General features: G+C 46.9%; 1 pseudogene; it reads left to right on the plus strand.

Annotated features, from left to right (window-relative positions):
• The first annotated feature begins 29,168 nt into the window (after window positions 1-29,168).
• Window positions 29,169-35,651, plus strand: LOC147710276 (uncharacterized; annotated as a pseudogene).
• The last annotated feature ends 36,438 nt before the right edge of the window (window positions 35,652-72,089 follow it).

Consider the following 72,089-nt stretch of genomic DNA (forward strand, 5'->3'; position numbering starts at 1 on the left):
GGCTTTGTCCTTTTTGGGCATTGAGTTGGACTCTAAAGTGATGGAGGCACGCCTACCGGAGGACAAAAAGCAGCAAATGTTGGGGCTGCTGGCAGCTATGTTGTCAAGACATAAGTTCACGGTGACAGAGATTCAGGTGCTATTGGGCCATCTGGACTTCGCTTTTAGAGTGGTGAGAGTAGGGAGGACTTTTTGTAGGCGACTGGGCAGGGCACTAGCAGGACAGAGACCCCTGCATCACCATATGCGACTGTCGGCCGGGGTGAGGGAAGACCTGAGAAAGCGGCATCCCCTTGATGCGGGAGGGTGACATGGTGTGGGATGTGCAAATCTTTTCTGATGCGGCAGGGAGTGAGGGTTTTGGACTGTACTGGCAGGGTAAATAGCACGCGGAGCAATGGCCCCCTGAGTGGGGGGGAGAGGGATGGAGCATAGCCTTTTTGGAGTTCTTCCCGCTGGTGGTAGCGGTCACACAATGGGGAGAAAAGCTGGCGCACAAGAAGGTCACGTTCAGGGTAGACAACATGGCAGTAGTGGAAATTATGAACTTCCAGTCGGCGAGGGATGAACAAGTCTTGAAGTTGCTGAGAGTGTTTGTGTTGGACTGCTTACGGTATGATTTTGCCTTTTGCGCAGTGCATGTGCCTGGTGTGAACAATGACATAGCTGACGCTTTGTCTCGTTCATACTGAGGGAGATTCCGTGGGCTAGCCAAGGACACAGATAAGACCCCGACCAGTATGCCGCAGCATTTGTGGTACATAGGCAACACAGGATGTTGCAGCTGGTTTTAGGTTCTCTGGAACAATCTACCAAGGTAGTGTACCGGACAGCATGGGAGGAATTTTTGTGGTTTGGTGCTAAGCGGCGGGATTCGCTGGCGCGCCGGCAGGAAGATGTGATTCAGTTTATTCTGGATATGATTGAGAGGTGACTTACGAGGGTGACAATAGCGGGTAAACTATCAGGGATCGCTCTCGTGGGGAAGTTGTTGCGGGGTTAAGAGCCTTCTGCAGTTGAAAAAAGATTGCGCATGTTGGAAAGGTGGGCCCGGGAGTGTGGACGGGCATCTCGGGTTAGGAATCTACTGTCATGGGAGCTTCTGGAGAGAGTTTCCAGTGCCTCTTCTTGTACGTTTGTTTAATCTTTGCACATACCCTGTGCTTCTCCTTCAAATTATACCTCACTCTCTGGTCTCCTTTGTGAGGGGACCGGAGAGTGAGGTATAGTTTGAAGGAGAATCACAGCGTTTGTAAAGCTTAAACAAATGTGCGAAGAATCCTCACTTTCCAGTCTCCTCACACATTTGTTTAAGCTTTACACAAATGCTGAATTTCTCCTTCAAACTATGCCTCCCTCTCCAGTCTCAATCAGGGTTCTCTTCTTTGAACCACTCCATAACCGTTAAAATCCAGGCTAGAAACAAAGGGGGCATATTATCAAGGGGGGCGATAGGGAAATATAAGCAACAATAATTCTATCGCACTATTAGCAAGCTGTCGCTAACAGCAGTTAGCGACAGCTTGTAGGCGATAGTGAGCGGTTTGGGGCCCACTTTGCATGTCAGCAATGTTTATCGCTAATGACATGCAAAGTGGGCGTACCCAACCTGCTAGCGACTGAAAGCAGTCGCTAACATCGCTATTGCCTATTACCAACACAGGCATAGCGATGGAAATATTCACGCTAAGCGCAAATATCTCCGAAAACTAACACCTGCTCAGACCAGTTCTTAGCCATTATATCCAATGGGAGGTGGATATAATGGCTAAGACCCTGTTAGCTATAATGCGTGAATATCGCTGTATTCTCAGCGATATTCACGCATTTTGCCGCTATCGCCGGGAATGTTATCGCTTTTAAGATAAGCGTCGCTAATAGCACGTTATGTCAGCGATAAAATCCGGTGATGCGCGGCGATAAAAAAATTGCCGCTAAGCCTACTTAGCGACAAATAGCGCTATTTGTTGGTAATATGCCCCATAGTGCCTTAATAATATGGAGTAAGTTCCCAATTCTAAACTTACCTCAGACCAGGTATGGGTGCTATAGACGGCAGCACTGGCTGACTGGGGCTGAATTAGCAAAGAATGTAACATTGCTGAAGAGGCGGTCTAAGAGCAGATGCTCTGCTGTCTAGGCACTGGAGAGAACATTAGTATATGTTGAAGGCTCTCATCGCCGAGCAGATCTGAGAGTGATGCATAGTTTGAGTATTCATTTTGCCTCTTGCAAGCCCTTGCTACTAGTCTCAAATTTGACACATGCAGAATCCCTGTCTGCGTGGCATATAACATTCGCTGTTAGTAAATAACCAGCTACTAAGACTCTGAAATATGTATGCACATCATTACAAGGGCATGTTAAGATGGGCTGTCATTTCTATACTGCATGATTCTTGTTGTATCTTATATCTTCCTGCTGCTCAGCTAGAATGCATGTGATGTGGAATGTTGGATGAATGAAATGTTAGTGGTTTGTGAATGTCAGTTGGGTGAGGGATGAACAGCAGGACAGCTGCTCCTGATGGGGTTATCATTATATCTTAACATCTTCACTTAATAAAGTAACTTAAATAATCTATCTTGAAGTATCCATCTTCTTTCTGATTACATCATTTGGCGATGTTTTGATGAAGAATCCATGCGTGCAACTTTAAAGAAGCTGATCAGCCAACGCGAAATAGACTGATACTGAGTAAAGAAGTCCAAGCTGTGAGACTTGAAGCAGAAAAGAATACAAAAAAAAGAAGAAAAGAAGTATGGAGGTAAATGATTTGTAAGAATTTTGTAAATGAACGCTTACTGGCACTTAAACCCCATCAGTGACCATACCATCGGTCGCCTTAAGAACAAAATGTGCCTGATCGACAGCGTTAATTAAAGGCTTAAAATCAGCTGGATGGAAATGTGTTAGTTGTCTGGGTGCAAGGTGGAATCGAGCCTCGGTGTAGAGTGTAGGATGATCAACAGCCGCTGTGTTGTGCTGATGTAAAATCCAGTAAAGGAGAGTGAAGTACACCACTGCCAGCTGTGGTCTGGTTTGTTTGTGTTTCGGGGGCAGTAAATCGAGCCTCGGTGTGTGAAGGATGTTTACCTGCCGCTATGCCCTGCCGTTGTAAAATCGAGCTGAGGAGTGTGAAATACATGATTAACAGCAGCTACGTGGTTTGGGTGTGTTCGGAGGTGGAAAACGAGCCTCGGAGAGGCAGGTACATGATTACCGGCCGCTGTGTGGTGCTTGGCAGGATAAAAGGAATTGGAAACAAAAAAAAAAAAGAAGTCAATACGTCTTTTGACTTTCGCTGGTCTGATGTATTCTAATTGGAAACCAAAAGAGGAAAAAAAAGAAATATATGTCCTTTGTTTTGTTGGTTTTGGACCGTTCATTTATGTGTGGGAGATAACGGTTGAAGTATCCATTTAAAATCAGCACGAGACGAGACTGAATAAATTGTTTAAGGTTTACCTCACTAGTGGCCTCTGTGACGGAACAGCACTCCATGTACGTCTGGTGCAGGTGTGGCGCGGCATTATTTGGTGCAGGTTTATGCCGTGAACCAGCCGAGCGTACGTTGTTGTGCGTGCCTCCATCTTGGGAAATAGGATAAGAGGTATACATCGGAAAAGCCGCTTTATGGACATGGTTGTGGTCAATGTGAGGTTTGCCGTATATGTTTCTGCATTAATCAGCGTACCAGGTACTGTCTTTGTTCTAACTTACACTCACGGATGTCAGACCTGATTGTGCTTGCATGAAATGTGTAGTTATTATGTGAAGTGCAGCGAAACAAAAGAAAGTATGGATTACTGCCAGGTAATATTGGCAGTTGGTTCTGAGTTCCTGTAATTAGATCGTTTAGAGGCTGGAAGAAGATCTAATTGGACAGAGTTTTTGATGTTGTCAATAGACAAAAGCAAACATATGAGAGCACTGTTGATGCTGGGAAAAGTTCCACTCATGGAAGTTCTGTGTGGCAAGAGGAAGTTGTAACTGGACAAATGACCCGGTGATGGAAGAAGATCGAGGAGCCCACGTGGGGTCATTTCGTTTGGACACTTGTCGCAGAACTTTACTACAACAGGGTCTAGGATCCATAAAGTGTTGTGTATGTGTGGTGTTGTGATTTTAGGTCACTCTTTGGTTGGTGTTATGTATGAGGTGACTGCTGTAGGGTCTTGTCTCATTTTAATTTGGTTTGGGAAGTTGTTTAATTCAAGAAGAGCTGTCCCACAACTAGTGTTGGGTGTGAGTTGTTGTCAGGGTGTTAGGCCACTCACTAGCTCGTGTATGAGGTGACTGTGTTGGGTATGGTCACCCATTGGTTGTGTAGTTTGGTTGTAGGTGTTTGTGTATGAGTGGTTTGCACACTCATTAGCTCGTGTATGCACGCGTCTGAGGTGTGCATGTGTTTCCTGGCGCATGAATGAGTTATGTGAGTGCTCGTTATGTGTCTGAAGTTTGCACGTTGGTAAATGCCGCATGAATGAGTTATGTGAGTGCTCGTTCTGTGTTTGAGTTTTGCACGTTGGTAAATGGTGTATGGATGAGTTATGTAAGTGCTCATTCTGTTTTATGAATGAGTTATGTAAGTGCTCGTTCTGGTGTATGGATGAGTTATGTAAGTGCTCGTTCTGGTGTGCTCATTCTGGTGTATGGATGAGTTATGTAAGTGCTCTTTCTGGTGTATGAATGAGTTATGTAAGGGCTTGTTCATTTGTATATAGCGTATACTTTGATTCCTGTTATATTTGGTGTTATGGTTTGTTCCTGTGGGTGCTGCTTGTTGTTCTGGTCTGGCCTACTAGTATGATTTGTGGCACATGGATGTAGGATGTAGGATTGTGGTTTATTTCAGGAAGTAATGTGATGCCTGTTCAGACTGTAGTGTGCGTGTATCAGTATGGGAAGTGACCGGATGTGTCATCTTGTGTCAGTTTGATGATCGTGTCACTGGTTGTGATGCAAGGTATGACGGAGTCTATCGTTTATTGATTATATTGCACATTTTATTTTATTTGTGCTGTGTTTAAAATTTCAAATTCCCCAACGAAGGGAGATATGTTGTATCTTATATCTTCCTGCTGCTCAGCTAGAATGCATGTGATGTGGAATGTTGGATGAATGGAATGTTAGTGGTTTGTGAATGTCAGTTGGGTGAGGGCTGAGCAGCAGGACAGCTGCTCCTGATGGGGTTATCATTATATCTTAACATCTTAACTTAATAAAGTAACTTAAATAAGCTATCTCGAAGTATCCATCTTTCTGATTACATCAATTCTCTTTACATGATTGTCAGGTTTTGAACTCTAGCTAGTGGGCAGCACAGTAAGATAGTGGGCCTGCACTGACTTTGGCGAAACTCTGTTTGATCTTTCTCTTTCGCATTGTTTCATCTTGTTCCAGTGCAGTGCGATCGTGTGCCGGTACTCATTAATACTGGGTCAGCACCAGGCAATACTGGGCCAGCACTGTATAATCTTGACTCAGTTCTGTGTTACCATAACTAAGTGATGCATGATCTGTGCCTGTCACTGTGATTTTTCTTCACCACTAGGTGAGCTTGGCTAAATCCTGTGAGACATTGATCCAATGAAGCATGATCTTGGGCCAGCGGCAAGTTGATTGCCAGTTTGCTACTACTGAGCCCCCCTGTGATATTCGAACAGTTCGTTTCACTTTAATATACTTGTCTAAATAGACACAAATTCCTAAGTCCCAGGATCTTCAATGCAAATTTGATGCTACAAAACATAATGACAAATAACTGTTTGATCTTGGTCCAGTGTTGTGTGATGAGTTGACACTCATTTATTTTTTATTTTTTATGTGGCCAAGCCCGGCGATCTTGGTTCAGCTCGACATGGCCATTTGTTGATCTTTGTTCAGTAATGTGAGATCTGTGGTCAATACTGTGTGCCCTTTAAGCAGGTATATGTGATCTTGAGCCATTGTTGTGATTTTGGGCCAGCACTGTGTGATGCTCGACCACAGGTATACTGTCTTGTGCCAGTACTATGGAATCTTGGTTCGACTCAGTCCAGTCTAATCTTGATCCACTACTGTGTTCCCCATAGAGGGCATACACAATGAAAAGATCAGGTTGAGCCCTTGAAGGGCAGCAAAAAGATGGCATAATGCAAAAGGACACTTGTAGATTAAACTTATTATATTTGAACTTGCTTCTTCAGAATTCTTCTCTGATGAAAGGTAATGAGAAACTATAATTATTGCAATTCCAGTTTCTAAAACAAACTCTTAGGTGTTCCTAAAATGGTTGGATGGAGGCAGTGGTGTTTGTAACTTAAGGGTTCATAGTCCTCCCTCCTATTCATACAGCTATGAGAAGTGAGTTAAGGGACACAGCTGCTTCACAGCAACGTCAGTACTTTGCACACACATCACAGCGTTCTCAAGTTTCTGTTTTTGAATTAGGTAACTCCAGTCCTTTTACATTCAGCCCTATGCTCCATCTGCAGCATCAGTTCTGAACCATAATCATGTGGCCGGAGCAATAGGCAGAGAACATCGCTCATCTCAGAGCAGACCTCTTGCGCCTACGCTCACGATTTATGCTGCAGAGGCAGTAAGATCGGCCCTATATGGTACCAAACTGTGGGGTTTCGAGAATGTAGAAGAGATCTGTAGATCCAAAGACAAGTTTATAAGAGAATAAGTGATGCTTCCCCAAAATGCACTGCTCAAACCCTTGATGAGTGATATGGGTAGACGCTCTTTTAGAGATATTTCCAGATTACGACCCTTGCTTTTTTGGGGACGTCTTCTGTGGACCGCTGAACTTGCTAAATATGCTGTTGCATTCACTGAGGTATTTCGACTAGACGGTAACCATAGGGTCAGCTGGATAAACAATGTTAAGAAACTATTATTTGCCCTAGGCCTTAAGGAATCCTGGGATGACCAAATACTACCCAGTAAGGTTGACCTCAAAAGATTATATTGGGCTTGGTTTGATAGACAGGAATTCGGTAACCCCAAAGCAGGAAGGCTGACAGAAGATTTTTATCAGCACAAGCAGCACATATTCCTGGAAGCATACTTAGATTGTATCCAGAGACCAAGAGATAGGGCTCTTTACATACAGTTTAGGGTTGACTCCCTTCTGGTTCGCGAATTAACTGCAAAGTGGACCCCCCCTTATCAGACAATTGCGGATTGTCCCTGTTGTGAGGCACCAAAAGACAGTGTGGCACATCTTATGTTTGCATGCCCAGCTATATCCAAATGGCTAAAACCCATCTGCTGACAGCTGGGCACTTCTGACCATTGTGCTGCTTTGCGAATTTTAAAATCAGACCCAAGAACCCTTTTTGCTTGTGGTGTGGCAAAGTATCTCAGTTTTGCTTGGCTCGTCAGGCCCAGACTCTTATGCAGGGAGGTCCGATATCTCACTGTGAACTTTTTATTATATTTTAAGAATTGTCTTTAAATAGCTCGAATGAGACGAAAAGCACTGTCACTTTATCTAATATTTTTTTTATACATAACGATTGAATTTTACAATTCATTGGAAGTATGAATTTAATTTCCTTCCTGAATTTGGGATTATCTCGTTATTCTTTATAATCAATAACAAAACGAATAATTGTTAATATACTATGCCCTGATGGATTTTATATACCTTGGTATTAATAATGCTTTTATGATAACTTGTATTTTTATTGTTGAACTGTATGAATGATGATGCTTTTATGATACTTGTTATCGAAATAAAGCTATTTGACTGACTGGCTTCAGTATTCAAGTGATACTCATTTGAAAAACTCCATTCTCATTTGAAAAGCTTCATCCTCATTTTCTCTATCATGCAATGGTAGTATTCATGTAGTTGATTGCAATTACATGAACTGGCCACGTTGGATGATCACTACAAAACCCCAGAAAATAGTTAACCGGTCAGGAGCTGTGCACAGTGGACATAACGGAGACCTGCATAGTATTGTAGGCCTATGTTATGTGATAATATAATGGGCCAACGTTTGTAGGATATTGCGTCTTCTGAGGGTAGTGTGTGAAGTTGGGCCCATGATCTATATAGGACCAACGTTGAGGTGGTTGACTCCTTCCCACATCTTAACGCTTGGAGGAAAGGTGACAGTGGTCTGCTGGATAGTGCATTCCTGGATGTCCAAGTGGTGCCAGCCAGGAATAATGTTACGTAACAATTGATGGTGTAGACCCTGAGCACACCCATCTACTAATAAGGGGCATCAATTGGAGTAAAATGTTAATTGTCATGGATCACACACTGCATGAAGGTGGAGCTGAGGTTCACAAATCAAAGCACTGTACAAACTCTAAAACATGCCGAGAATAGGACACATTCCCATACATCAAGCTTTCTCCATTAATCCTGCATTTTACTGTAAGAATGAGCCATCACTGAATGGCCTGGCTGTCCTCCTCTGCAGCCACATTCCATACTGACCCTAATATCTAAGCTTTTTAACGGGTCAGGGTTTCAGCTTCATTAAGGCTGCATTTTAGAATGTTAAGAAGGGCAAGCTGTCACCCTAAACCAAAGGGTGTGCCAGGCCTCTGGGCCAGTCTCTTATCACCCCAGGTACACAACCACACTACTGACAGCAATGCAACTATTTAAAAGCTGTGTGCCTACATGTGGAAGGCAGGTATTTCAAAGAAGCAGCAGTGATCCCTAGATCAGCAAAAACGCTGAATGTTCTCTCGCCACTCCCTCCCTCTGGCCTCACTCTCACTTCTAGTCAATTCAAAGTTAATTTAGGTGACCCTTAGGTTATCTAGACTGATGGTTCTAAGTGAAAAAAGTTGTTTCTTCAGTTCTGACCCTTGTTCTTATAATCTCTTTACATTAGGACAGTGCCATTCTGTAGGCGTTCATCAGAAGTCGGATTACCTAAAATTTGCACTTGTGAAAAATATGGAAATATGGGCCCTCATTTATGAGAAATGGCACATCCCTGCGTGAAAGCAGCAATGCGTCACTTCTCAGTGCGCACTCCTTGCGACATTCCTGATGCGTCATATTTAATGCATGACGCATCATGTCGCAAGGAGTTACAGATACGTCAGTATTTCTGACGTATCTGTAAGCGCAAATGTGACACATTGCTGGAGTGTGTCACAAAAGTGACGCAACTCCATCAATGCGTCCTTTCAAAGGGGCAAGCCCCATGTGAAAGGGCCTGCGACTGTCTTACGCCTGCTGTGAGGCAGGCGCAAGATTTTGACGCAACAGCGTCCTAAAAGTGACGCAGTGAAATCTCATAGATTTCACTGCGTCACTTCCACGACCCTTCCTTGCGTCAATACGCCCCTCTTGCATACATTATACCTGGCGCAGGTATAATGTGGAGCGGGGGGTTTACAAAGTGACGCATCTACCTTTGTAAATATGGTGCAACAAGGTGCATTTTTACGCCACGGGTGCGTCACAAAAAGTGACGCACCGGCGGCGTAAAAGTGACACACTGACTCATAAATCAGGCCCCAAATTTTTTTAAATGTTTTTTATAATTTCTTTTTTTTGCAATAAACAAAGAATTCATAACAAAGAAGTCAATAATACAAAGTATAGCAACCCCATCCAACCGCCAACCCCCCCCCCCCCCCCCCCCCCGGAACTGAGAACGTCCGGCGAGTGCCAATTATTTAAAAACCAATAAAAATGCTTTGTGTTTGAACAAGAGTATGGTAGTCCGGGATATCCGTGTAAAATGTAAAGTGCAACAGCAAGCAGTTGGCCAGTAATATACATTCAATAGAACTAAACATGAAGAAAGGTGGATGTAATACAGTTGACAGTCTAGTAGCTGGGGTGGGCGGAGCTAGGTGGGCTGAGGGGAAGAGGAGGAGCCAGGACAGGACGAGGGTCGGTTAGAGTAGGGACAGGGTTGATGCTGGACGTGAGAATAAAGATCCAGTGAATAAGTATACAGAGTGTCTGTAATTATTTGTAGCGCGATGCTACAACTGGCGACGAGGATGGGATGCTAGACTCACCTCCTGCAGCACCCTGAGAGAACACCCTGTCCCCAGGCAGCGTCGAGGAAAACACTGCCGAGTGGAGCCACGCTGCCGCCTGAAAAGACGAGGCCAGCAGCAAGTGACCCTGCCCCTCCAGAGACCGTGAGGGAGCCGAGAGGGGCCGCAGGAACGAGCGCTGAATCGCTCGACAGCAAAGAAGCTGATCGCGTTGAAACGCGTCTCATGCTGGAAGCGTGTGCCCTGGGTGAGTGGTACGAGTACAGAGATCGGGAGCCCACTCCGACCCTGTGATGCGCCCAAGAACGTAGAAGTGCCCCTAGCGCAGTGGACATCGTCTGTGAAGTGCTGCTAGCAAGCGCTGCTGAGCGCGCTAGAACTGGAGCCCGGGTGCTGTCGGAGGTCGGAAAACCTCACGCCCGATGCGTGAGCTTTGGCACGCTATCGGCGCAGAAGAGCGGGAACTTGGAAAGTCAGCTGGGAGCCCACCCCAACCTCTCCTGGTGGTCGCAGTGGCTGAAGAAGAGTGAATCCTGGTGTGGGCTGTCCCTGAAGTCAACCGCCGGTGAGTCCTGAGTGAATTGGAGGTGAATGAACCTGGAGAGAAAGGCTTGTGTGTGCCTGCAGTGACGGCGGCCATCTTGAAGTCAGGCGCTTTTCAGGACAGGACCCTTGATTGTTGCGGAGTGGCCATTTTGAAGTCAGGCACCCAGCAACAGAAACAAGCACAGACCAAAGCAAATAAACAAGCATTGGCGATTAAAAGCAAACAAGCATTGATAAGAGCAAATAAACAAGCATTGGCGAGTAGAAAGAAACAAGCACTGTCAAGAGCAAATAAACAAGCATTGGCGAGAAGAAACCAACAAGCATTGGCGAGAAGAAACAAACAAGCATTGAAAAGAGCAAATAAACAAGCATTGGCGAATGGAAAAAACAAGCATTGACAAGCGCAAATACAACAAGCATTGGCGAGTAGAAACAAACAAGCCTTGGCGAGTGGAAATAAACAAGCGCTGTCAAGAGCCAATAAACGAGCATTGGTGAGGATAAATAAAGACACAGCGACACCATGACGACCCCAGCCAATTCACCGCCGCGAAATGAAGTCAAGAGAAGGAAACCAGACGCGTTCTCTTAACGTGCGCTTGGTGGATACTACTCCTCTGTGGCCTTCATGGGCCAGATTGACAATGCCCTGCCTTAATTGACTAGGAATGACAAGTCGATGATCTCTTAGAATGACTCCGTCAGTGGTGACCGACAGTTCATCGCAGACGTGCCAGAATGCTTGTATCTCCTTCCGGATTGTGGGATCTGTGTCCTCTTCTTGCGGCTTGTATCTCCATCTATTGGTTTGGATCCGGTGGAGTACCATTTGCAGGATGATGTCTTGAGCGGTGGCCTCCCGAATGACGTCCATGGGAATGACAGGTGGCAGTGCTACAGTGACCAGTGCGACAGTACAAAATAAAGCATTACAGCAAAATATATAGCACAGAGTTAAGTGCTCATATCTAATATAGTGAAGTGACTGATACAAGCAATTCATCCTTAAATATACCAAATCTTTTAGTAGGAATATGTAAGCAGCAACACTAAAACTTGTATGTGCATAGTTCCCTAAACAATGGAGTAACTGGTACAACAGTTCATCATAATAGTCTACTAAAAGAGAGATTTAGTACAGGACAGCGAATAGTTACTAAGCCAGTGTAAGAAATCGCCTGGACCCCCTTCTCCAAAGAGAATTTGAAGAAGATTTTCTAATTTGGGTGAGAAGCAAGGTTTAACTGCTTGCCTAGCTTAATTCAGGATCTGACAGATAAGCCAACGAGAAAGAGGCTCCCAAATGACTAACCCTTTTTTTTTTTCTCGGTTACCCTTTTTGGAGTAAATTGGCTTTTCAAGAGAGAACATTGAATAGAACTGGGCCAACCAGTGCATAAACAATGGGGGATTAGGGTCTATCCAGGCAGTCGCTATGCATAATCTGTAGGTTGCCATGGCTACAAATATTAGGGCCCCCCATCCTTCCTCTCTTTATCTAGTCCTGAATTCCAAGCAAGATGGTGGTGGGGGTTAAAGGTACATTTTGGGATAAAATCCGACCTAGGAAAGCTTGTATCTTATTTACTAATGGCTCCACCTTTACACAGGTAGCAAACGTGTGGATTGAGTCAGCGCTGCATTCAACACAGCACAGACAGTGTGTACCTTTACCAGTCCCCTATTTCGCTATCCTAGAAGGTGTGAGATATTTAAAAAAAATGGTTTTGTAGAACTGTGCCTGAAGACTGGCAGATAGCAAATCATTTTGGGCAGTTTTGAGTGTGAGGCAGAAGACATTGTTAGTTATATTCAATTTTTGCTGCCACTTTATTGAGACTTTAGTCAGATCATCAGGCACTAAACTATTAAGTAATTCATAGATTACGCCAATGCGTGGGGGCGTAGTTGCGCAAAGTTTCCCGATTAGTTCACATTTAGCAAAGCCAGCGGGTCCCCCTGTCTTTCGTAAGAAGAAGGACTTGATTGCAAGGTGTATAAAAGTGTCCCCATTGTTCAGGCTAAAGAGGAATTGGAGTTCCTCAAAGGACAAAACCCCTTCGGACAAACAAAGATCACCTAATTTCTTTACCCCCTTATCTGCCCAGTTTTGAAAATACGAAGGTCCAGAGATATTCGGTAGATTGGGATTATTCTTAATTAACCCTGGGCGAAGAACTACGCTCCGTTCGCGGAGTTTGCGGAGTTTCGTCAACTCCGCGTTCCGCGGAGTACGCGTAGCTGTCGATTACTCCGCGATCCGGTGCGTAGCGTAGTTCTCGCGCGCTGAATAACATTATCGTGTGCGCGGCAATGGCTTACCTTGGTTCTGCGTTCGCTTTTTCCCGGTCGCATGTGCCACCATGTTTGTAAACCCTCCCGCACCATTCCGTGCGACTGTGCGAACGCGATACCGTCATTTGGATGCGCAATATCGTCATAAGGACGCGCGAGGATGCTTGTTGGTAAGATCGAGTTGCCGAACACGCAGAACCTGCAATCTTGCACAGAATAACTCGCGAGCATGTTAAAAAAAAGTTAAACCATATTAATAAATTACCATTTTGGTTAGCAAAAAAGTGAGAAACCCCTTAAAGTTGTACCTTTGGCTGTATTTTTTGGGGGGAAGGAGTCCTCTTTTTGTTTCTACTCTATTTTTGAAGATTAAGGAGGAAGGGCTCTTGAGTTTACAACTTCCTGTTCCTGTCCACCAGGCTCCTCCCAGTGCTTTGTCCATGAGGTGCTCACTTTCATTTGGATTTTGAGCTGGAAGGATCACTTTCTGTGTGTGTTGGCTGCATTACTGCTTTTTCTTGGATTTTCTTGAGGACTTTTGGATTTGGAATTCTCTTTTTCAAGTAAGTTTCAGTAATGTATGAGTGAGTATGATGTTGTAGACTTGTGTTTGTTTGATTTGAGATTTTGTTAACTACAGTATTCATTCCTGGATTTAAATTATTGATGGGGGCCTGTACCTTTATGAGGTCCCAACTTGTATTTCTTTTTAAATTTCATCCAGGCTACATAGAGAGGTACCCATGGGTAGAATCATAATTCTGTGGTCTGTGTTTAAATTTTTATTCAAGTTTGTAAACAAACATCATGGCTGGCATTGGATTATGGTCATTATGCAATACCAATGTCTGTTGTGGAATTTCTGTTTGTGTAATTTAATTGTTTTTTATTTTTTTTAAGCCAATAGCTGACCCTAGTACTCCATGTAGTTAGTGTGTAGGCATGCTTGAGTTCATTGTATTAACTTTCTGTGGTTGGCCTGGCCATGTGTTGGCGGCCATTTTATTTTTCCCAGCCACTTTGCTCTTGCCATAGGCCTCCAACCTTGTGGCCTACTCTGCCAGTAGGCCAGAGGTACTAGTCATAGGGTCATGAAAGTTAATCAACTGTTTTTGTGGTGTACCCTTAATTAGAAAATCATGGATGGCTTGGTTTGATTTAGAAAATCTTTTATGTGTGGGGTATGTCAGGTTTTGGGTGTGTTTAACTAATCTGTCAATTTCTGCCATTAGGTAACCCTAGGAATACAGCTTGGGTAGTTTTGGTAACTTCGCACAGTGTGAGAACGTGACCTTACATTTTTTGTCTTGTTCGCGTGCTCAATGTACTGGATCGGGAACGCGATAACGACGTTTCATTCAATTTGCGCTGCCGAACACGCCGATTTTGCAATCTCGCGAACAATATGTCCCGAGTTGCATAAAAGTTCCTCGAAAATGTTTAATGTGTTTCTTGTGCTACAAAAAGTCCTCATTTATGTGTCATTTGGTTGTAGTTTTCTCTTATTGGAGCATGGACCACTTCCAGTTTCTTTCTGTCCTCTATGTAATGATTTCTTGTTTATGGGTGGGGTGACCAATTTGGGCGGTGGTGTGTCCATTTTGTGAAGCTAAGCATTGTCCCTTTGCCATAGGCATTTATTGTCTGTCTTCTCTTTCTTTTCATGTTGTTGTGGGTGGCCAGGCCATGTGGTGGGGGCCATTTTGTGTGTACTTCCTTTGTGATGATTCTGCCGTGTTGTTGTTGGTGGACAGGCCATGTGGTGGCGGACATTTTGTGTATGCTTCCTTTGTGACTGATTTTGCCATGTTGTTGGTGGCCAGGCCATGTGGTGGAGGCCATTTTGGGTATACATCCTTTGTGATTTTTCCATGTTGTTGTTGGTGGCCAGGCCCTATGGTGGCGGCCATTTTGTGTGTCCTTCCTTTGTGCTTTTGCCATAGGCATCCAAGGTTTTTGACTATTCTGGCAGTAGGGCAGAGGTACTACTACTCACAGCCATAGGTGCATTAAAGTTAATCAACTCTTTTTGTGCTGTATCTTTAATTACATTGTGTATGGCTTTGGATTGCTTCACATTTTTTTTATGTTGGTACTTTCAGCTTTTGGTTGCTTGTGTGTAACTAATATGGCACTCCCTGCCAGTAGGTAACCTTAGGAATACAGCTCGCGTACTTTTGGTAACGTCGCACAGTGTGGACACGCGACATTACATTTTTTGTCTTGTTCGCACGCTCAATGTACTGGCTCGGCAACGCGATAACGATGTTTCATTCAATTCGCGCTGCCGAACACGCCGATTTTGCAATCTCGCGAACAATATGTCCCGATTTGCATAAAAGTTCCTCGAAAATGTTTAATGTGTTTCTTGTGCTACAAAAAGTCCTCAGTTATGTGTCATTTGGTTGTAGTTTTCTCTTATTGCAGCATGGACCACTTCCAGTTTCTTTCTGTCCTCATTGTAATGATTTCTTGTTTATGGGTGGGGTGACCAATTTGGGCGGTGGTGTGTCCATTTTGTGAAGCTAAGCATTGTCCCTTTGCCATAGGCATTTATTGTCTGTCTTCTCTTTCTTTTCATGTTGTTGTGGGTGGCCAGGCCATGTGGTGGGGGCCATTTTGTGTGTACTTCCTTTGTGATGATTCTGCCGTGTTGTTGTTGGTGGACAGGCCATGTGGTGGCGGACATTTTGTAGGTACTTCCTTTGTGCATTTATCATTGGCCTCCCTGCTTTTGGTCTGATCTGACAGTAGGCCAGAGTCCCAGAGGTAGTAGTTAGCAGGGCTGCTTTATGTAGCTGTTTCTATTCGGTCTATTCAATTAACATCATTAGTGCATGTGTGTATGGCATTGCATTCCCAAATGTGTTGTCTGGGCAGGGGTGTAGGTAACTTTTTTGTGTGTGTAATAATGTTATGCCTTGTATGTGTTTTTGCGGTGTAGGTTTCCAACCTCTTAGACATGGGGTATTATTTTTATTCCTTGCATTAACCTGTCATGTGTAGCAGGCATCCTCCTTTTTCTGTCCATATTGGTATATAGGCCCGCTTGACTTCATTGGTTCTTTCTGGACTTCATGTGGCTGGGAGCTGTGGTGCTGGTAGTATTAGTCTTCTGTTTTGTGTTCAATATATTGGCCTGTGTGTCTTTCAATTGTTCATGTTGGCTTACTGCTTGTTTGACTGATGTTGCTCTGTCTTCTTTGCTTGTAGGTGCACAAAAAAAGACTGAGGAGATGCTGGTTGTTTTCATCCATCGCCCATTCTACTGCCAGACGGACGTCCTTCAGTTGTATGCCACGTGTGGTTTGTGACTCATCTGACCACACATCTCTGCAATTTGTGCTACTGAGTGCTGCTGACATCAGAAGAAGATGGGCCCTAAGAAAGCAGGTACCAGGTCCTCCACCACCAAGAAAGTTGCTGAGAAGAAGGTACAGAAGAAGGAAGTGTCACTTAAGTGTGGTATGGACCCCAAAACCTTTTTTGGGCCCCCAAAAGGTACGCCTGCAGCAGCGGTGTCCGGGGTGCAAGCTGGGGCCAGCACATCCGCATTAACGGGGGCAAGCCACCAACCCAGGGCCAAGCACATGAGGGTCGAAGAGGTAGCCAGCCTAGTGTTACAAAGCAGTGATACTGAGCCTGAACTAAACTTATCGCTGTCTCAAAGTAGTACACAATCCTTGCAAGATGAAAGTGCTAAACAACCACCGCCAGCAGTAGATGTTCAACAACCACAACCACTCCCCGCAATAGTTGTTGAACAACCACAAGCACCGCCCGCAATAGTTGTTCAACAACAACAACCAAATCCCACAATAGTAGTTGTTGAAGAACCACAGCCCGCTATAGTACTTCCTCAAGAACAACAACCACCATCTCCACACGCAATAGTAGTAGTTGTTCCTCCCGAAGTCAGGGCAGTTCAGGAAGTAGAGCCTCATTCCGAGGAAGAAGAAGAGGAAGCCACTTCTGGAGGTGATCTATTGTCTTTCAATTTACCAAGGGAATGGAGGGTTAGTGGTGGCAGTGCATCGACTTCTTCGCCAAGCATCCCTTCAGATGACCTTGATAAGGATTGGCATCCAAAAGTATCTGAGCATTCAAAGGAGAGACATCCCAAGACCAGGCTAGGAAAAAGGAAGGATCCACCAAGGCTTGAAATTATGGAGGTCGATGTAGGTGAGCAGGATACTGCTGGTGATAAAGATGGGTCTGACACTGCGTTATTCATGGTGCAGAGGATGTAGAGACCAACATTTTCACCCTATCCAGAAGGGCTGCGATTAGTGATGAGCAGGTAGCATGTATAACTCCTACACACTCAGCTCCCAAAGTAACACCAGCTCCCATTTTTTCATCAGCGAAGGCCAGGCAGCGTCCGACATCCAGCACAAGCACCACCTCAACAGAAGGAGGTAGTGGCAGTACTAGTACTGAGCTGTCACATAGGGAAATTCAACAAAAATCCTCCAGTTCACCCGGCATTGGAAGTGGGTCCTCCTCCTATGGCAGGAGACAAACGTTTACCTCCCCAGTGTGGGATTTTTTTACGGTTAACCCACATCAGGAGAACATTGCTACATGCACCATTTGTCATACCAATGTTAGTCGTGGTAAGATTGGTACAAACTATGGTACTGGAGGCCAAACGACCCATTTGAAAAAGACACACTTAATCCAGTGGGAGAACCACCTTGCAAGCTTAAAAAATGTAAGCACTGGTGTTGGTGGGGATACAGTACTACAAGGTCCACTCATGGTTGACCAGGAGGAAGAAGAGGGAGACGATGACCTTCTATCTGGGAGTGGTATACAAATGAGCCCTGTCGCCAGCACTGGAGTGGTGCAGTCCACATCCTCTGCATCAGCAACTTCTCAGTGGCACCAGAGTCAGCCGGAGACACCAAGGAGTGCAAAGTCTGCGTTGAAAGGTGGTCCGTCTAGCATAACAGAAAGAAATACCAAGCAGCGTACCATTACTAGCATGTTTAGGCAGGAGGGAAAGTACGAGTGGAACCACCCAATAGCACGTTTGTACAATGCGAAACTTGCAAAAATGTTGGCACTCGACCTTCTCCCATTTTTATTTGTTGAGGCAGTGGGATTTCGGGAATTAGTGGCAACACTCTCCCCAAAATGGGACGTTCCCAGTCGCTACTATTTTGCAAGAGTTGCTATTCCAGCACTACACCACGACGTGCTGGAATTGATTGGGAAAGCCTTACAACAGAGTGTTGTCCATTGTATCCACCTGACAACAGACATGTGGAGCAGTCGCGAAGCCACAGCAGATTACATGTGCATCACCGCACACTGGATCTCTTTTGCAGGTGTTAAAGACAAGTTAACTTCAGGCCTTGACGTTGCTGGGATTTTTAATGATACTCGCAGACATGCAACTGTAGCCATGTTTGGTATGGAGAAAAATCATACTGCTGAAAACATTTTGCCTGAGTTTAACAGCAAGGTCTTTGAATGGCTGAAACCAAGAGGCCTTAAGATTGGTTTTGTTGCCACCGACAATGGCAGTAATGTAGTGAAGGCAATGAGAGAAGGACATTATTTCAGGGTACCCTGTTTGGCACACTGCATTAACTTAGTCGTGCAAGACTTTCTGAAAACTGAAGCCAAAGTCAGCAACATACTGACCATCTGCAGAAGAATATGCACGCATTTTAACCATTCTTTTAAAGCACGGAAGCTGCTACGCGTCATTCAGCGTGAGCATAAATTGCCAGTCAAAGCACTGATCCAGGAGGTCCCAACACGTTGGAACTCTACTTATTTCATGCTTGAGCGTCTCTTTGAGCAGTACATACCACTGAATGCTTATGTCATGTCAAGAAGATTAGGGGATCCTACTGTTAATCTTAAAACCCTGACCGTTGAGATGTGGCAGTGGGACATCATTAAATGCTTGACAGAGATGCTACAACCTTTTGAGGTCTTCACACGTGCAGTTAGCAGGGAGGACTGTACTATGGGCCAAGCCATCCCATTGTTGTACATGCTCGAGCAACAGCTGAAGGAGGTCTGTGAAACATACGAAGGTGACAAAGAAAAAGTTGATGCATATACCTTGGCCAAGGCCTTAGCCAACCACTTATCTGTAAATGCAAGGCTTCAAATGATTGTGTCAGATCAACATTACATAACTGCAACAATGTTGGATCCACGGTACAAATTGTTTGTCAGCAGTAGCGCAGTAATTCCTTTTTCAGATGGGGATGTTGCCAATTACAAAACTTCCATAGCTGTGGAAGCTAATGATTTAGAAACTGAACGGCTGTTACTTAAAGGCCTGCCAGTGCCAGCCCAGGACAGTCAAAGTACTCCAGGCCATCCTCCTGAGGCAAGTTCATCAGAGCATGAGAGCAGTGCGTCTGCTTCCCAGCAGGCACCAACAGTACCAAAAGCAGCACCTACACGATCTGATTCAGCAGACACAACCAAAAGCATAACTGCTTTTTTTCTACAAAAAGGGATGGGTAAGTCCATTGCTGTTGCAAAGGGGAAAGAGGACCAGCAAAGCCGAGCACCAATGAACACTGAGCGGATGGTTCAGGCCTATCTGGATGACACAACAGAGGTGTTCATGGAGCAAAGCCCATTGGTCTATTGGTATGAAAGAAGGAGACAGTGGCCAGTGCTGAGTAGGCTGGCGATAAAGTATCTGGCTTGTCCTGTAGCCAGTGTCCCTTCTGAGCGGGTTTTCAGTGCTGCTGGTGCCATTGTGACATCGAAAAGGACCAGTCTCTCCCCAAAAGCGTGGAGAGGCTGACAATGATAAAAATGAAGCAACACTTCATACCACCAGACTATACTGTACGTGAATCAGAGCAGGATGAAGAAAGCGAGTCCGAAGACATCATCACTACTTTGTTACATGACCTACTTCTGTCCGAACCCCCAGAGTTTGAGGACGAGCTCCTCTTCCCTGACAAATAGGCTTTTAAATTGTTACTTTCTCCCTTCTTTTATTTGTGTTATTTATTTTCTTATTAACAATGGCTTTCTGGTGCAAAACTGCTAATATAAAAAACCACAACCAAATCCATCCCCACCACTGATTCTTTTTATGTACCTACTGGAGTTGCACGCCCATGCATTTATTTTCACTGTATTTTTTTATTTACCTCCTGGAGTTGCACGCCTGTGCATTTATGTTCCATGTTGACTGCACTCCTCAGAGTCTTGCTCCATCTTCTTGACTCCCACTCAAGTCAATACAATTCCATCTTGCCAGCCATACATTGGATGTTGTAGATGGAGTATAGTACAATAACAATAATGTAGCCTCTAACAGTCCCTCCATAACAAGTGAACCGTACATGACTACAGCCATCCTCTATTTCATTCGAAATCTGCAACTCATCACTGCCTTACTGAGTCTTAAGGCTACCACCTCTGTCTGCAGGCATTCATAGACGACTCTTCAGTGTCAAAAGAAACTTGAGCAGGCATTCATAGACGACTCTTCAGTGTCAAAAGAAACTTGAGCAGGCATCCACAACTGAAGTCAACTTGTTGTGACTCGCATTACAAAGGCTCGGCAGCATCTGTGATCAATCATCTGACAGTGAAAGAGAAGAGCAAGACAGGTATATTAAATGAATGATGCCATGCATTGCATTGGATGTATTGTTTTGCTGACTCTGAGCAAATGTGCATGGAGTTGAAGTATACTAATAACTTCAGACTCACGTGATAGCCAATTTTTCCATGTTATTTAATAATATTAATTATTTACGCACTTGTGTTCCTACTACTACAGATGCAGTCAGGACTTAATTTATCGTAGTCACTTACTACAGACTGAGTTGCTGTTGCTGTTGGACTAGACGTGCCACACCTGATAATGATGGTGACCACCATATCTTTGCTGTCAGGCAGTTGGATCTGAGCTGATTGATGTACGATGTTTCTTGGAGTGGAATACAAGGTAATAAATACAAATAAGAGGCACAGCACAGTAGACCCAGGCTACTACATGTGTGTGCACTGTGCAGTGGTAGAGTACAATAGTGGTATGATTGATGACTGAGAATGACGCATTGATTTTGTTGATTAATTTTGTAAATGCTAGGTTGCTTTTTTATTCCCCTTTCTGTGGCTCTGTGAAATTTTTAGGGAAATGCAGTTTGTATTACGGGCGATCCTGTGTCGTCGTGGGCCTGTTCTGTGCTGGCTCCTGTCTTTTTTTTTACTACTAGATTAATAATGATGTGCAACTAGTAGACTTATACATATTGTATCCAAGCCGCCTCAGTCTGAAAGTCCTCTCATACGACTACTCCTCTTGTATTATTTTTTTATCTTTACTGTATTACAATTTGTTTAGGTCATTCACATTCTTTTGTATTTGCCTTTTCTTTTTCAGGCTGGACGTTTTTCACCCACTGCTATTATACTATGAGCATCAACTCACCCTTACCACTAATCCTCATCATCAAGCAATTGGATGGCGGGAAACCAAGAATGATATTCAGCGTGTCCTTTTCTTACGTTTATTCCTTACATTCATTGGCTAGTGGATCAACATCATAAATCATCGTCTTCATTGTTTTGCTTTTGTTGTCTCCATGCATACTGTTTTTCTTTCTCAAACCTTTCCCAAAACCCCCGTACCCATCCATTCAACAAACCCTAACCCTCTTCCCCCGGGCTGCGTGGTTTCATTGAGGTGTGATGTTTCTTACATTAAATATACACCAACAATTTGATCACGCGCTTGCTGGGGCAGATGTGGTGAAAGCAACAATAGTGAAATGTCAACAAGGCATGGCCAGGATCTTCTTCGGCTTCCCAACTCAAGCTCTGTGTATAATGCCAAATAATTTACCATTACCATCAAACAACGAATACATCTAATGAATTGGCGTAATTGTTTGGGTTTAAGTTTAAAGCATTATTTATGATTTAGAAAAGTTTGACGTTGCCGTGAGTACTACAACTACAGTTGAACTTCTTATCTTCTCTTGCACTTAGTTTCCAGTCCCCAAAACCATTGTTTTGTTTCAGTTTAGCAGTTGCAATATTGGGTCAGTCGTGTAATGTACTGTACTTACTTATACTACCCCCACATTGTCTGTCACGCAAATGACTGCCTCTTTCTTTTTGTCTCAAAATGCTACTGGCAGGGTCTGTCTACTACTAGTACTATCACAGAAGTTCAGAACCACAGATTCTTCCCCATTGTCTTGGGAAACAAATGCAGCCCTTGCAGTGCCACACTTCATCATAAATCATCATCAGCAATCACAGGTAAGATAAGTTTGCTGTGAGGTATAACGCAAGACAGACTGGTAGTTCTTCTAATACTACAAATATAACTCGGTGAGGGTTTACCGCATCTATCTGTCTGCATGTTAAAGATGTGGGCAATATATTTTTTTATTAGAAAGCACTGTCCGCCGACCTGCATGGCCAATTAAACCTTGCGATGTTGCACAACGTACATTATTTGGTGAAACAGTCCCCCCTCCACCCCCCCCAAGAAACGCAAATGAACTTCAAATGTTTTCTTTTGAACATAACTTTGTGTCTCGTTTATTTTAACATAATATAAATAAAGATGATACAAAAATAAAATATATATAAATCTTACCCCACAGCTGTCCCTACCCACCTCCCCTAACCCCAACCAAATTTCCACGTTCAATGTAATGTAAAAAACCCTAACACCCAATTCCCACCCACCAACAAAAGGTTTGAAAAAGGGGCAAACAAACAGGGTCCATCTCAAAGCCGGCGGGCTTTCAAGTGTTTATCAACAATGAGCTTCACACGCTCGTCTATTTCACCCTCCAGCCTGGCTACCCGGAGGAGAATCTTTCTTTGGAATTGGCGGCACCTACATTGGCATGCATGTTGTTGTGGGGGGTGGCCGATGCTGAAAAAATCTGGCGGCGGGCGGCTGCCTGACCACGGCGACGTACTCCTGCAGGCTTGGGGGCCGGGGCATTGGAAGAGGCAGCAGCTGCTGCCGCCGCCTCCTCCTCCTCCTCCTCGGCCTGAGCCACCAGCCGGCGGTAGGCCTCAACGATGGCCTGCAGTTTCCGCTGCCGGGCCCGGACTGCCAACTCCTTTCACGTTGGTTTTGAAGGAGTAACTATAAAGAAAGAGACAGAATTGTTGTAATCCAAAATCCCAGCAAATCAAGAACACAAAATTTATTCAACACATAGTGGCACAGTACAGTAGCACTAGCAAGCAAGCTGAGTACAAAAAATGGTGTTTTATCTATCTTGAACATTCTACGGCTTATATACTTAATTTGTTTGACTTTTTGGCACGGCATTATGCCTGCCCTAGTAGCATAGCATGGGTGTACTTCAACGGTCACACACATACGAACACCTGTCTTTTTCATATCTCGTTTTTTTATATCATATACTCTGTGCTTCCGGGAACAGTGACAGTCTCAAACTAACATTAATTAACAGGGGCCAGCTAGTACTAGTAAATGTCTAGTAGAGACTATCATTCTTTATATCGCGCAACAAACCTTAGGTGGTTTGTGTTTCGCCAGCAACGACCCGGAATGCATCCAGTCGTCCCCTCCTTCCCTTGCCTTTGGGTTTGACCAAAACACCGCTGCTGACACTATCCACTACCCACCGATATTGGATGTGTCTCCCACCCACGCAGGCAGCTGTGTTTTCCCCTTTCTATGCTTCCACAACAACCCATGCATCCGACTGCTATCAGCCAACTGCATTGCTGATTCCAAAGTATCCTTCTATATTAGATGATTGGTGCTTTTTCCTTGCTCCTTTCATCATACTTAAAATCAATCTCCTTAGTGTTAATCCATCGCGGTCATGTAATGTTGTGGATAAGACTTTTTTAGTCTGCCACCAACCTTTCACAGCTGAGTTGTAGTCAGATAGAAGAGACCTGTTATTTTATCAATTCTCGCCGGTGGTAATGCTAAGCTTGGTAATGACAAATAAAGGTGGCGTCATATATTGTCCAGTAGAACTTCAAGTTCATTATAAATATCAGAGTACAGTGAGGAAGTTTTCCCCACCCACCAAGTAATGCGGATCACTATTGAATGTAACTTACCATCGCCCACCGTTGTTGGCTCCTCCCCCACTGCTGCTGGTGCTGGTGTAGGTGCCTCTGGTCCTCCATTCCTCTCCGGGATCGCCTCTGCTGACGCTGCGCCGCTGTCCCCGTCGGCACTGGTGGATGGTACCGGTTCTGCACCTATAAAAATAAGTACACCTTTTTAGATGGATGCAGAGCCCCCATTGTACTTGTTCACCAAGAATGGAGTTCTGCAAAACAGTTAAGTACAACGTAATCAGTAGTAGTCCACATTGCCTAGTACAGCAGAGTAACTAACTCACTACACATATTAGCATTCATTTGTTATGGTATGGCACCCAAGCTCATCTCATCTCTACTGCTACTCTAGTCCTTGGAAAGTTAGACTGAACCATGTAACCTAACCAGTTTGTACATCAATGTCTACAGTTTTGCGCATGCTACCTCGCAGCTTGTTGCGCAGTACGAGAAGACGCCTTTGAGGCCACATGATTGTTCAAAGCATACACCTGAAGAGTTTGGAAAATAAAAAGGCCCGTATTTACTTTTTGAATGTGGATTGTGGAATCGAGTCTGCTTACAGCCTCAGGTTACACCTTTTTTTTAGCATGACTGCTAAAAACTTGCATAAATGTATTTAATTTTTTCATACTGTCTAACGTGCACCACTTTTGTCATTATTTTTCGGCAGGTGAGAAGATTTCCTTCTACGAAGCAGAGATTTCCAGAGCTTACCAAAAAGAGGCATATGTAACCAGTATACTTTCAATGGTGAGGGGTCTCCGACATTTCCCACATTTCCCTATCGTGCACTGGTAGCTGTACAAATGTAGATTACTTTATTCAGCCTTTTTTAACTCTGGATTTTTTCTGGTGGGTCTTGACGTATTTCACGGAACAACTTAAAAACATTGATGTTACTTACTTAGTTACTTCTAACAAAATAAAGCTTTTGAAGTACCACATTGACTCGGAAGTATATTTTCAGTGTCTGTTGTCTTGTAGACTTACACGAGAGAGTGAGCAAAAGGGGGTTACTTAGGTTATGGATTGTGTAATAAAAGCATTTGGCATCTTGGTATTGGGGTTCAGGAGTGGGATAATTGAATAATTGACCAATGACTGAGCCCATATAGGTTGTCGTTCAGTGAATTGTGGGTTCCTCTGAGTTCTGTGACTGAGGTGTAAGACTGTAAGTAAGTAAGGTCCAACCTGCCTATCACCAACATCCAATTTTGTGGTGCATACATAGGTATGTATGTGACTGCATAGAAGAATACCCGCAAGAGTAGTAGTGGTATACTAACGTTTACAAAATACTAGACCAACATCTGGATGCATACTTGGTTGGTGTCAATTGGCAAAGAAGAGACATTACAGAGGAAAAAGCATAAGACAGGAGTGGACCCTGTGCCTGCAGCTATTCTATCACAGATTTTTTGAAAAGATTAATACCTTAACTAAAGAGTGGGCAACAGGGCAAGCTTACCTACAGACAGTCTAGTAGTAGCACAGAGAGTCATAGCAGAGGCTCTTTGAAGGAACAGAAAGGCAGAGACAGATACCCAAAATTTTGAAAACATAATCAAAATCAAAAAAGCATTTGTCAAAATTTAGTTAGGTGAAATGTCATTAATCGGTTGGAAAAAAAAGCTCCGTTAGAAAGTTAGGGAAATATCATTGTTCCAAATGAAAGCACTGTTGGACTTACTGGGGACAGCAGCAGGATCCTCAGTAGAGGAGCTCTGTGCCTGTGGTTCAGGTTCACCCGCCGACTCGGTCCCAGCCTTCTGCTTGCCCCTGGGTTCTGTGGTTCATGTAAGAAATAATAAAGAAAGAGAAAAACATTGAGTGCTGTGAAACATAGACAGCATTTCAAAAACCACTGCTACAACATTAAAAGAAACAAACATTGATCTACCAAATGACTACTGCCTTGCATGATTCACTGACTGTATATATACTTGGAGAAAACAAATCAAATGTTCCATAAACATTCTGATTGCAGATTATTAAGTAACACAGAGGCAGTAACACCTGAACAACACCACCGATTCAAGAATGGGGTAATCAATTATCTGTAAGTAGCCATTTCTTTTTTATTTTTGCCAGCAAAATGCATAGATCACAAGGAGGAGACATGCTTAACTTTGTGCATACTAACACGAAATTGTACGTTCATTGCATCATATTTTGTTCTGCTACTGACTGAATGCTACTGCTGCCCTACCCACTCACTAAACAAACTACATCAGTTCTATGGAGGGCTGAGGCAGGGGCGGCTCTAGGCTCATGGTGGTCCTGGCCAGGGAGCGTAGGTAGGGGGGCCCGGAATAGGAGGTCGGGCGGAGCACGGAGGCCAGTGAAGAGGGGGGAGTCAGGGTGTTTGGAGGTGGAACAGAGCCGGAGGCACCAAATCCCTGCCATGGGCCGGCACGCAAATATGTATCCATCCTCTGAGGATTTTTAAATTAAGGATATATATTGGTGTGGTGGCCCCTGGCGTTTGGTGGCCCTGTGCAGTTGCACAGCTTGCACATGCCTAAAGCCGGCCCTGGCTGAGGTAAGAAGAACAAAGTAACTTTAGCATTCATTGCCAGAGGAGGATTCATGCAGAAGAGAAGGCCGTGAAAAAAAAATGATACAATATGCAAACACGTACAATTATCCATCAACGGCTATTTCACTGACGGACAAAGGAAGGACAAGACTCTATTAATAGCATTAACTAACTTCAGTTCTCTACAATAAAGAAAATCTCACATCAATAAACAGCAAAAGCTAGCGCCAAATTGAACACGCAAGAGTCAGTGAAGATGAAGAAGCGCAGCACAGACCAGTGTCATACAATTACAGTAGATATAATAACGGAATACATCTGAAATGTAACTAGGAGCACCAGTCATCGCGTTACTTATTCAGCCAAGATTTACAAAGATACAATAACAATACTTATACTACTATAGATATATATTATACACACACTTTTTTTTTTGGGTAGCCACTCACCAAGACCCAAGACCTCGACACCAAGCAGGTCCAACAGATCCTGCTCCCGGTCCAAAATGTCTGCCCAACGGTGGGTCAGCTGATGGTGGGTACGCCGGATACCGGAGCAGCGGAAGACTGCCCGGCGCACCTTCACCCACCGCCGGAGACGCTCTTCAATCTGGTGGTAGCCGGAGCCGGGCCTGCCGCCTGCTGCCAACATCAAGGGGAGGTGGCGCTGGATAAAAAAGACCAGGGCAGCCACCTCCTCCTCCCCAAAAAGTTGGTGGGGCCTCACCCCTAGGGGGCGCATTCTGCCGCAAGGCAGCCGGGTTTTTTGGGGCACATGCGCCTTGCCCTTTGAGCCGCCGCTGCTGCTGGCGCCCTTGACCATGGTTCTGGGTGGAGGGGAGAAGAAAAGTTCAAGACAAAAAGGTAGGGGAAAGAAGAAGCAAGGTAAAAGAAGGAAGTAAAATAAAAGAATACGGAGAACAGTTTAGCTATTGAAGGGTAGGACCTACCTCCATCCTTGGGGCCCCCATTTAGCAGGTTTGTTTATTGCTTTTTTAAGGCCTCAATTATCTCACCTATTTTTAGGAATTGATTAAACATCAAGAGGGGGGGGCGCTGCATTAGTGGGGCCAGAGCCGGGATTAGGTGGTATTTTATCTTTTGTGCCTCGGACCCCATGGGACGCCATGCTCCACTCACCTGTGAAGGAAACAGCCAGCAGTCCAGTCGGATCCCATATGTTCCTCAAGGGAAGTCGCAGAGCCACCAAAGAGAACAGCCTAACAGTGAAAAGCCCAAAAAAGTAAACAGGCTTGCTCCAGTGTCCAGGGGGAAAAAGCAATATTGTCCGGGCTCTAAATTTCGAAGGCGAGCTCCATGCTTTGCAGAGCCTGCTTCTTGCGCAGTCTACCGGAGCCGTCAGGTTTCTCAGTGTTCTCAGAGCTGTTAGCGGAAGACGAGAGTATCTACTGCTACATCTGTAGCAGCAATCCGGCACAGACTGATCCCAGCACAGCAGCGTCTCCAAGTCAAGCCGCATAGCCGAAGGCCAAGTAAAATCATGGCACAGGAGGCGGCGAGGCAGGGAATCCCACAGACACCTCCCATCTTGATTTTTGTAAATGTGTTTTTTGCATGTGTGATTTGGAATGGGGCAAAGCAGTGCTCTTGTACATATTAATAAAACAAAAACTGTGCATCAGGGCAAAAATTAGGGAAACAATTTGATTTATTTCAGCTATATAATATCAAAAGGATTCACTAAAGTGCTACCCAGCGTAAAAATCGGGAAAATTTTTTTTTTGTCTCAAACCATTGTAAGCCATTCATTCCCAAAAACTGTATATATACTGTAAAATATACTATTCATCCACTTTCCTTTCTGCTAAGATGTGTATTACACAAGAAAATCCATAGAGCGATAGGAATCAATATTTTCAATTGCTAAAAAATTATTCCCCTCCACGTTTTGCTTAAATGCAAAAATCTTTACTAAATAGATGGGTATATGAGATCTGTAGCCATGGTATATTCTTACTAACACTCTGAAGCAACAGCCTGAAAGCTAGGGTGCTGTACGAAAGCAAAAAATAAAATAAATTGTTTCACACATCCATATGGAAATAAAATGTTGATGTACTTTTCACATACGATAAGTACATTGGTTTCACACTTAAAGACAAAATTGAGCTCATAACTCACTCTGAGCTAAGATTAATGGTGGGCATCCTCGGGTTGTATGTCAAAATATCTTAATCAAAAATATTGTTGGAGAATTAAATTGTGCCTTAAATATTACTTACTAAATTACTAAAAACTCCAATCTTAGGAAAATCAAACTGGTGCTTACTCCTCTTACTCTTACACAAGACCAATACGCTATGTGTCTTTTCTATCAAACAGTAGTGTACCAACCGCTAAACTAGTCATCACCAGCTGAACAGATACGGAATGCCTGGAGCGATCTGACACATGAAGCTGGACAATCAGAGGACTACACTCTGGTCCACCACTGCTTTTCCCAATAGGCTACATTCTATGAGTGCTTCTTTGCATCTCACAACAGCACTCAGATATGGGATGCTAGTAACAAAGTCCAATTCCCAACAGATCTTCCAAACCACATCTCTTACCAAACATGCCTGCTCAGGACCATGAACTGAAAACGGAATCTCAGATTGGACAACCCAGTGCAAGACCATATAAATAGACTATGAACATATGAAGTACCACAAAAAGACCTGCACAGTTCCTCAATACTGCCAGCAAACCGGAGAACCACAATGGGGCTTATTACGATGTTGGTCGGAGTTGACTTCGACCGACACCGTCTCGGGACTGACCGACCTCCAGTCGGTGGTTCCGACCGCCTGATTACTAAGCAACCAAACTCTTTAGCCAGTTTACGCTTCAACCGCCGACATCGTAATTTAGCTCTGCCAATCGGTAGGAGGCTTTCCGACCAACATCGTCATCGGCCCCCACGTGTACGTTTGTCTCTTACACCTTCACCATATTGGAAGGGTCAGTTCCTTCTAACATAATATCCACAAATCAGTGGTCATCACACACAACATGGAAACACTTCTCACATTAGGATTAAAAACAAAGACAACCTAGTGTTAGCCGCCATCACCTCTTTCCCCACAGGCACCCCATCCCAGGCCTACACCACCTTCTCACCACCCCCACGATGATGTGCATACACTAATATGGACTATGGTTCTCTTTGTCCCTTTGCTTTGGTGCTACAATTAGTGTTGACAGCTGCAGCACGGTTGAAAAAGATTCAGCGAGGTGTCAAATGCACCATATGACAAACTCTTCCAATCACTGCCAGGCCTTTAAGAATTATAGGGCTGTATAGAAGTCCTTCTGTTTCACTCAGGGTAGGATGCGTGATGGGACAGTGGTAGGTGGGCCAGTCCAGTGAGTGAGAGGAAAGTAAGCACCTGATATGTTTTATTTTCTTCATTAAATACAGTATGCAACTACATCTCATTTCTGTTGGGTATTTTACAGAGTACTTTATGGAAAAAAGCACAATGTCTGACTATTCGCCAAGCGTATTTAAAGCGCTGAGAACTAGCGCCGCTTGACTCACTACTTCTCCTGAGGCACAGCCGGGAGCCACGTTATTTTGCTCATTCTTAAAATTGTATTGTTTGTGTGATTTTAAAAACACTGTTTGCTTGCCTGCTCCTAACGAAGGATTCCTCTTGGCTATTTCCAGACCCCCTAAACAGCCGATTCAGCGCTGCAGCGGGCGAGGCTTGCCTTGATTACAATTGCCGCCTCTCTCGCGTTGCTCAGGCCACGCCCACTTACTTAGGCCACGTCCCTTTCACCAAGCGTATTTAAAGCGCTGAGAACTAGCGCCGCTTGACTCACTACTTCTCCTGAGGCACAGCCGGGAGCCACGTTATTTTGCTCATTCTTAAAATTGTATTGTTTGTGTGATTTTAAAAACACTGTTTGCTTGCCTGCTCCTAACGAAGGATTCCTCTTGGCTATTTCCAGACCCCCTAAACAGCCGATTCAGCGCTGCAGCGGGCGAGGTTAGCCTTGATTACAATTGCCGCCTCTCTCGCGTTGCTCAGGCCACGCCCACTTACTTAGGCCACGCCCCTTCCCAACCTCCCTCTCACTTGCATATAGGATGTGTCCATACCGGAAGCGCAGCGGACGAGCGCAGCGGGCGCGCCGACTGCGCGCCTAAGGCAAGCCCGTCTGCGCCCGTCCGCGGCCGGACGGGGCCCGGGCCACGTCACTCTGCCCAAATTACCACCTTTACTCCCAGGGACCTGATTGCACTGCACTCGCCTCGATCACTGGACACTACCAGTTCTACAAGCCTGCAACAACTAGGTATTTATCAAACTCGCAGTACCTTTCCTGAGTTACAATCCCTCCTGTCCCTCCTCACCCCTGAACCCTCAGTCCTTTTCCCTCCTCCTAATCCCCCACCCGCTCAGGCACCCGCTAATATGGAATTAGCAATCACTTATCTTAATACTCGATCACTCGTCAGTCACCAACTTGACATCTTCCACCTTCTGGACTCAGACCGACCTGATGTTCTTCTCCTAACCGAGACTTGGCTGAATGAGGACTCCACCCCCAACATCTTAGCAGCCATCCCTCCGGGGTATTATATACTTCACGCCAATAGGCCTGCTGGCAAACCAGGCGGCGGCGTAGCCGCCATTATTAAACTCTCCCTCAGGTTCACTTCCCTCACTCTACTCACCATCCCTCAGGTGGACTGCCTGGCAATTAGATTTGAATCCTCTGTGTCCCCCCTTACCTGCGTCCTGGTATACCGTCCCCCCCAATCCATGCCTAAATTCCATTCTAACTTTGGTGACTTGCTTTCTCAGCTCACTATTAATAACTCTAAACTCCTGGTCCTGGGAGATTTCAACTACTGGCCGTCAGATGCCCACGAAAGCCCCCAATCCTTGGCTTTTACTGACTTACTAACTGGGCTTAATGGTATCCAACATGTTCATTTACCCATTCACTCCAAGGGCCATATCCTAGACCAGGTGTGGACCTATAATCTCGAACTCAAGTCGCTTACGATCTCACCTTGCCACTGGTCAGATCACCATTTAATTTCTTTTCTCCTTCTGGTCCCTCCCCCGACCCCTCGCAGCCGAGGCCCTAGCCTCCTGGCTCGTAACTGGAACAAAGCAGACCTTGACTTATTCGTCACCTCTTTAACATCCTCAGTCCTGGCCAGCTCTGGCCCCATTGACTCCCAAGAAGCTGCTCTTGTCGAATGGCTAGAACACGCCAGTGACAAGGTTGCCCCCCTTAAGCTAATTAGAACTAAGCGCCCCCACTACGCACATTGTTGGTTTTCCGACAGCCTTAAAACCTTAAAACTTGGTCTCCGCCAGGCTGAGCGCCGTTGGCGTAGAAGCTATGATCCCTTAGAGAAACCACACTTTCTAAAACTACTGGGAGAATACAAATGAGCAATATCAGCCGCCAAAACCGCCTACTTTTCCACAAAAATCCTCAATTCTGCGCAAAAATCTAAAGATATTTTCGCCATCGTGGAAGAGCTCTCACATCCGGATAGGGTGACCATCAACCTCTTCCGTCTCAAGCACTCTGTGACTCCCTCAACTGTTTTTTTATAGAAAAAATTACCAAAATCAAAAATAGCATTTCCTCCACACCCCCGGCTATTCCCCTCACTGAGGCTGCACCCTCCATTAATCCTCATCTTCTGACTCAGCTCCCCTCCATATCAGAAGATGCCTTCATCGCCTTGCTTAACAAAGTCTCCTCTGGTTCCCCCACAGATTGCTGCCCCCCGCGATTCCCCGGGCTGCCTTTTCAGCTTGCCCCACCCTCCCACTGGCCCTCCTGAACAACTCCCTTCTGCTCGGTGAGGTTCCCAGTCAGTTTAAGAACGCGGAGGTAGTACCTATTCTGAAGAAACCCAACGCCGATCCTATGGTTATGGGCAACTTCCGTCCCATCTCTCTTCTTCCCTACCTAAGCAAAGTACTTGAGTCATATGTCACCGGCATCCTCAGTTCTTTTATTGAGGACTCCAACTTCTTGGACCCTCAGCAGGCTGGGTTTAGGCCCGCCCATTCAACTGAGGTGGTCATTCTCTCTGTAATGGAGGAACTCCGCAGAGGCGCCGACTCTAACATCAGCCAAGCCTTAATCCTCTTGGATTTGTCGGCAGCCTTTGACACGGTCGACCACTCCATCTTGGTCGACCGTGTCAAGGAGGCTGGTATCGGAGGGACGGCCCTGGATTGGGTTCGTTCCTTCCTGACGAACCGCCACCAATCTGTTCGACTCTCCCAATTTTCGGCGGACAGGATGAAACTCACCTGCGGAGTGCCACAGGGCTCGTCTTTGTCTCCTCTCCTTTTTAATTTATACCTTACCCCCCTGATCCGCTCCCTCTGGGGAAGGAATGTCACTGCATTTAACTATGCAGATGACATGCAGCTCATTTTCAATCTTGACTCGCAGGAAGCGGCCCAGGACTTCCAGTCTACCCTCTGTCATATCAGCGACTGGATGGGCGCTCACCATCTCAAGCTTAACCCCGACAAGACGGAGCTCGTTCTTGTTGGAGGCCCAGCCAATCCCTGGAACTCTACTTTCTGGCCCCTTTCCCTTGGCCCCCCCCTAGTCCCGCTGACAAAGTAAAAAGCCTGGGGGTCTACATCTCACATGATCTTTCCATGAATCATCAGGTCAGTGCCACAGTGTCCTCCTGCTTCCACCAGCTCAAAAAAATTCAAAAAATAGCTCACTTCCTGACCACTGAAGCTCTCACCCTGGCGCTGCTGGCATTAGTCATCTCTCGGATTGACTATGCCAACGCCTTGTACGCAGGCATTCCGCAATATCAAATAAAGAGACTTCAGCTAATACAGAATCAGGCTGCCCGCCTGATCTATCATCAACCAAAACATCATCACGTCCGTCCCCTCCTCAAAGCCCTTCATTGGCTCCCTGTGTCAGAGCGCTGTAAATTTAAACTTGCTGCCTAACCCATAAATCCCTGGCCGGCATCGGCCCCTCTTTCATTTCGTCTCTTCTGCACCCGAACGCCCCTTCCAGACACCTCCGATCTTCCCACCTCGCTCTCCTCCAGACGCCTAGGTTTAGGCGCAAAAAGCACGGAGGCTTTAGATTCTCCTTCCTGGCCCCCTCACTCTGGAACTATCTACCGTTGGATCTCAGACTCTCCTCCTCCTACCCTCACTTTAGGTCTCTCCTAAAAACTCACCTTTTCCGATGTGTCTATATATAAGGTCCCTCTTTCTCCCTCCTCTGCCTCCCCATGAATTAGTGAACAGCGCCAAGAAACCGTCCGGTGAATGCCGCGCTCTACAAATCCTTTTTACATTACATTACTATGAGCCAGGAGAAGGTGCTGCAGAAGCAATGTTCACATCGGATTGTGAGCCATATGCGGATGCAACATCTAGTTCGCAGGCAAACTCCTTGCAAGACCAAAATGGGAATTTACACACCACAACATCCACACGTTGTCAGAAGATGTGTAAAAGGCCAGGTGCAACCTGCGTAATAAAGACTTTTCCATTACTCACGAATATAGAGGGATATCAAAGCCCATGAGGCTGGAGCACAATGTAAGAAAAATGCCCCAGGCAGGGCGAAGATGGCAACAATTTAATCTTACAGGCAACCAAGCTTCCAGGCAGAAGTAGCCAAAGTAAGTTATTGCTTACTTCGGCATAATGTGACATAGGTTGTATGTAATTCTTGGACACTCTTCTTGCTTTGTCACACTTTAAGACTCCCACACTGATTAGGCGAGGCATCTTGCAATTTTCTGTTACTCTCTTTAAATGTGCATTACACCCAAAAAAAGCAAGACGCTTCTGGAGTCAGAAAAAGAACAAGAGAGATGCGCACGGATTTACTCTGTTTCAAGTGATCTTTATTCTCTAACTATTTCACTCTCGATTAATGTTTTAACACTATGGCCACTCATTCCATGTAGCCATCAATATGACAGCAACCTTGCTCAAGATCCCCATTGGACCTCTGTGTTTATGCTCTTCATGTGTCATTTTCTGGAACAGTAGCTATTCAGCCCATCCTCTAAAGTTTTCCACCGTCTTCCTTGCAGTGATTATTTGAGGTTGCTCAATTTCTCCATCCTGAGGAAGACCACTACCTAAGGAACTACTGGCCTTTGCATTACTTTATGGGGTCGACATTTCGACTTTCGTACACTTTGACCTGTACTATTAATATTTGCCCAGGTGCGGATGATGAATTGCACATTTACAGAGTGTTGCTACTGGGCAGTTTATTAGTAATTTAAACATTGTTAGACAGGTCCTCTCATTTTTTCATTGTAAATATTGTAATTACCTGAAGGTATACTCCTTCATTCCTATTCCACCAGGAGCACGTCCTTGAGCACTCGTTTCACTTCACGTGTACCAGCAACCATTTGAACTGTTGATTATGATGAAATTATATTAAATAAATCTTGATATCTGCTCATTCATTTGTCAATGTATGTTTGATTTCGAGTGCAATACATTTCTTACATTTGCCAGTTGGACCAACTGTTATCTGTGTTATTATTGGCCCAGGTCCGGCTAAGTACTGGGTTTCCCCATTGTTGTATAACTCTTTAAATGTTCAGCAGTGTTTACCAAGTCAGGTTTCCTTGACCATGCTTTTCTCATTTTGTTTATATCAAGAGCACATTATAATTGCTTTTGGGTTAGCAGCTGACACTTTAGTTTAAATTTGCCGCTCTAAGCCCCATAGTGGACACTATTTTTTTCACCAGTGGAGACTTTCTTTGCCTGCTGCTTATATCAATGTATATTCTTTTTTTAATTTTAGGTCAAAGCTGTAGAGCTGACTCAGATATACCACACTGTGAAGCGTCACATCTCCTACCGCTCCTTGTATTGTGGCATCAAGCTAATGAAAGTAATGTTTTCCGACTCATCCATTGTGATGAAAGCATCCTGTGGCCGCACAAAGGCATCAAGTATCAATACGAATGTATTTGCACCACTATAGGTGCAGTAAGCATATGAAGAATTAAAAGATGGATTTTTTTCAGTTTGCAGCGATGCCTCAAACGAACGAAAAAAAGTAAATCTTATCCACGTTTGTTGCAACACTTTAATTTCACTTCCAGTGTGACCTACTTGCTGCTGGATTTCAAAGAGGATGCAGCTGAGATTGCTACAGCTATTGCTTAACAGATCATAACAAAATTATGAGAGCATGGGTTGTAATTGGAGCACGTCGCTGCATACTGTGGAGACAAAGCAAGTGCCAACTTTGGACGACATCATTGGATTATTTGAAGGGAGCAGATGAAGATATTCAGCCTGCAAACTGCCCTGCTCATATGCTACATGACTGTGCTAAACATGCAATTAATGGACTTTCATTGGATATAGAATCCTTTATTCTAAAGGTCTACAGCCATTACTATTCTTTAGCTAGGAGAACAGCAGAGTTGAGAGAATATTTTTCTTTTGTGGACCTAGAGTGGCAGCCTTTGCTTCAGAATGTCCCAAAACAGTGGCTCACTTTGTTCCCAGCCATCAAACAATCCTATTTCCTTTTCCCTTGGGCAAGAAAAAACACCCAGAGCAAGATAGAATTTTCTAGGACTTGAAATTGGGGGGCCACCATGTCACAAGTCGAAGTTTACCTTTTCTTTGTTCACAGCATTTTGGTTGTTTTCAACACATCTATCCTGCACCTTGAGATGGATGAGCTGAGCACCTTAGAGGTACCAGCCATCTGCAGGATATTGTGGAACAATTTAAAGGACAGAGTGGAAAATCACTTTTTTTGGTTTCAAAGTGCAGAGTTATTTAATGTCCCATGATTCCAAGTTGAGCGCAAGGATGCAGAGCAATTTTTAAAAACATTTTGGAGCACTCCTTAAAGTATTTGGAGAAATGGTTTCATTTTTCATAGAGCCATTATTTGTCAGCATTCAAACCATGCTGCTTCACAAAAACGCTCACATTTCAGCAGCTCTGCAAAGCTGCTGATACGGTTAACTTGACCCGTCATCTGGAACTGCAGTACTGATTTAATGTGTACAGTATAATTGCACCTGCATTGTGAGCGGTGACAGGCCCCAACTTGCCATGTGCTCAGAAATGTCAGAATGTTTTGTCAAAGTCGCCTTGCGATGTCCCTAACATAAAAAAAAAATAATGTTATATATACTTAGCTTGCCAGGCAGTAATGCGCCTACTGAAACGATGTTTTCTCAGTTAAGGTTCTCCTGGACTGACACTTGAAATAGGTGTGATGTTGAGGTTTTTAAGGCAGAATTGCAGATCCCTGTGAACATGAAACATTTGTGTGCCGACTTCTACCAATTAGCTCTTAGGAACTATGCCCTTCTGAAGTGTGTTAATTTTGAAAAAAAAAGTACAATTTCAAACACTAGAAACTAAAGTTAATATTGCTTCTGTCTGTGAGTCCATGTATGAGCAATCACAATAAGAAGTAAAAATCCTGTTACCTACATCAGCGGTCAAATTTTGCTTGATGCGCTGTACTACTTTTTCAACCTAATATAAACTTATTTTGACTTGTACTTATGTTTGTTGTCCATTTACTTACAAACTATTGCACAACCTCATTTGTAGTGTCTCTAAATCTTGCCCTTTGTCCTGAATTTTTGTTCTGAATCTTGACCTTCCAGTCCAGAATTTTGACCCTTTTTGCTGAATTTTTACACTCACCGTCCTGAATTTACACCCATGCCACTTGGTCAGGTGAATCCTATAAACTCTTTAAATAAGACAACGGCTGCCGGGTCCATCAAGCAAATACAGTTTCTGCAGGTTAAAATTTTAGTGTAAACAGTTGTTTTGAATATTATTATAAACGTTCTAAGTAACAGAATGGTGGTGTTTTGACCTCAAAGAAAGGGTGGGCCAGTTTAAATGTTCTCTCAGACTTGATTATGTGTAGACAGCCGTAGACTTAACTAGTAATCTCTGCCTTCCGTTTCCTTGATCCACCCGAAGAAACTTCTGCTTGAGTCTGGGGCAGAGGCATAATAATTGCCTCCGCACTGGGAGGGTGTGCTCCGGCACTGTGCACGGGCAGCGGCTGAGAACTCCTGACTGGTTCCGGAGCATGTGGTGGTTGATGAAGTTTCGATACTTCACTGGTCTGTGGGTACTCGGTTCACGATCTCTAGTAGGGTGACCAGGCTTCCTGGATTTGCCAGGATAGTCCCGGTTTTTCACCAGCAGTCCCAGCAGATTTCAGGAAATTGAGCTCCTGTCCCGGTTTTTAGAAAACTGAAAAAGGTGGGAGGTACTTTTTTATGTTTTACAAAGCAGGGATAGTTATCAGTAGTTTCAAGAAAGTTGTTTCAATTAACAAGCAAGCTACTGGGGTTTACAATTGCATGTTATGTGTGTTCTTACTGCCTGTTCTATAATTCTCTGCTGAGAAGCAGTCATTTTACTTTATTACTGCTTTATTCGGTTATAACAACCTTCAATGTATACATCCAACAAAAAACGACATCAGTTAAAAATAATAAATACACAGAACATACAACAAGATACTGTATAACATTTCATAGCCCCCTGGGGGCTAGTACTGTAAGCAAGCAGTAATACAGAACAGATGAAGCTATCTGGACCTGTCTGCAGCACTATTATAACCCTACCCCAAGACAAAGCTCTATGACAATGTGAGGTACATAATAATAAGAAAATGAGCTAATACAGTTAAAGAAATAAAATTCAAGGATAAAAGAGCATGTACCTACACACAGTGTTAACGATGTTGCTCGATTACAGTCCTTATTAGGGGTCATACCAAGGGATAAGGTGCCCTGTGCTTCAAAGTCAGTACAACTGGGAATACCAGCGTCAAACACTCGCTAAAGAATATGATATAGCCCTGTGATGAAATCACACCAAAAGCTAATGTGATCTGTGCTTCAATATCAGTGCAAAATGAGAGCAGCAATAAATGCACATAAATGGTGTACATCAGAAGCTCCATATGGTCCTTGCATTAAGAACAGAAGGATAAAATAAAAAAAATGTTTATAATAAGGAGGATAAAGGGAGGAAGGACCATTGATCATTACACATCACTCTTTAAAATTGTACTTCATTTGTGCCAAACTGCCTCTCAAAATTTTCTAACAGCTAAAACGATTTTAAAGGAAGTGTCCGTCTTTTAACACCATTGCTGCTATTGGAATTCTTCTTCAGTGCTGAAAGTGCTTGATTCCCATTGTTCATGACGAGCTCAGCTCGTCATGAGCATCGAAGGGGTTAAGAGCTACCTGGTAATGAGAGACCCCCAGTTCACGACATATGGAAAGGGGCGACCATTCGGTCCCCCCGAACGTATGGTTGGGTGCCTCGATCCTCCCGGGAAACCATTTTGGGCGGGGGGCGTGTCTCGGCTGGTATGCCCGAAGCGGCGTAGCCGGGGCGCGCCTTTTTCCCGCCCAAGAGGGGTTGTCCTAGACGCCTACACCGATAACCACGCCCAGTAGGCGTTCCGGAGGAGGGTACACGCCCTCCCGCAGAAGAATAAATAGAGCGGAAATCCGAAGAAGCGTCCTCTTGTTCCTGTGCTCTGAAGGCTGCACCCACTCGTTGCTCGTGAGCCCTCAACGGAACAAGCAGCAATTTTGAGAACTTGTAATCTTGTTGTTTTTCTTTCAGTTACTCGAAGGCGAAGAGTCCAGGACCTCGTTGCTCGTCTAAAGGAGCCGATAAATCAAAACCATGGCTGGCAAAAAAGCAGGAAAGGGTTCCGAGACGGATAAGGTGCTACGCCTATTGATGAACCGAATGGCTGGCATGGAGCGGAAACTCGGACAAGTCCCGTCGATCGGTCGAGGCCTGGTGGACGTCAAAAAGCAACTGGCTGCACTGAGTACTCCTGGTAACCCTAAGAAGGTAATAGGCCCGGCCTTGCCGGGTATCGTCCCCGAGGGTGGAAGGAAGCGGGTCAAAAAGAGGGCGGTTTCAGGGGAGGTCCCGGTCCCTGCGGTGCCCCCGGCCACCCCGGTCACACCAGCTGACGGCCCGGTACCAATCCCAGACGCGGGTCAACCGATCCCGGTTGTGATTACCCCCGCTAACAATGAGGATATGCCTCCTGAATTGGCCACCCAGTTGGCCGCATGGCTCAATAAGAAAGGCCGAAGAGGCCAAGTTACTAATACAGCAGTTGCGGCAGTCGCGAGATGCCGCGAAGACGAATCTTCCTCTTGTTTCCCCACAGGTGACACCGGTAGGACCGGCAGTTGGTCTCGAGAAAACGGCGGGAACAACGACCGAACCGGGTAAGCTCGCTTTGCCAATGGCGGGGGAGGGCTCATTACCCTCAAGGCGGGAGAGGGTGGCACAGCACATCCCTATGGCCACAAAAGAGTTGATATGGGGAGACAAGTATGTCAATATGTTTTCGTTATTAACTGACCATCGCGAGATGGAATATGCCAAAACCCAGAAAGATTTGTGGCACCCGAGCGTGTGGCGCGCAAAAATGGCGGAGTTCAGGGTGGATGAAACGATAACGAATTGGGCGAAGGCCTTTGCAATACTTACTGCAGTTATGGGGGAACGTAAACCCGAAGTATTAACTGAACTGTCTTGCTATCAAACTCGTATTATGGATTTCTATGCAATGTATGAGGGAGAGGAATGGAAAGGTTACGACATGAAATTCCGAAAAGCAAAAGAATATGATGCCTCTCTGACATGGGACTGCCTCGACTCGGTCTCATGGCATAAGCAGCTCCTGCCGGGGGCGGCAGGTACGTCCTCGCCGGGCGGGAGTGGGCCAGGGGTTTCCCGCCAAAAGCCCGCAGTGCCCTTTCGTGCAGGCGCCGGTGGCGGTCACCAGCCGAAAACCGGCGGGAATGGTGGAAAGCGGGGGGTCTGCTGGGGCTTCAATCGAGGCAACTGTAACAAACCGCAAGGAACATGTAGGTTCAAGCATGTGTGTGCGGGCTGTGGGAATTCCTCACACCCCGAGAGTTCATGTAGATCGAAAAATAACGGGGCGGGAGGAAAGGGAGGGTCCAAGCAGGAGTGAGGTAGATCGTTGTGACCAATTGCCTACACCCGTTGATCTCATGGCTATGACTCCTTGATTGAGCAAATACCCTGATTATGTCTCCGCTGGGGTGTTGAGGAAGGGATTCTTGCACGGCTTCCACATCCCGGCGGGGGATTTTCGAGGGGACTCCTTTTCTAAAAACCAGTTATCGGCGCAACATAATCCAAGAGTGGTAGAGAGGAAAATTGCGAAAGAAGTCAGCTTGGGGCGAGTGGCAGGGCCTTTTCATCGCCCACCGGTGGCAGATTTCATCTGTTCCCCGTTAGGGGTGGTCCCGAAGAAAGACCCGGGGGAGTTTAGGCTTATCCATAACCTGTCCGCTCCAAGGGGTTCCTCGGTGAACGAGGCTATTGACCCAGAAGTCTGTTCGGTGCGGTACGCATCATTCGATGATGCCGTTGCCATGTTAAATCGCCTGGGCCCCGGTGCGCTGATGGCGAAATCGGATATCGAATCGGTGTTCCGGTTGCTCCCGGTACACCCACAGGATCAGCGCTTGCTAGGTTTTGCATTCCAAGGGAGTTATTACATGGATAAATGCATGCCGATGGGTTGCTTCATTTCTTGTGCCTATTTTGAAAAGTTCAGCTGTTTTCTAGAGTGGGCCTTCACCGAGGCCACGGGGCATAGGCATGTTATGCATTATCTAGATGACTTCCTGTTCTTAGGAGCGGCCGGCGACACAAAATATGCGCAGGCGCTACATGACTTTTGCATCCTCATGAGGGAGTTTGGAGTCCCATTGGCACCAGATAAGACGGTTGGACCATCTACTTCACTGGAGTTTCTGGGGATGGAGCTCGATTCTGTGGAGGGATGTTTCCGTTTGCCAGTGGGAAAGGTAGCCAAATTTAGGGCTTCCCTGAAGCTATGCCTTAGTAAGGAGAAAGTGACCCTACACCAGTTACAGCAAACAGTGGGTCAGCTTAACTTTGCCTTGAGAGTTATACCAATGGCGCGCCCCTTCTCACGCTCTATTGCACAGGCTATGGTTGGTCTCAAAGAAGGACACCACCGTACGAGACTGTCTGCAGAGGTTCGCCAGGATATGCGCATTTGGTTGGCATTTCTGGCGGACTTCAACGGTCGAGTAGTATGGAGCAAGCCGCCAGCGTCTTCAGACGAGCTAGGTTTGTGGACTGACTCGGCGGGGAGCGTGGGATTTGGCGCCATTTTTGGTAACCGATGGTCGGCGCAAACATGGCCGGCGTGGTGGCACTCCAGCGGTCTCACAAGTAACATTGGGTTCCTGGAGCTATTCCCTATTTTTGCAGCGCTGATGGCATGGCCAGACGAGTTCAGAGACCGCTCTGTGGTATTTTGGTCTGATAATATGTCTGTTGTCGAATGCATTAACCAACAGGCAGCACGCTGCAAGTGGATCTTGAGATTGTTGAAAGAAGTTGTGCTGCGTTGCATGAGATTGAATGTACAGTTCAGGGCGAAACATGTGCCGGGCGTACTGAATCATGCGGCTGATGCACTCTCTCGTTCACATATGCAGGCGTTCAGGGGTTATCTACCTACAGCGGACCTAGTGGCGGCACTATTCCCCGAAGCACTTTGGCTAATCGGTGCCCCGGATTACAAGACCTTGTGGCAGCAAGCTTAGCCCCCAGGACGAGGAAAGCATACGAAGGAGCGTTTCGTTCCCATTGCACATTTTTGGGTCCTACAGGGAATCAGAACTGGGGTCAGGAGGAATCCTTCCTGGGGTACTTGGTAGCACTACACAGAGAAGGCCGATCAGCGGCAACGGCCAATAGGCATAGGGCGGCCATTTCATTTATGGCGCAGGTGCATGGCATAAAAGACCCAACAGGTTCCTTTTTGGTGAAAAAAGCCCTTCGCGGCTGGCAGCGCCTCGAGGGTCGCAAGCAAGATGAGAGGCGCCCGATTGGCTTAGAAAGGTTGTCCATACTCATGGCGAAACTAGTCGAGACATGCTCTTCCCAGTACGAGGCAGTTCTGTTCCGGTCAGCTTTCGCATTAGCGTTCCATGGGGCTATGCGGGTAAGCGAACTGGTCGCAAGGAATAAGAAAGACGTTGAGGGAGGCTTGTGCAAGGATCACATCCTAATTAGGGGTGATTCGATGGTAGTCACGATAGCCAGGTCCAAGACCGACCAGGGGGCTACAGGACATAGTGTTGTTGTGCAGCGCGTGCGAGGGTCCCCCACGTGCCCGATAATGTGTACAGAGGAGTACTTGGCACTAAGGGCGGATACATGGGGGGGGGGAGTTTGCTGAGGCACAATGATGGCACCCCACTGATGAGGTTTCAGTTCCGGAGGGTGCTAGCACTAACAGTCGCTGCTGCGGGCATGGACCCGGGCGATTTCGGGACCCACTCCTTTAGGATAGGGGCTGCTACTGAGGTTACAGCCAGGGGTCAGAGTACGGATGGAGTGAAACAGTTAGGACGATGTTCCTCGAATTGCTTCAGAAGGTATGTGCGATTGCACATGTTGTAAGGTCAATTGACATGCACTCACGCTTCTTGTCTTTTGTTTGAATTACAGTTTCGTGAGCCTGTCACGCGGGCGGAATTGGCAGTCGACCCAGTACCAGGAGACCAGCGGTCATGGATCACCGTCTAGAGAGAGAGTGGTATGGGTCGTGGGCCACTCATACGTGAGGCGCGCCGGGGACGTATTCAAAGCAGGTGACGCGACTCGCGCAGCTGGGGAATACGGGTACAGAGTGACCTTCCATGGGAAGGGCGGGCTCTGTTTTGACCAATTCAAGTCATTTGTTGAGGGCCTCTTAGGGCGGCAAAGGTCACCGCCATCTGTAGTCATAGTACACCTGGGGGGCAATGACTTGGTGACACTGGGTAGACGAGTGTTGTTTGAACAAGTTTTGTCTGCTGTTAGCTGGTTGGCAAAAAGAATCCCGGGGTGCACGATTGCCTGGTCCCACATGATTCCCAGGAAAGTATGGCGGGGGGGCCTTTCGGTGTCTGCACTGAACCATTCGGTGAAGAAGGTAAACAATAGAATTGGTAGATTGTTTCGCTCTGCGCAGTTGCATAGCATTCCTCATGGGTGTATTCGGGGTGATCACATGCATCTGAATGATGGGGTTCACCTGTCCCGGGAGGTGAATGTTTTACTCATAGGAGACTTCATAGCGTGGCTAAGGGGTTTGAGGAAGCATGACCTTTAGGAGGAGTTGGGGGGGCCGGATAGTCGGTCAACTATCCGGCCTGTGGCGGTAAGGTCACGATCGGTGAGCAGTAATTTCAAGGTCCCTAGAGGGGGGCGCCACCCAGAATGGATGGGAGCGCCCGGGGGGAGGCGGCCATTGGCCCCTCCCATGGGGAGGCGGCACCCACTAAGGATGGGTCGCCTAAGGGGAGACGGCCATAGGCCCTTCCCAGGGGAGGAGGCGGCTATATGCCCCTCCTACTAATTTCCCGGGGCCGGATATCCGCGACGGCCGATAGAGAGTGTGGGGATGGGGGGGAGTCCACGCTGTCCTTCCTACAGATACCTCACACGGGAACTCGGACGACCTTTAAGATGGCGTCGAGTGGAAAGGGGGCCCCCACCATGACAAGGGAAATTACAGTTGGCAATGAGGGTACAGTCCTCTGCGCATGCGCCACTCACACCGTGAGGGCGAGAGTTTTGGTAGTAGGGATCTGACACCGGTTAAGACCTTGCCGTTGGCCCTTAATGCTAGGATGTACAATTTTAATTTAGAATGTATGCTTTTGCAGGATGTTAGACTCGACTAGGAAACCTTTGTATTAGAGATCTGTTAAGGTTAGCCAAAGAACATGTCTTCATCGAAATGTAATAAATGTAAAATTGTACATGATTATGAAACTTTTATTTAATGTTTTAAATTTTGTTTCATATTTTAATAAATACGGCCGGGAGGGTGACTCCCTCCCGCCTTCCAAAAGTTCAAGCCTGCGTCCGACTTCCCATCCTTGGGGATTGTGTTGGGAGGGGGTGACGGGCATCCCGGCCATATGGAAAGGGGCGACCATTCGGTCCCCCCGAACGTATGGTTGGGTGCCTCGATCCTCCCGGGAAACCATTTTGGGCAGGGGGCGTGTCTCGGCTGGTATGCCCGAAGCGGCGTAGCCGGGGCGCGCCTTTTTCCCGCCCAAGAGGGGTTGTCCTAGACACCTACACCGATGACCACGCCCAGTAGGCGTTCCGGAGGAGGGTACACGCCCTCCCGCAGAAGAATAAATAGAGCGGAAATCCGAAGAAGCGTCCTCTTGTTCCTGTGCTCTGAAGGCTGCACCCACTCGTTGCTCGTGAGCCCTCAACGGAACAAGCAGCAATTTTGACCCACCCACCACCCCCTTATGGCAATGCTTGTTTTGTAATAAAGTTTTGCTGAGTTAGCCCCCTTTTTTCCTTTGTAGAAAAGTAAAGGAATGTTTTAGTTGAGGGTGTGACTTCTGTCTGTAGGATACTGTTGTTTCTTTTTAGAAGTAAACAGTCTTGATACACTGAGGTATGATGAATTTCTTCCTTCCTTAGTAGGTAAACAACTGTCGTATTTATATTTTTTGGTCGGGCGGTAAGGTCATGATCGGTGAGCAGTAATTTCAAGGTCCCTAGAGGGGGGCGCCACCCAGAATGGATGGGAGCGCACGGGGGGAGGCGGCCATTGGCCCCTCCCACGGGAAGGCGGCACCCACTAAGGATGGGTCGCCTAAGGGGAGACGGCCATAGGCCCTTCCCAGGGGAGGAGGTGGCTATATGCCCCTCCTACTAATTTCCCGGGGCCGGATATCCGCGACGGCGGATAGAGAGTGTGGGGATGGGGGGAGTCCATGCTGTCCTTCCTACAGATACCTCACACGGGAACTCTGACGACCTTTAAGATGGCGTCGAGTGGAAAGGGGGCCCCCACCACGACAAGGGAAATTACAGTTGGCAATGAGGGTACAGTCCTCTGCGCATGCGCCACTCACACCGTGAGGGCGAGAGTTTTGGTAGTAGGGATCTGACACCGGTTAAGACCTTGCCGTTGGCCCTTAATGCTAGGATGTACAATTTTAATTTAGAATGTATGCTTTTGCAGGATGTTAGACTCGGCTAAGAAACCTTTGTATTAGAGATCTGTTAAGGTTAGCCAAAGAACATGTCTTCATCGAAATGTAATAAATGTAAAATTGTACATGATTATGAAACTTTTATTTAATGTTTTAAATTTTGTTTCATATTTTAATAAATACGGCCGGGAGGGTGACTCCCTCCCGCCTTCCAAAAGTTCAAGCCTGCGTCTGACTTCCCATCCTTGGGGATTGTGTTGGGAGGGGGTGACGGGCATCCCGGCCATATGGGAGTGATCCACTTGCGGCGAGAGATAGAATACTCTGGGGAGAAAAAGAGTAGGTGTGATTCATTCTCATCGCCCTGGTTGCACATGTGGCAAACTTTGTTACCTGTTCTTTGCTCCATTTATGGGTGAATGATCTTAGGCGAAATTGTAAAAACAGGCTCTTAGGAAAAGAGGAAGGTAAAAAATCTAAATAATCCTCAAAAATAGGGTAAAAATGTATAATCAAGAAACTTATTCTATTTATGAGTTCTTTGTTGATGTATGCCCAATAAGTAGTTTTCAATGTGTTTTTATCAATTTTTTTTAATTTAGTTGGCTCCGCCAAAATCTTAGGAGTCCTAGCTTCCCCATCCAGGTGAACACCTGTTTAATCCAGGGAAGCGATCTAGCACCTGGGAGCTTAAGAACTTCCTCAAGCAAGTCCCTGTAATCAGCCAGCTCTGGGGTACTCCAGATAAGGACCCAGTAGACCACACCTGTTACTCTTTTTAACTCAAGTTCAATATACAGCGGAATAAGGGGTGAACTGGATGAGAGGCAGAGAAATTTCCTGGCCAAATTGTTTTTCTGCCAATGCCAGGGGCTGGACATCCACATGACCCCATATTCAGCCCCATGAAGTGCAGCCCCTTGTGCCTTAGCACAATATATATCCAGGACAAGTTATAAAGTATGTGTCACTGTTCTCTTTTGCGTCCTCATGATGGCATTTGACCTGTGCTTGATTAACAACCCACTTTCAGTAATCTGGTCCATCCACTTAAATCTTTCCATGAATCGTACACCAAGGTAGTCATAATTATCGACCCTTTCAAGTGCCTCATTTTTTACCCAAATAGCTGTTTTACCTTCCATTTGCCCAATACCATAAATTTTGTCTTGTTAACATTTAATTCAAGACCCCTGGCCTTACAAAAGTCTAAGAATTTGTTAACCAGGGTCTGCAGATCCATGGGTGACTTCGAGATGAGGAGGGAGTCATCAGCAAATAATAAAATCAGACCCTTCCTATTGTTCAGCGTTGGGGAGTCGTTTAAACAGTTTTCTAAAACTTCGACTTCATCATTTAGATACAGGAAGATCAGTATGGGTGCAAGATCGCAGCCATGGTGAACTCCACGTTCCATTGGGATTTGTTCCATTAGTTCACCATTAGGACCCCAGCGGACCTGTGCAAAGTTGTTCTCATGCAGTGTGCTTAGGAGAGGTACAAGGTTACTGGGAACTCCTATATTAAGTAGGACTTAGCAAAGCTTAGCTCATGGGATGAGATCAAAAGCAGCTCTGAGATCTATGAAAGCTATGTAGAGCTTTTATTGTTTTAAAAGGATGGTTTTCCAATATAATAACGATAATCTAAAAATCTGATCAATGGTGCTAACCTTTGCCCTAAAACCAGCTTGGTATAGTGACATTATTTTATTAGCCTCCACCCACCCAGTAAGTCAATATATTCACAATGTGTCTCCTAAAATATTTCTGAGCATTGTCTATCAGGCTATTCGGCCTGTAGTTACCTGGGTTGCTAGCATCTCCCTTTGTAGATATAGTTGATATGGTTATGATCTCAGCGCTGTCATTCTATGCGCTCACTTGGAGTAAAATTGTAGTCCTTTTTCTATTTTTGTGCACTGTCACAGTTTTTACGTCGAGCCTAGCTTTGCAGCTCATGTGCTGCTAGCTTTGCAAGGCATACTGTATTAGGGTATGTTTTAGAAGTGGTGTGGATGCCCCGCTCATATTTTCCATTGGCTGCTGTCATTGTCCATGGTAAATGCTGGCTTCCAATTGATAATGAAGCTTTTTAGTCCCTCATTGTTACCGCCCTGCCTCCTTTTGGGACCACCCATCAGGACTGGATCTTTTAATTGCTGAGTTACACTGTCTCCATTATTCGGTGAGCACTTTTTTATCCCACTCCTGCAGGCTTCTAGCCACATATTCATGTTTTCCTTCTTTCTCCCTTTTCTGCCTGTTTCTTGTTCTGTGCCAAAGTCTACAGAGGGAAAAGAAGTACGGACCCAGAACGGGTCCCGGTGATCAGCACCTGCGACCACCAGAACAAAGTTAACGTTGATGAGAGGGTTGTCTGTTGTGTCTTGTATGTGGCTCCCATCCCTGCTAAGGGATTATAACCTGAAAGGACTCATAAGAACGCTTCATTTCCTTGCAGAGTGACCGGTGCACGGGGTGAGCCGCTGACAGGTGTCTGCTCCTGGGGTTTGTTTTGCTCTGGTTTGGGGTCCAGGGCCGCAGCCGTACCCATTACTGTCCCCGTTCGCTTATGTGTATGTTAATCACAGTTCTTCTCATACTAAACTGTTATTTGCTGTTGTACCAACATCAACTCATTATCGATTATGAAAATATATACATAAATGAAAAGATTGCATTGTTTGTAATATTTAATTTTAAAATATATATAAAAAAAACTATCACGAGTTAGACGCACGGGTTTGTATTACATTTATTGTCTTACTCGTGTAGATTTGACACCAGTGGCACATGCAGTAATCTGAGTTTGCACCCACCTTCAATGGTGTAGTTCATCAAAGCGCTGAAAGCACATAGGCGGATAGAGAGAAATGCGCCTCGAAATTACACTACAAACTCAAGCAAAGTGGTTTACCAGTTGAACACTCATCGCAAATATCTGTCGTGAAGTACAGATCGGAAGTTCACTTTCCGACTGAGCGACCCAGGCTACGTACTGTTGTCTAATACTAATAAAAGAAACTACCGGTATAAATCGCTTGCAGAGCCTGGTGGGATTATATATAAAGGTATAAGGCACTTCTTAAACACAATTTGTTATCATTTATATGGAAAGATGCAGAAATGATTGATTAATATTTCGATATTTACATTACAGCAAGGGAGATTCGTGTTACTTTACACCTTTCACTTTTTAGATTTCGCCTAGGTAGTGCATGCGCTGTCTCGACGAGAGATTCTGTATACAGTATAGTGGGGGAAGCTCCCCCCACTTTCCAGCCATATTTATGATTGGCTTGATACATAATTTCGGCATTCTTATTGGTTCTTGTCTTGGTAATCCCGCCTCCTGACTGGCATGTACTTCATTTTTTCCTTCCGAGGCTATCGGCCCCTTTACTTTAAAAACATTTTGTTCACCCTTCCTCTCCCTGTTCCCTCAAGCTGTCCGTGACTTTTTCAACCACTTCCACCCCCCGCCACCCCTTCCTGTTCGTGCCTTCTTTGATGTCAGTACTTCCGATTAAAATGCAAAAGGGCTCGCGTAAAGCTGAGTCCTATTGCATTTTAAATGCTTGTTTGTCCTCTGATTGGTGGGTACATTCGTATTCGTTTTTTGGTTTCGCATGCTCGCGATACCTCTAGGGATGCCCCTGCGCCCAACACACCATATGGCATTATTTGTTAGGAGACCAGGGAGGAGAGCGATGTGAACGCATTACTTAGCGTGATGAGAGCGGACAACTAGCTGAGTTTCACTGTTCCCCCGTTCATGCCTCATCGCCGCACAGAGTGCGGGAAGCTATTGCTGACCCCGCCACAAACCTGATCCACGGGAGCCAAACTGGACCAGGCGAGTTAGCCCACCCTTCCCTTCCCAGCTCCAAAGATCATTCTCAGCACCAGAGCAGCCAGCATTAATGCGGTACGGTACGAATTCTGTTACAGGACCAGAGGTTTCAGATTATGCTTCACTTTCTTTACTGTAAAAATCACAGCAGCCAATAAACATATAGTTTCACATGAAAAAACTAAAATCCCATGATGCTCGGCCTCAGCCACGCCTCCTTAGCCCTCATAAGAGCCCTGGTAACAGTCCCAGCTTCCTCTTTCTTTGCTGCTCACACAGCAAGAGTTAAGTGCTATGCTCCTGTTTCATATATGGTTTTGAATGTACTATGCACTGTGACTAGAGCGTTTGCGCTAGATTTATAATTGCTTAATCAGCTGTATTGATTGCGCGCTGTTGTTTGATCTAATTATGCCATTAATTCATTTTTTCAGTTTTGCGGGTGCTCCCGCGCTCAGGACAACGCTGTTTGAGTGCCGCTAGTCGCGGCATTGTGAAGAGCGCTTCGGTGCTCATTCTCGGAGCTCCGCTCCGTTCAGGTCCCTTCCTTGACCTCGCGCCTCTTCGCGTGCAGTACCAGACCGCTCTGCGGTTCCCCGCTTACCTTCAATGGCGGTTCAGCCGATCACTGCTGGCGCAGGGCTCTCCCTAATCGCCCGGTCACGCTCTGAAGCCGCAAACCACCCGGCCAGCGTGTGTAGCATGACGCTTGCCTGTTGGGTTACCTTCTAGTAGGATTTGGGCGCGCGTTGGGCTACACATGCTGAGTTGCCTTTTTTTCCACAGTTTTTCTCTGCGTTTCTTGTGAGCTGGTGGAGAAAGACACCTAAGAAGAAGAATAGAGAACTGTAGCTCACCGGTTAGAGGAGGCAGACCCAGAAGCAGAGGTCGGCCCGGGACCAGGGTTCAATTCCCGACACGGCAGGGTTTGGAGCCCAAATGTTCACGGACCGGATAATTCTCGCTTCAGTGCCTACTTGAATCAGGGGTTCACGCTCTGCAACTCTGGGCAATAGCTTGCTCAATCTCCACTACGGCCCCCGCGGCGGGATGCCTGGCTTTCACCTTGGGGGTGCCCAGCTGGGCTATCCCAAAGGGAAAAACCAGGACGGGTTCCCAAAGCAAGCGCCGAGATACCCTTTGTGGTGATACGTGCGCTATATAAGAAACTACATTACCATTTTTTTTAACTGGTTGGAATTAACAGTTTTGCCTTCTGGGAGTGAGCACACGCTCCATATACATATTTTTCTTGACTCCTACGCCCTTCTGGGCTGCAAGAATTTGACTACAGTCTGCTTCATTATATTACAGACTGTGTGCAATTGGGCTGACCCCCCCATTACTCCTCTAGTGCCTACCTCTTGTGAACTTTTAACTTCTATTACCCCACTGGTGTGTTGAGTATGGAGGAGTGGGTGTATTTTGATGAGGAGGCAGAGGAAGAAACTTATGAAGAGCAGCTTGCTGCTGCTGTGGAGGACAAGATTGTGGAGGATCTGGACGCTTCGGTCCAATCCCCAGTCAACAAGGCAATAGAAAGCGCAGTACCTGCGACTGTGCAACAAGCATTGGCAGCTGCGCTTAAACCAATCACTAAGCAGCTGGAGAATTTTGCAAAACGACATGGCATTACAAAAGATAAGACTGCTAAGAAGGCTCCACCAGCTACTCAGTCAGGCGTCGACGGCCAATGGCCGCACACTGGGGCTCTAGGCTCCCGTACACCTGCATCTAGTCAGGATCATGAGTACACTGGCAGTGGCAAGGCTAAGGATAAACAAAAGGTCTATGTGGACACAGACACAACTACTACTACAGGCACCGATACTACTGATACTGATGAGGAGCCTCCTCCAAAGAAGAAGGGAAAGAAAGTAGCCTCTTCGGCTTCAGCTCCTCCCCCTAATACTCCCTTTACCTTCAATCCCAGTGAAATTGTACATCCTAGATCTTCCGATTGGGTTCCGGCCCCTGCAGTGGCGGAATATATTCAGGAAAATATTAGGAAGGAATTTGATAAGGAGGTCCGCAGTAGACTAGGATCTGAATGCCCTCGTCCCTTGCCCATAAGGTCGCGGAGACTCGGGAAATAGACGTTAGCCTACTTACCTTTCTGAAGAAGTTTGCAATGGATCCTAAGAAAGGGATCGACCGAGCCTGGCGTGGTTGCCAGGATAAGATGCTTGATGTGGTAGGCCCATTGGCTATGATCCTGGAGATGGCCTTGCATGCCAAGGAAGCCAACGTGCCGGTTGACCCCGATATCCTTGCGGGTTGGACCCAACGTGCCATTTGTTTGCTTGGCAACGCTAATTGTGCATTGTCCACAGAGCGACGTAAGTCTCTTCTCATGAGAATGGACTCTAATCTGACAGAGCTAGCGGCTGCGGAACCTGGACCCTTGGCTGAGGGCAATCTGTTTGGTGAGCGCTTTGTGAAGGACGTCTCTAAGTATGTTGGCACCTTCACTTCGCTGGACAAGGCACAATCTGGAATTAAGCGTGTGTTTCAACAAAACCTTTTTAATAGGGCCGGACGAGGTAGGGGACGCTCGCCAGGCCGCTTCGCCAATCAAGGTCCCCCCAGAGGTGATTTCGGACGTGGTCGAGGAGACTGGGATTCGACCAAAGGTGTTTCCTTTTACCCCACTCAACACCGGTTCTCCAAGGGCAGGTTCCAAGGAAGTGGCAACAGGGCAGGTTCCATGCCCAGAACTCAACAGGTGAGTACACTAGATTATTTTCCCATTCCATTGGGGGGTCGCACACGTCATTTTGTTCACAATTGGAGTCTCCTGACCCAGGACGTGTGGGTCATACAAACTGTTCAAGGGTTTCAGCTGGAGTTTTACGAAACGCCCAGACAGATGACTTCACCCAGGCCTCTCCATTTTTCCCAACAAGAGATAGCCTTTATAGACAACGAGATACAAGAATTGCTTCACAAACACGCCATAGCAGTGTGCGATTACAGTCCACACGGATTTTGCAGCAATATCTTTCTAGTTCAGAAAAAGGGTGGAGGTCACAGACTTGTTTTGAATTTAAGGGAGTTCAACTACTTCCTAGTCTACAACCATTTCACGATGGAGGGAATTCACCTTTTGGCCGATTTGCTGTAGCAGGGCGATCGGATGGTCCGCTTGGATCTCAAAGAGGCTTACCTATCCATTCCAATTTACCCCCAACATCGCCGATTCCTCCAGTTTCAGTGGAACGGACGATGGTTCGAATTCTCGGCCCTTCCTTTCAGGCTTTCCTCGGCTCCTTGGTGCTTCACCAAGGTGATGAAGCCAGTAGTTGCACATCTCCGAGAACAGGGAGTGCGATTGATAATCTATCTGGACGACATTCTGATCATGGCTCAGAGTCCAGATCTAGTGTTACAGCATCTGCAGATGGCCATTTCATTACTTCAGAATCTGGGTTTTGTGATCAATCAGACCAAGTCGGCTCTGATTCCGTCTCAATCGACAGATTTTCTAGGCTTTGTGATAGATTCTCAGGCGGCGTTGTTGAGTCTCCCGAAATCCAAATTAAAGTACCTGAAGAAGGAGATTGTGTCCCTTCTCAGCAAACAGATGATCTCTCTCAGGACGGTTGCCAGAGTAGTGGGCTTGTTGGCGTCGTCCATTCAAGCGATATTTCCAGGACCCCTTCACTATAGGGCTCTGCAGAGACTCAAAATGCAGCACCTTCAAAGAGGTCTAGCTTACTCGGACCTGATTCCTCTGTCACAGGAGGTGAGAGACGAAATGGGTTGGTGGTTGAGCCACGTGGAAGCGTGGAACGGCAGAGCCATCTTTGGCTCGCAGCCCGAAATGATCATAGAATCCGATGCCAGTCGTTGTGGCTGTGGAGCGCGCTGTGGCGATGTTTCCACAGGAGGAAGGTGGTCTCCTCAAGAGCTAGAGTTACACATAAACTGTCTAGAACTCCTCACAGGGTCATTCGCGATCAGGACCCTCTCCCCACAGCAGACCTCGTGTTGCATTCTCCTTCGAATGGACAACGTCTCTGCGGTGAGGTACATAAACAAGCTAGGAGGGACGAGATCGTCCATGCTAGTGGAGATAGCCAAGGATTTTTGGCATTATTGTCTCAACCGTCAGATCACTGTTATAGCAGAGTACATCCCGGGACCGTCAATGTGATAGCGGACTGGAATTCGCGACATCTCAGAGATTACAGCGATTGGCAACTTCTTCCCAGAATGTTCCAATGGTTGCAGGACCCGTGGGGTCCATGCAAGATCGATTTGTTCGCATCCAGGCTGGAGGCCGGATCCAGCGGCGACAGCAGCGGATGCTTTTCTACAGGATTGGTCGGGGACTGTGAATTATGCATTTCCCCCCTTCCTTCTCATCCCACGGGTGGCCTCTCAGATTCTCAAACAGAAGGCGGAGGTGATCCTAGTGACACCCCTGTGGAGATCTCAGCCTTGTTTCCCAGTTCTGTTGGGGATGTGCTGCGACCTACCCAGGATATTTCCCAGGTCGGTGTCTCTGCTCCTGGGACCTCTACGGGAACAACACATGTTGATCCTGTCGCAACGCCTCTCGCTGATGGCATGGAGAACTTCAGGCAACAATGGACATTGCCTGGAGTTTCGGGAATAGCTACTGAATTCATCAAACCGGCTTGGGCCCCGTCCACCAGGAAACGGTACTCCTCAGCCTGGCTAGGCTGGGTGGGTTGGTGCGTGGAACGGGATTTGGATCCCGTGGTGGCAGGACTTTCCCAAATCGTGAATTTTTTATCGGAAAAGGCAGCTGGCGGTCTGGCCTATAGATCAGTAAATAATTTCCCATCAGCCATTTCCGCAGGACACACCCACAGAGACGGGATACCAGTCGGCATGCATCCCTTGGTATGCAAGCTTCTTAAAGGCATACGAGTTGCCAACCCTCCCAAGCCCAAGTATTCTGGGCTATGGGATGTGTCTTTGGTAATCAAACTTTTGGATAGCTGGCCTTCTAATGACTTGCTTTCCAGAAAGCAATTGTCGGCCAAATTAGCTATGCTGTTAGGTTTGTCAGCGTGCAGAAGGTCCTCGGATGTTCGGGCATTGGAAGTAACAGGTAGAGTATTTACTCCGGAAGGAGTTTCTTTTACTATTACTGGTCGTACAGAAACACTGTCTAGGCAAGTTGACTATAATGCTTTTCCTAGTAATGCCAATCTCTGTGTGGTCCAACAGCCTAAAGTTAGTAGTCCTAACTTTACTACTACTAAATTGAGAAAAATCCTAATTTTAAGACTTTCAGTATTCACAGAAGGCATTTAGGAGTCCTAAAGTTAGGAGTCCTATCTTTACTACTACTAAATTGAGAAAAATCGTAATTTTAGGACTTTCAGTATTCACAGAAGGCATTTAGGAGTCCTAAAGTTAGGAATCCTAACTTCTGTGAATACCGAAATGAGTAAGTTCATTCTGTGAATACCAAAAGTAGTAAGTGCATTCTGTGAATCAATCAATCAATCAGGAGTTTGTTAAAGCGCAACTACTCACCCGTAAGGGTCTCAAGGCACTAGGGGTGGGGGGGTGCAGGTTCCATTCCATCAAGGAGAGGGTCTGTCGAAGAGCCAGGTTTTGAGGTTTCTTGCGAAGATGGGGAGCGATGTTGTCTGTCTGAGGTGGAGAGGAAGGACGTTCCATGCTTTGGCCGCTAGGAAGGAGAAGGAGCGGCCTCCCGATCTGGTTTTTCTAGTGCGGGGGGCCTCGGCGTAGGAAAGCTGGGCTGATCGTAGGGTCCTTTGGGGTGTGTGGAATTTGAGCCGGCTGTTCAGGTATGTTGGTCCGGTGCCGTGGAGGGCCTTGTGTGCGTGGGTGAGCATCTTAAAGGTGATTCTCGCCTCGACGGGGAGCCAGTGGAGTGTGCGCAGGTGCTGGGAGATGTGGCAGTGTTTTGGCAGGTTGAGGACCAGTCTTGCGGCGGCGTTCTGGATGTTCTGTAGCTTGCGAATGAGGTTTTTGTTTATTCTGGCGTAGAGTGCGTTGCCGTAGTCGAGTCTGCTGGTGACCAGGGTGTGAGTGACTGTCTTTCGGTGTTCCAGGGGGATTCATTTAAAGGTCTTACGATGGAGGCAGAGGGTGTGGTAGCAGGAAGATGAGACAGAGTTGATCTGGCGGTCCATTTTGAGCTCGGAGTCCAGGATGATTCCCAGGTTGCGTGCGTGGTCTGTGGGGGTTGGCGGGTTTCCAAGGGAGGTGGGCAACCAGGTGTTGCTCCAGGCTTCGGGGTTTGGGCCCATGATGAGTATTTCTGTTTTGTTGGTGTTTAGTTGTAGGCAGCTGTTTTTCATCCATTTGGCCACAGCTTCCATGCCTTCTTGAAAGTTGCGTGTGGCGGTGTTGGGCTCGTTGGATAGGGAGAGGATGAGCTGGGTGTCCTCTGCGTATGACACGATGTTGAGTCCGTAGGTTCTGACGATGGGGGCAAGTGGAGCCATGTAGACGTTGAAGAGCGTCGGGCTGAGAGAGGAGCCCTGGGGGAACTCCGCAGGTGGTAGGTGTGGGGTCTGAGAGGAAAGGGGGGAGTCTGACCCGTTGCGTCCTGCCGGAGAGGAAGGAGCAGATCCAGTCGAGGGCCATGTCCTGGATTCCTGGGTCGTAGAGTCTGCGTATTAGGGTGCGGTGGGAGACTGTGTCGAATGCCGCTGATAGGTCTAGGAGGATGAGGGCTACTGTTTCTCCTTTGTCCGGTAGGGTGCGGATGTCGTCTGTTGCGGCGAGGAAGGCGGTTTCCGTACTGTGGTTTTTTCTGAAGCCGGATTGGGAGGAGTTGAGGATGTTGTGTTCTTCAATGAATGTGGCGAGTTGGCTGTTGATGGCTTTCTCAATGACTTTCGCTGGGAAAGGGAGCAGGGAGATGGGTCTGTAGTTTTTGAGGTTGTGGGGTCCGCTGAGGGTTTCTTCAGGAGGGGGTTGACCTCGGCGTGTTTCCAGTCGTCGGGGAACGAGGCGGTCACCAGGGAGCGGTTGATGGTGTGGCAGAGCATGGGTGCGATGGTGTCAGCGGCTCTGTTGAAGACGTGGTGGGGGCAGGGGTTTGTGGGGGCCCCTGAGTGGATTGACTTCATTGTCTTCAGTGTGTCTTTGGTGGTGAGGGCTGTCCAGTCATCAATCGCTGGTTTCCGGGTGTCGGGGTGGTTGGTGACGGTTCAGTGTATTAGTTGTGTTCGTCGAAGTTGTCGTAGATTCTCTTGATTTTGTGGTGGAAAAAGGTGCTGAGTTTGTCGCAGAGGTCTTGTGAGGGAGGGATGTCGGTAGACTCGCTGGTGGGTTGGGCGAACTCCTTGATGATGCTGAAGAGTTCCTTGCTGTTGTGTGCGTGGGTGGAGATTCTGTCTTCAATCGCTTTTTTCCTTGTTTCTCTGATGAGTTGATGGTGAGCGTTGGTGGCGGCTCTGAAGTTGTTGTGGGCTTCTGTGGATTTGGTGTTTCTCCAGGCCTTTTCGAGGCGGCGGCATGTGCACCTGGACTCTCAAAGTTCGGTGGTAAACCATCTGGCTTTCTTGGCACGGGTATTGTTGTTTTTCTTGAGGGGGGCTATGGTGTTGGTGCTGTCCGAGATCCATCTATGCAGGGTTCTGGCTGCTGTGTTGGGGTCGTCGTTTTCCGCGATGGTTGGGGTGGAGTTGTTGAGTGAGGAGATGAGCTGGTCATCGGTGATTTTGGTCCAGTTTCTTTGTGGAAGCAGGTGCTGGTGTCTGTGCATGGTGGGTGTTCTGAAGGTGAAGTGGACGCAACGATGGTCGGTCCATGGGAGTTCGGTGGTGTGGCTGAAGGTGATGGAGTTTCCTGTAGTGAAGAGGGGGTCGAGGGTGTGTCCTGCTGAGTGCATGGGCTCGGTCACGATCTGGCAGAGTCCAATGTTGTGGAGGTTTTCCAGGAGGCATGTGTTGTTGGGATCCAGTTGATTGTCGAGGTGGAAGTTGAGGTCTCCCAGCAGGGTGTAGTTGGTGGATGCGATAGCCTGCGGGGAGATAATGTCTGAGATGGAGTTGGCGATGGGTCCGCGGGGTCCAGGGGCTCGGTAGATGAGGGTTCCTCGGAGGGCGGCAGTGGGGCTGGCCAGTATCTTGAAGTGAAGGTGTTCCATCAGTTCTGTGGACTCGTCAGGGAGTGTGCTCAGGCGGAGGCTGGATTTGTGGACGATGGAGATTCCTCCACCTGAGTGGGTGGGGCCGTCCTTCCTGTAGATCTTGTATCCTTGGGGGATGACGATGGGGATGTCCGGTCCTGAGGTGGCGTTGGTCCAGGTTTCGGTGAAGAATGCTACGTCCGGGGTGGTGCTGTCGAGGAGGTCCCAGATTTCTGTGGCGTGTTTGTGGAGGGATCGGACGTTGAGGAGGATGCATTGCAGGGTCTTCGGTTTGGTTGTTTTCTTGTGGGCGGGTTCTGCTGGATCCGTGTTCTTGGCGGTGCTGCTGGTGTGCCGGCAGCGGTGACAGCTGAAGGGTCCATGGGTGTCGGCTGGTGATGCTAGCTTGCAGTTGTTGTTGCAGCCTGGGTTGAGTGCGTGGAGTGCTGCTGGGTCGTAGCATTGGCGGGGCGGAGGTCCAGGGTTCCTGGTGCTGGTCGCGGACGGGCGCAGACGTGCTTGCCTTTGACGCGCCTTCGGTGCACCAGCGGCGCGCCCGCAGCCGCACAGCGGCCGCGCAGTGGCCGCCATTAAGTAGGGGTCGGGGAGGGCTGGACAGCTGGGAGGCGGGAGCGGGGAGAGGAGCTGGATTGGGCCGGTCGCGCTGGGGGGGGGGGGGGGCCGCGGGGGCAGCAGCGGCGGGGAAAGGTAAAGGGAGGAAAGAAGGGATAAAGAAGAAAGGGAAAATAAGCAGAAATAAGGCACAAAAGAGCAGAGATGCAGAAAAGGGCAGAAAGGTGAAAGATGGAAAGGGTAGAAAAACGAGTGAAAACGAGTGAAGGAGCAGAGGGAGAGAAAGGGAAAAGGGGCAGAAATAAGGCACAAAAGAGCAGAGGTGCAGAAAGGTGAAAGATAGTAAGGGTAGAAAAACGAGTGAAAACGAGTGAAGGAGCAGAGGAAGAGAAAGGGAAAAGGGGCAGAAATAAGGCACAAAAGAGCAGAGTTGCAGAAAGGTGCAGAAAGGTGAAAGATAGAAAGGGTAGAAGAACGAGTGAAGGAGCAGAGTGAGAGAAAGGAGACAGAGGTCCACTGGACCACCAGGGATGAGGCGCAGGGAAACCTGCGGGTGGAGGAGGGCCTCGATCACTAACACTCAAGAGTGCAGGGGCACCTTACTTAATGGTGTAGCTGCGAGGGTGGGAGAGCAATTTCACTGACAATGAGTCAAAAGCCAAAAGTAGAAAGTGCAATCTGTGAATACCAAAACAGTAGTAAGTTTAGGATTGAGTCTTAAGTTCTTTCTGTGAATCGGGCCCACAGTTGTGTCGGGCAGGACGCCATCCTTTACAGTTAATATTTTATTTTATAATCTGTGTGAGCACTTCCTTCTTAACGTGTCAATTTTGTGTAACTGTGTGTGTTTTTCATTTGTATTTAATTTAAATGTGATATTAGCAGTTTAATTTTTAACCATCAACATTGCATTTCGCCTACTTCAGTTACACATGTTATTTCCCAAACGCACCTGCTTCATCATGAAATGTGTATGGGGTTATGCTGAGAAACCGTCATATTATTCATTCATTTATTTTGTTTTATTTTGGAGTTTTGACTAGCGTGACTCCGACTTAATATGAGGCTTCTTAGTCCCTCCTTGTTATCGCCTTGTCTCTTATTGTGACCGCCCATCAGGACTGGATAATTTACTTGGGGCGTTGCACTGTCTCTATCATCAGTCCGTAAGCACTATTTTGGCAATGTGGGCCTGGTGTGCATCATTTCTTAGCTTTACAGAGCCGTAGCAGGTGCTCGGTGTGAGCTGCTTGCAAGCATATTTACGTGCTCTGACTTAAAGCATTTATCCCTTGTAATCCCCTCTAGAAATGTACTGGCGTTTTTGACACAATCCACGAACGCTCCATGGCCAGTGTTTTTACAAGACAAATGTGTTGCTGCAGGAAATGGTGTTATATAAACGAATACATAATCCTTGTATTCCACCTCCCTAAAGTTTGATGGCGTTTTGGCAACACATATCATGAACAGCTTGGATCGTTATGTTGTCATTTTGTATTTAAGGCCGCTCCTCGCATTGTGATGCTGTTGGCTTGCAGACTAGAGCTTGCGTAGTGTTGTAAGGGAGGTGCTTGAGCGGAAGTTAGGAGGATCCTCTGTGGCAGGAGTGCTTTAATCCTCTTGCTGTGAGTTTAACGATGAAGCCAAGTGAGCCAGTTTTGCAGGAAGGTTTAAATAAATGGGCTGCTCATGTCATTCTTGCTCTGGTCTTGAATGCCATCACTCTAGTTGTTGCACGTAAGAGTTCTTTGTCGCTGGCAATTTTCACCACAAAGACTAGTTCACCCTAATAAATCTATACTACTATAATAAAGCAGAAACTTTCAGGCTTTGAGGCGCGTAAACTCGGGAACCACTGCGCCAATCTACACACCAGATACACCGTTGAAATCGGCAGGGTGTGTAGAGGGTTATAGGCTACATAAATTAAAAAAATAAATGCTATTTAAAATTTTAGATAAAAAAAAAATAGTCCCTCAAAAGTAGCGCCGTTAGGAGCAGCGGACATGGCGCGGGGGAGGAGCGGTGGTGCGAGCGGACAGGCGGGAGCAGCGCCGGTGGAGGTAAGGGCACTCATGTAGGGGCAGGCGGGGGACAGGACAGGCCGGGCCAGGCGGGGGACGGGACGGGCTGGGCGGGGGACGGGACGGGCCAGGCCCAGCGGGGGACGGGACGGGCCGGGACTGGCGGGGGACGGGACGGGCGGGCGGCGGTCGGGGAAGCCTGAGGACAAGAAACAGGAGGCAAGCTGTGCACTACAAATGTCGTACAAACGGTGCATTACAGGAGGAAAAGGAGGAAAAAATTACGTCTGCAGGTTACAAAAGCCGGGCGGGAGGGGGCCCTAAAGCCTAATTGCTCCCGGGCAACGTCGGGACGGGCTGCTAGTATTATATAAAAGTCAACGAAGCGGGCACAGAAACTCCCTTACTCAATGGACATCTGTGGAAGACGCCACCAGACAAACATTTGATGCAAAATAGTAAAAAATGGGCGAAATTAACCTTGCTTCAATGAAATGAACTGCTGCTCCTCTCCCTTCTCTGACGAGTGCTGAAGCAGGAGTCTTGAAATACTCCAGGTTGCTTCGGAGTCTTTACTGAGGCAAAGGGTAGCCTCACCAATGCATTTCGGCTCTAGCCTTGCAGGCTGTGACTGAGGATGGCTGCCATATTCAAGTGTATTCATACTAATAGCAATCTATAAATCATGAACATTCTCTAGTACAATGTAAGCACAAATGTCAAGAAGATTATGTAATATAGGCATTGGAACACAGGAGTCTTAGAAACAATATAGGCATTGGACCACAGCAGTTTTAGAAACGATACCAGTACAAGCTTAGACAACGAATACATGATATACTGATACATGTGTCTGTAGTCACAAATTGGGAGATGCACTCATTACAGGTTACAGTGGCTTGTTTCCATAAATAGTATCACATAGTACAGATCTGTAAACAATACAGATCTGTAAACAAAGATGCACAACACATGCAGGCCTTCCAAAAATCTCTACTGCTCCCTTAAAAGCTTGCCTCAATGCAGCGGCTAGACTTATCACAGGATCGAGGAAATTTGACCACATCTCCCCTCACCTGAAAGCTCTAAACTGGCTACCCTACAAAGCTAGAATACAACTAAAAATGGCATGTATCGCCCATAAAGCGGTTCATCATAACACACCCAGATATCTTGCCAAGAAATTAAAAATTGCAGGAGGAAATAGACCTATCCGGAGTGCTAATCTACTGATGCTGAGACCACCTATCTTCAGGAAGAAACAAACTTATGAGAGATCTTTCTCTGGTGCAGCCCCTAGAATATGGAACTCCCTTCCTGCGAACATTAGAAAGATCTCGAACACGGCAACATTCAAGAAGGAAACTAGGACGTTTCTCATGAACAAATTCCTCCAGTAGGTAGTCAACTGGCCATCGGCGACTCTACAGCGAGGGTCATCTGGATTACATATTGGGAAGCAAAAAGAAATTGACCCTCGGCTAGAAGTCATTGACGGTACTCTTGCATCTGCCCTTTATGTGCTCGTTTTGATATATACTTTATTTTTTACAGGCTACATATGTGCGTGTTATTATCATTGTTGTTCTTATTTATACCATATGTTGTTAAGCGCTCTGATACCCAAGGGTCTAGTTCGCGCTATAGAAAACTGTTTATAAATAAATAAATAAATAATAACGTTGCAGAAATGTACGAACAATGCGTTCTGTGCACAGTATTCTGTGCCTGGGGTTTAATGTTGCCCAAGATGTCTGGAATGTGTACAATTTAGAGGTAAAGGTATCCATACAATGTAATATTGTAATATTCCCTAGACACAGTGGCAATATCAACATGTAATCATCCATCAGGGATCAATCACGCCTCCTTGAAGGTATGGACAGACGTGGTGATATGTATATGTATATATATACACACACACACGTATGGGCACGCGTGCACACACACACACGCGAGCACACACACACACACACACCCTCCCTATATTGAGAACTTGGGCACTATGAAAGCCAATTACCAATAAATTACATATATATATCTTTGATTGGAAATTGGCTGTCATAATATCTAAGTTCAAAGGGCCTTGTGCATCTTCTTACGCACAGTCACAATTGGGACTGCAGTGTTTCATTCCAATTTCAGCCTGGCATACCTGTATTGTGTCAGCTATAATAGTCAATTAATTTTTGCACAAAACGTGAGTTGAGAGATCAAATTAAAGGGCATGCTTACTTGCTTAACTCCCTCCTCCCCCAAATGCAGCCTCTTCTAGTCTGTCTCGTCTATATTTTATAACTTTTCTCATAGTATTCCCATCACCCGGATGACAAATATTAATAAGCATTTGCAATGCAATAGGTCTCGCTTTGCGAGAGTTTGAGCTATTGTCATTGTAAATGACCATGCCTTATATTTATGTGTTGTTCTTCAAAACAGATAAATAAAAGTTATGGTCTTTAACAATGCCAATAACTTAAACTCTCGCAAATGTAAATGTAGTTGAGCTTATATAGCGCACAGCTACCCGCAGTGGGTGTCCCGGCGCTTGCTTAGGGAACCCGTCCTGATATTCCCCTGTGTGAAAGCCCCAGCGGGTATCCACAAGGTGAAAGTCAGGCATCCCGCCGCGAGGGGCTGTTGTGGAGATTAAGCAAGCTATTGCCCAGAGTCGCCGAGTGTGAACCCGTGAGTCGAGAAGGCACCGGAGCTAGAATTATCGAGTCCGTGGAATTTTTAGCCCATGACCCGCCAAGGCGGGGAATTGAACCCTAGTCCAGGACCGATCTCAGCTTCCGGGTCTGCCGCCTCTAACCCCTGAGCCACACTTCTCCACCGAGACCTATTGCATTGCAAATGCTTCTTGGCTTTAGATCACCCTATCTCTGGGGGCTCTCGGCAAACCTACAGCAGGGATATCATCAGCCTGGAGATGAAAACTTGCAAAACATTTTTTTTTTTTAATGCACCAGGCTTCTCCATGTATGCACCCAGGGCATTGAACCACATCTCTGAGTCCGTCAGGAGTGCCCCAACCCTGGCCCACTTCAGGAAAAGTTGTGGTAAGACCACTGGAATTATGTGCGTTTGCGGCCACGTTTTCGGTGTACATTATGGATTTGCCTAGTTTGCCCATTTGCCCATCATCTGCGCCATACCCGGCACAGGAAAAAAAATAACTTTTTCTAGCTCACACCTCATGGACCAAAAGTTACTAAAACGCCTCGAAACGTATGGTTTGAAAAGATGTCTGGTCCGCTTTCAGTTTTTTGTTGCTGTATTTGGACATTAAACGGGCACTAATGAGGTAAAGTCATTGCCCAGACAATGTCACATTGTGTACTAATACAAACGTTGGCCTCCCTTCCAAGCAGCGCAGGCTCGGGCGGGCCCGGTGGCTGTGGGCTTTCGACGGAGGCAGGGCCGGACTGGCCATAGCAGGCACCGCGTGTTTCCCTGGTAGGCAACTAGGGTGGGGGCCGATTTTGGGCCCCTGGGGGGCTGTTTTTGTTACCGGGGGTCAGAGAAATCAGCCCCCGGTAACAAAATCGGCCGAAACTGGCCCTGACAAACTGTTCGGCTGCACTCCCCCTCACCCCAGGGAGTGGGAGCTAAGCAGTTTGCCGGGGCCGGTCCTGGATGCAGTCGGCGATCGGTGGATGCATCGAGCCAGAGAGAGCCCCCAACTCCTCCCTGTGCTGCAGCTTGATGTGTGCCCGCTCTGCGCCCAGTGGGACCTGCAGGATGGCCTAAAGCAGAGGTCTTCAATCTGTGGGGCGCGACCCCCAGGGGGGTCGTGGAGTCCTTGGAAGGGGGTCGCAGATTCTGCCAGAGCACGCAGTTCCTGGCGGTGGGCTGATCGAGGGTGTTCATGGCGGAGCCGAGGTGTGAAAAACATCAAAGCCGCATTAACAAGTAAAAGGTCTTCTAAAGACCTGTCAAGTACTCGGGTGTGGCTGTGTGAGTGTGTCCCTGAAGCCGTTTCGAGCTGGGGGAGGAGGAGAGGTGGGGGGCGGAGGGGGGCTGGGGGAGCAGGCTGTAGTGTAGCCCTTTGAGGTCAATGCATATTGCGCGCCTGGAGCTGTGAGTCCCATAACACGTCCCCCGCCCCCAGCAGGGAGGCACAGAGATGCCCTCCCATGATTGGGAAAGAAGGAAGAAGAGCAGAGAGATACTGATTTCCCCCCCCCCCCCCATGAGAGAGGCACAGAAAAGGTGGGTGGATGAATGATGGGTGGATGGATGGATGTAAGGATGAAGGATGGATGGATGTGTGAAAAGGTGGGTGGATGAATGATGAATGGATGGATGAAAGGGTGGATGGATGGATGAAAGGATGGATGGATGAAAGGGTGGATGGATGAAAGGGTGGATGGATGAAAGGGTGGATGGATGAAAGGATGGATAGATGAAAGGATGGATGGAAGGATGAAAGGGTAGATGGATGAAGGATGTATGGATGGATAAAAGGTTGTATGGATGGATAAAAGGTTGCACAGATGAATGATGGATGGATGGATGGATGTGTGAAAAGATGAATGGATGAAAGGGTGGATGGATGTATGGATGGATAAAAGGTTGCATGGATGAATGATGCATGGATGGATGTGTGAAAAGGTGGGTGGATGAATGATGGGTGGATGGATGAAAGGGTGGATGGATAGATGAAAGGATGGATGGAAGGATGAAAGGGTAGATGGATGAAGGATGTATGGATGGATAAAAGGTTGTATGGATGGATAAAAGGTTGCACAGATGAATGATGGATGGATGGATGGATGTGTGAAAAGATGAATGGATGAAAGGGTGGATGGATGTATGGATGGATAAAAGGTTGCATGGATGAATGATGCATGGATGGATGTGTGAAAAGATGGGTGGATGAATGGATGAAAGGGTGGATGGATGTATGGATGGATAAAAGGTTGCATGGATGAATGATGCATGGATGGATGTGTGAAAAGGTGGGTGGGTGAATGATGGGTGGATGGATGGAAGGGTGGATGGGTAAAGGATGGATGTATGGATGGAAGGATGAAGGGGTGGGTGGATGAAGGATGGATTTTATGGAAGTAAGGATGAAAGGGTGGATGGGTGAAGGGTGGATGGGTGAAGGATAGATGGATGAAGGATAGATGTATGGATGTAAGGATGTAAGGATGAAAGGGTGGACAGATGAAGGATGGATGAAAGGGTGGATGGATGGAAGGATGAAAGGGTGGACGGATGAAGGATGGATGTATGGATGGATAAAAGGTTGCATGGATGGATGAATGATGCATGGGTGGATGTGTGAAAAGGTGGGGGGATGAATGATGGGTGGATGGATAGATGAAAGGGTGGGTGGATGGATGTATGGATGAAAGGGTGGATGGATGAAGGATGGATGTATGGATGGGAGGAATGGGAGGATGAAAGGGTGGATGGATGAATGGATTAAAGGTTGCATGGATGAATGATGGATGGATGTGTGAAAAGGTGGGTGGATGAATGATGGGTGGATGGATGGAAGGGTGGAGGGGTGAAGGGTGGAGGGGTAAAGGATGGATGTATGGATGGAAAGATGAAAGTGTGGATGGATGAAGGATGGATGGATGGATGGAAGGATGAAAGGATGGATGGATGTGTGAAAGTGTGGGTGGATGAATGATGGATGGATGTGATGAGGTCTAACAGGCGCATTTATGGTTGTCAAAAGATGATGATGAGAAGTACCAGTTTCTAGAAACTTTTGTCGGAAGGGGGTCCTTACCCCTAAAAAGGTTTTACAAGGGGGTCTCGGCATCAAAAAGTTTGAAGACCTCTGGCCTAAAGGAAGGTACAGTAGAAGCGCTGGGAGCAGGTCTCTCATGCCCGTTGCTACTCATCCCGCCCCTCCCTGCTCCTGGCTGTAGCCCTGCTTTACCCTCCGCTTCATCTCTCAGATGCAGGCGCTCTCTCCCACGGTCCTCCGTCTGTGGTGACCTCGAGCACCTCTCCCTCCACCACTGCTTCATTTCCTTTCCAATTCACAACCTTTTGAGTTATGCTGTCATACTGCATCTTGTTTCTGTGGCGTCTTCCAGTGAATAGGCAGCTTCCAAGCGTTGTAGCCAAACAAACAAAAAAACTGAAGGAATGAGGGTCCGGTGGAGAGGGAAAAAAGAAACACAATATGTGTTTTTCGTGCGCTTTATAAAGCTCCACACATTTATGTAATGCTGCCTCAAAGCGCTTCTCGGGTTTTCTGAATAACGGGCATTCCTTTCTCTTTTGCTCGCAGCTTTCTCTCTATACCCCGCTTTCTTTGGTGTGCTGAGACGTCCCGAATCGCGCAATAACTCACGCTCCACACTTCTTTATTTAGCAAAAAAGGCAACTTTATTAAGACAGGTACAAAGTATATCTTCTCAAAAACATCTTGCAAATTATCTGATAAAGCATATCTCCAAAAACATAACCCCCACAATGTTGACCCAAGCAAACCCAGAAGAACTGACTCCTGTTGATAGATCCCCTTAATTTTTCTTTCCTTACCACGTGGCTGTGTACTCCACCTACCCCCTTTGAGGATGGACAATCCCGCTCAAGACTGCCCACACCCCAGAAAAAATCCGCCTACCAGTTAAAAGCTAAACTAAACCTGTCTTTTTGTGGCAGAAAAATTAGGACACCTCTGGCAGTAACCAAGGCTGACCACAAATTAACACCTGAAAAAATGGTAACATATTAAGAAAGGGGGAAGGGTTGGTGGCATCAAAACTGAAAACCCTCTGCCTCCCGCCTCTCTTGGGCACAGTGACTTTCCCGCCCTGCCAAACCCATTTAAATAACCTTTGCCTCTGCGCGTCCGCTACCTTGCCAACTAGTCCTATCCCCGCACCTAGGTGGCCTGCTCCATTGAGCGAAACAGCCCAAGGGGAGACCGGCTTGTGCCCAGCTCCCCCTGGGTCCCCTCTTTCCCCCGACCGTCATGATTTTAGAAGACTGTCCCAGCGTGCTAAGCACTCACACTTATCACCAGCCGTCCCATAACACCAGGGATAACAAAAGTTTACTACTTTAAATAGTCGCCTCCTGTGTAGCCCCGCTTCGTTTATGCAGTACTGCACACTACCGTAAGGAAACGTGAGGGTGGGCCACCTGCACAGTACATGAAGTGTGCCCCCCAGCACCCAGGAGCTCTCGGGCCAGGTACTGTGCATCTCTGCCCCGCCCCCATCCCCGGGCACGGCCGCAGCTGCTGGCACAGCAACTTTGCGGTACAAAAGGGGGTGGTGATGGACTGAGCATCTGAATCAATCAAACACTCACACCCAGTCAAAAGATCTGGGTTGAATCCATCACTGTTCTTTAGCCCACTCCGCCACCCCTGTTCAGACATGGCTATATGCAAATCAGTCTGACCCTGTGCCCTATGGGAACAGTACAGCCCGAACTGCCAAGCCATGTCTTCCCTGGACCGGAAACAAGCTTCCGAGGACCGGTTTCTGGCATTCCAGCCGTCTTCAGCCCGGCTTGCTTGAATCCTGTGGCAAAGTGAGCAAGGGACTCACGTCTGAGCATACCCTGCCACACTTATGGTGGCCAAAAGCGGTACAAAAGGGGGTGGTGATGGACTTAGCATCTGAATCAATCAAACACTCACACCCAGTCAAAAGATCTGGGTTGAATCCATCACCGTCCTTTAGCCCACTCCGCCACCCCAGTTCAGACATGGCTATATGCAAATCAGTCTCACCCTGTGCCCCATGGGAACAGTCCAGCCCGAACTGCCAAGCCATGTCTTCCCTGGACCGGAAACAAGCTTCAGAGGAATGGTTTCTGGCATTTCAGCCGTCTTCAGCCTGGCTTGCTTGAATCCAGTGGTGTGGAGAGCATGGGACTCACGTCTGAGCATACCCATCCCACTCGGGGTGACAAATGCAAAAACCACAGTTGATGGACAGAATGCAGAACAATGTCATACATTCACCCCAGTACAGAGATCTGGGCCTAAATCGATCGAAGACGGCTGGAATGCCAGAAACGGGTCCTCGGAAGCTTGTTTCCGGTCCAGGGAAGACATGGCTTGGCAGTTCAGGCTGGACTGTTCCCATGAGGCACAGGGTCAGACTGATTTGCATTTAGCCATGTCTGAACTGGGATGGCAGAGTGGGCTAAAGAACGGTGATGGATTAAAGCCAGATCTTTTGACTGGGTGTGAGTGTTTGATTGATTCAGATGCTCCGTCCATCACCACCCTTTTTTGTACCGCTTTTGGCCGCCATAAGTGTGGCAGGGTATGCTCAGACGTGAGTCCCTTGCTCACTTTGCCACTGGATTCAAGCAAGCCGGGCTGAAGACGGCTCCAATGCCAGAAACGGGTCCTCGTAAGCTTGTTTCCGGTCCAGGGAAGACATGGCTTGGCAGTTCGGGCTGGACTGTTCCCATGAGGCACACGGTCAGACTGATTTGCATATAGCCATGTCTGAACTGGGGTGGCAGAGTAGGCTAAAGAACGGTGATGGATTAAACCCAGATCTTTTGACTGGGTGTGAGTGTTTGATTGGTTCAGATGCTCAGTCTATCACCACCACCTTTTGTACCGCTTTTGGCCGCCATAAGTGTGGCAGGGTATGCTCAGACGTGAGTCCCTTGCTCACTTTGCCACTGGATTCAAGCAAGCCGGGCTGAAGACGGCTGGAATGCCAGAAACGGTTCCTCGGAAGCTTGTTTCCGGTGCAGGGAAGACATGGCTTGGCAGTTCGGGCTGGACTGTTCCCATGAGGCACAGGGTCAGACTGATTTGCATATAGCCATGTCTGAACTGGGGTGGCAGAGTGGGCAAAAGAACGGTGATGGATTAAACCCAGATCTTTTGACTGGGTGTGAGTGTTTGATTGGTTCAGATGCTCCGTCCATCACCACCACCTTTTGTACCGCTTTTGGCCGCCATAAGTGTGGCAGGGTATGCTCACACCTGAGTCCCTTGCTCACCTTTGCCACTGGATTCAAGCAAGCCGAGCTGAAGACGGCTGGAATGCCAGAAACGGGTCCTCGGAAGCTTTCTTCCGGTCCAGGGAAGACATTGCTTGGCAGTTCGGGCTGGACTGTTCCCATGAGGCAAAGGGTCAGACTGATTTGCATATAGCCATGTCTGAACTGGGGTGGCAGAGTGGGCTAAAGAACGGTGATGGATTAAACCCAGATCTTTTGACTGGGTGTGAGTGTTTGATTGATTCAGATGCTCCGTCCATCACCACCCCCTTTTGTACCGCTTTTGGCGGCCATAAGTGTGGCAGGGTATGCCCAGACGTGAGTCCCTTGCTCACTTTGCCACTGGATTCAAGCAAGCCGGGCTGAAGACGGCTGGAATGCCAGAAACGGGTCCTCGGAAGCTTGTTTCCGGTCCAGGGAAGACATGGCTTGGCAGTTCCGGCTGGACTGTTCCCATGAGGCACAGGGTCAGACTGATTTGCATATAGCCATGTCTGAACTGGGGTGGCAGAGTGGGCTAAAGAACGGCGATGGGTTAAACCTAGATCTTTTGACTGGGTGTGAGTGTTTGATTGATTCAGATGCTCCGTCCATCACCACCCCCTTTTGTACGGCACAGCAACTTTGAGCAAGAGGTCGCTTTCTACCCGGACACGTTCAAACCTGCCTCCGGGGCTTATTAAAGCCGAGGGAGGGAGGGAGCTCCGTCCCTTCCAAAAGACCGTTGCACGATCCACACATCAACTTGCAAAAGGGGCGATGAATGTTTTGCGTCTGTGCTTGGCTCGTTATTTGTAGTCCTTACAGCAGGTGTCTTAGGTGTGTCCGCAGAGCCGACCTCAGGATCCGGGAGGGCCTTGAAGAAGCATGGGTGGGCCATAAAGATAAATCGGGTCTGGTTCCAGGGTATGTTGTCTGGATTGGCCATGACAAAGAACCGGGGGCGGGGGGGGAGAGTGAGGAGAGAGACACAGAACAAAAACATAAGAGGAGCTGCCCAGAGACTCAGCTGTCTGGGAGCTGGGTATGTGCCAGTGCTTATTTTTTAAAGCGATAAGAGCCAGGGCCCTTTCCAGAAAGCCACCACAGCTTGCACCACCCATTGCCACTGTCAGAGGAGCAGTCAATGGTATCTACTATGGGTGGGCGTCAAATTGACATTTTCGCTTTCCGCAGAGAGCGCGAAAATTTCAACATTTCCGCAATCCGCATCGCCCCGGAATTTTTTTTCTTGCTTGCGCTGTAAAAATATATTCTCGCACGCACGTTCGCCTTACCTCCATCCCCGCGTTCGCCGACAAGTTTTGCCGATCCGGTCGCGTTCTCCACGAGATGTTGGATTGTTGGTCGCCATTTTGCGCTATCTTGCGCGAGTTAGCACCGGCGATTCTGTCATTCGTCACGTGATCACGTCATTCGTCTCGCAATCATGCACCGCAAGAGTATGAGATCTCGAACACGTTATTCTCCACCGCGAGCTAGAGCGTGAGGACGTGGACACGTCATATCGAACGCGACAAGGATCAAGAGAACCCAAACACGTCATATCCAAGGCAACAGGGACTGAGAGAACGCGATCACGTCATTTTGGACGCGCTGGCGGAAGTAATGTGAAGCTTGAGAACTCGAGCATGTAAAATTTTCAATTTGGAGAAGAATATCAGCTCTAGCAGCATGAAACCTTCTGCAAATGATGATTTGGATGAAAAAAACTCCTCATGTTGACCTTTGGCTGTCCTTTTTGGTGCAAAGAGTACATTTTCAAAAAGGTGGGGAGATGGAGGAAGTGCCACAGCATCTCTAACTTCCTGTTCCTGTCCAGCAGGCTCATCCCAGTGCTTTGTCCATCTCCTGGTCATTCTGCCTTTGGATTTTGAGCTGGAAAGATCACTCTTTTTGTCTGCTGCATCATTGCCATTGGATTTGAGGAATTTTTAATTGGATATTTTACAAGTAAGTGGTTGTCTTGTCTGTTTGATTGGGGGCATTGCAGTTGTTGCAACTACAATTTATTTTTGGTAACTATCATTCCTTTTTTTAAATGTTGTGGGTAGTAGTCGTCAGTAGGCCCAGAGCTAGTCATGGCCTCAGGAGTGTGTGCATGATGAAGCTGGTGTTTTTTGAATGTATTTCATTTTCAAGCATCATTTAGGGCCTGGATTTCATTGGATTGAATGGGGAAATGTGTTGATTTGGGGTGGGATTTCTGTTCTTGGGCCTGGCCTTTTGGCTGGTGGCCATTCAGAAGCCTAGGCCTGCATGCTTGTCTGGCCTTGTCTGCCAACAGGCCTGCTTTCATCCCGTAGGCTCAGAGCAGGTAGCCACAGCTTTATTAATCAAGTGTTTATGTGTGATCTGTTGCATTTTTAGACATCATTTAGGGCATGGACGGCATTGGATTGAGTTGGGGAGTGTGTTTTCTTGGGGTGGGCTTTCTGATGTTGGGCATGGCCATGTGGCTGGTGGCCATTTTGAAGCCGAGGCCTGCAAGCTTGTCTGGCCTTGTCTGCCAACAGGCCTGCTTTGTTTCACCCAGTAGGCTCAGAGCAGGTAGCCACAGCTTTATTTTTATACATAAGCTCAGGTGCACCACATATTGAATTTGTGAGCAATCTCTATCACAAACTTATTACAAAGACAATACAAATAATGTCCAATTTTTTAGAAAAAAATCCACTTTATTGTTCCATCTGTGTTCAAGAACAGCCGATACGTTTCGTCCCTCACAGGACGTCTTCAGGGCGTGAAAGATAATTGTGGGTAAATCAGCCGGTAATGAAAGGCAAATGACAGTTGGAATAGCTGCTGAGAGTGATATCGTCCGTACCAATAACTGCATCTATGTAGTGAAATATATCTGATCACTTTTTCGACCACCAGGTGCTATAAGGACTGGAGAAACGCGACCAACTACCTGAGGAGACTGATCGAGCACTTTCGTGCTCCCGCGAATCGGCCGTGGCCAGAGGGAAGGTTTCCGTCCTCATCTGAAAATGCCGATTTGACCAATTGCTTTGGAAACCAGGCTCCAAGGGGCACATCATTTTGAAGG

Source organism: Lissotriton vulgaris, chromosome 5, assembly GCF_964263255.1.
Source record: "Lissotriton vulgaris chromosome 5, aLisVul1.2, whole genome shotgun sequence".
Classification (NCBI taxonomy): domain Eukaryota; kingdom Metazoa; phylum Chordata; class Amphibia; order Caudata; family Salamandridae; genus Lissotriton; species Lissotriton vulgaris.